Source organism: Rhipicephalus microplus, chromosome 3 (assembly GCF_043290135.1).
Source record: "Rhipicephalus microplus isolate Deutch F79 chromosome 3, USDA_Rmic, whole genome shotgun sequence".
In the NCBI taxonomy this organism is placed as follows: Eukaryota; Metazoa; Arthropoda; class Arachnida; order Ixodida; family Ixodidae; genus Rhipicephalus; species Rhipicephalus microplus.
In genome coordinates, this window is record NC_134702.1 from 126,115,597 (window position 1) to 126,176,544 (window position 60,948).

The following is a 60,948-nucleotide window of genomic DNA, read 5'->3' on the forward strand; positions in this document are numbered from 1 at the left end:
TGGTGCAGTGACATCATATTTTCTGTACTTCACGAACTCAGTCCTAAAGTAGGAGGTCAAAACATTTTGCCTGACCTATGTTGCATGCATATAGGCTGAAGTCTATGCGGCACTGGACGATGTCTAAAAAGAGAATGATTAAGCTTTATCGATCTCAACCATTCTCCAATACGCATACTTCTTTTCATTTTTTTTTCAATTTTCGTTACAGGATAGTACTTAAGCACAGAAACGACACGTGACACTGAGTTTAACATCTTATTCTGCTGGATGTCCTGTCGATGAATCTCATCTCTCCTAAATATGCCTGTGATACACCACATATGATTTTGCTCTACGTTGAATAGAAAAGACAAGCGTTGTAAATATTCCGCGTTTGCTCTCGAAACGGTTTTCCGAAAAAAAAATGTCTTCTGTAACAAGAGCGAAATAACTGCAATATTTGCACCTACTTCCAATGACGAACGGAGACGTGTGTTGGCCCAGATCTTCAATGCGAATGAACTGCTTCTGGGTCACATTGACGGTGGCTTCCTGTATCTCCACTACTACAGAAAAAAGAGAAGGAGGATTAGTGATGTCATTGAGAGCATAAGCAAATTTTGCGCGCCAAAACCAAGAGATGATTTGGAGGCACGCCTTAGTGAAGAGCTCAGCATATTTAAGACACCTGGAGTGGTTTATTGTGCATATAGGTGAAAGGACAGGAGCTTTAAGAATGTCACCATCTCCCAAATGCCACTGCCTGGCTGAAAAGCATGGCTTTCCCGTTACGAGCTGCGTATTGTAAGCAATGCAAAACAGAAGTGGAGCAAACAAAAAATTGACTTCAGTGCTACCAGTTTTCACATCGCATTTCGCTCTTTTTTGTGGAATGAAAAGAAATTTACATCTACGCGTGTAACATCTATACACCTTCTGCCTTACTTAAATCTCAGTATCTACCAGTTTTCACATCGCATTTCGCTCTTCTTGAAATGAAGAGGAATTTACATCAACGCATGTAACATCTATACATCTTCTGCATTACTTAAACCACAGTATCTGCTGCATGTGCTCGCCTAGAATCATAATTTCCTGGCGAAATTTTTAAGTTCAGAAATGGCAAAATATCTAAAATTCAATGGTGTATGCGACCAGTAGTGGAGCTGAGCTATTTGAAATACTATCGGTATTACCCACGACTAAGTGACTATCAAACTATTGCTGGAAAGTATGAACAATAGATACTTATATTGAGAGCAAACTCGATAGCACTACGGATGGCATAAATGAACCCCGTGAATTCGTGATGACAAAATCACTTTATTGAATATCCGGCGATTGAAAATCTCAGGCCTGGGGCAGCCTAGATGGTCGCTTGAAGCTGTTTCTCCCACGCTGCCTGCAGGGTTCGCTGGATGGGCCAAAGTTTGTTCATTGAAGCATAATATTTGTTCCTGGAGTTCATGAAATATGGTGGAGGAAGAAGGCAGAACTATAGGGTGAGATTGTTGATATTCTGGTGTTTCTGCGTCATATTACTGGATTGAGAGATAATAAGGAGAGCGTGTTTTATTCTAGTGGAAGGCCCTTATATGACATGAAACTGCGCAGCTTCACATTGATGTCAATATTGTGGTTTCGGAACAAAAAGATGAATACTTCTGGTTGGTATTTGTACAGATTCACTGAACGCTGTTGAATATAACTTTTTTGTTGGTATATGCTTTCGTTTTCACTCACGTAACATTTTATGTAGCGCGAAATGGCTCACGAATCAAGCGTATCGGGTATTGCTTAAAGTAGGCTAATGCAGAAGTTCTCACCATATTGACTGCCAACAACTGCATCTTAATGGACATCTGATGGTAGAAGTAACGACAGTACTTTACCGACAATTCTTCTTATTTCTTTATGAATTGTTAACTTTTATTAGTAGAATCTATGGTATTTCACTCGATCAATTGATCCGAAGAAACAATAGATGTGATTGATAATCAATTTACCAATAATTTTGACACAATTATCACGCGTCATGTCATGATCGCGCAATCTAGCATGACTAACATCATATGCCATATGTAGCAAGGCGAGTATTAATTACACAAGTGAAAATATTTCGTTGCACTCGCTATATAGCTGCGATGTCTCGATGCACATGACCGACCACACAATGTGTATATAATGCATGTGCAGCATATGCTTGCATACCATCAACAACCGTTGCCTTACTCGATACCCGTGTGCTTAAATTTCAGTGTATGGTTAATAAGTCTATGTGGTCTAATTTTCATAGCCTCCCAATACTGCGCGTCTGAGATAGCGTGGAACACCATCATTTATTATTACAACTGGTGGCTTAGCCACCAGCTTGCAATGGGTAAAGATGCCTTGTGCCAGCAAAGTGTTTTTAGAAGAGGCTATAGCTGGCTAAATACTGCCTAATGATGACTAGTGGGCGCTAATTCAAGATAGCCTTTTGAAAAGAGCTACTAATGCTACCTCACAGCTAGGTGTAATGGCTCAGCACATGGCATGCTATGCGCTAGGTCATTTCACCCAATCGTGAGGTAGTTCCTTCGAACACTAACGTATGCTGGTTGTTCTCACCTATCAGCTGATGTCGGCTGCCGAAATCCCGCTATCTAAATATAATGCTTGGACGTGTTGGTCCGACATGGCGCGCAAAAAATGGTACATGAAGTACAGTGCAAAAATGGTACATGAAGTGTTGTATCTGCTATGTCATACCAACACGCAAAATCATCGACTGTACCTGCGAATATTTCTAGCGCAATCAGCCTTTTCATTGTTTCTCAGTTCAACCATGCGTCATTATCACCTTGTACGTCAATAATGTTTGCAATGTACGCAAATTCTCTTCTCACGTTGGGCACAAAGAAATTCCTTCACAAGTGTGTTTTTTTGCCCTATTTTTTATGTTGCATCTTCTGCGCTGATTCCATGTACCGCTGTAGCTTAACATTGCCCATTAGTGAGTAGGGTAGCCTATAGTAGTCGGATATTGTGTGTCAAGGCTTTGCTATTGTTCAGCACGTCGTTCGCTGTTCAGCAGTTATGTTGATCAAATCTGTTGCGTTATCCAGCACTTGCTAACGTTCATTGTCATATTAGGACTGGCCAGAGCTTGTACATTGCCAGACGTGGTTGATGTTCGCTATAATGGCGTCATTATTGACAGAAATCTCAGTGAAATGGTGAATCCACTTGCAGTGACAATGTTCTACTTTTTATAACTATTGTAGCTCTTCCACACTTGTATGCGCAAGCGAACACTAATTATTGCGCTTGAAAGTTTGTGCTGGCAATACGTGTAGCTTTAACTTACACCTCACGCTTCAGAGTTTTGGTGATTTGACCGGACAGCTGATGTAAGGTTCGTAGCTACGCCATATGCATAAAGGCATGTGCTTGCGCCGTAGCAGATGGCTGCAAAACAAAAAGCAAATAACAACCTCGTCTTCGCTGCTTCATTTGCATAATTTTTTCTGCCACAGCGCATGGGAGCTGCGAAACTATTTTTCTCGAGATATTCTCCATCCTCGTAGGAATATATTTCACTGCAATATAAATCCATAATTTATTGAAGCAAATTTCAGGAATTGCACAAAAAAGGAAGCGACTAAAATATTTTCAACTCAAAACATTGACGAATCAACCCATTCGAAGTGTGAAGTCTTCTTCGCAGTCGCAAGCTTGCTTGTTTCAAACCTGTGCTCAGCAAAAATAAGCAACAAAATCAGCCAACTTACGTTGTACCTCGTAGTCGTAAATTTTCTGAGCGTATTGATGGGATTCTTCAACCTGTAATCCATACATTTGGAGAAGATAGGCGTAGTCTTGCAGTTTGGTCTGTTCACCCACAGCGAGGCTATGGCGCACCCAGTATTCTTGTTCGCTGCTGTATTTCATCTATGCTTAAACAGAAGAAGAAGAATATTTGTCATGCATACATCATTCCCTGTGACGACGAAGAAGGGAACACCACTGTTAAATTTCGCGGTAACATCTAACAAGAAGTGACAGTGATGATAAAACAAATGTTTAGGTGCGAGGAAAACAAGAACTACCTTTTTCACAAGTTTGTGGTCAGATAACCAACTCAGGCTCAAAACTTACACGCAGTTCTCAACAGCGTCTATATTTGGGTCTAGGCAACCATGCCACAGGCGTGGCATTGAAAATATCTTACACTGCACCCGACGCATTGTAGAGATATAAAACGGAATGAATAGTGCGAACCTGCTCGTAGGAGAAGATATAGTGTGAGCTCTGTATTTCTACTTCATACACTCCTTAAGGGCCTTCTTCTTGTTGTCGACTTGTTGTGGTGGTGCGCAGCCTTCGGAGGTGCCATGCTCTCCACTTTGTGTCTCATTCTCCATCACGTCGAGGTTGGTGCAATAGCTGCCCCAGCATTGAAGACCAGTATGCATGTCCGGCAATTTAGGTCGCACCTGCCTTGGTTTTTGTCTTTTACATTAACCAAGCAGCCAAAGCTATTTCTTGTCAGAGTTTAAAAATATGCCGACGCTTAATGTGACACCATGACCAAAGGCACGGTTCAAACATTGCAGGAAGTGCCAGTATTATTGCTTTTATGCTTTATTCGGTAATTACCTAATATTAACTATCAGAGTTTGAAGAGGGAAAGCGGGACAAAAGTTAGCACTTATACGCTGTGTATTTGTGAGAGAAACACAGTGTTGGCAGCTTCGGCTATCATATTATATAAAATCGTATTATTTAAAATCACCAAGAGGTTATTTCACGCAGCATTTGCTGTGGATTGATCATGCCCACAGTAAATAATTAAACCATAAAGAGCGGTTCGTATACTTTGGAGATATAAATTTATTTTACCTATAAAGAAAAAGCTTTCTATAAACCACGTTTTATTCCCTAACATTTTAACTACTGAACTTGATTGATGGTGACAACTAAACTTGATTCACGAAATATTTCTTCTCTTCACATAAAAATCCTCCATCTAATATATAGCTATTCTAGAAGACATAGAACAGGTCACTTCTTTGGCGTGTATGAAAACATCAATATTTACTACCTATACAATTACAGTCTTTGACACCACTATTACATAAAAAACATTTATCTACTATCACAGTTATCACCTCCATGAAACTTTATGAATCAAAATACCCACACTCCGGTGCGTAGCCAGAAACTTATTTTAGGGTGGGGGTGGCATTACCTTCATTTTAGGAGGGGTGCCCACTCAAAAATTCAATTTTTTTACTCTTTGTTTCATGACAAAAAAAAATTCAGAGAATTGGGGGGGGGGGGGGGGCGTGCCCTGGCTACGCCCCTGCCCACACGATCATCCGCCACCTTGGATGCTTCCTCTTACAAAAACTATGGATACAAATTTTACTGATCTGCTACCGTTACAAAAAATAAACAGGTTATATTTATCACGTGTTAACAAAGTAGGTATCACCCTATCTCAACTTTGCCGATACCTTATTAACTCTATTGACAATCAAGGCCATATTGTTAGTGTTCGTAGCTAACAATTAGGAAAAACATAAGGGATGAAAATGCAATCACCGCTGTATGTAAATAACATGTTTAGTGTATCTGTGGTACCTATTACGACTTTTGGTTTACATTTCTATAGTTGTTTATCACAGTGTGAGGGGGGTCGTTGTTATTGTTTTTCTCAGCACTACCCAGTGAAACTGAATGCTCTAGAATTTCTAATTTTGTTAGTGTTATGCACTTTTGTCAGCTGTCGCGTTCTGTCCTGCCTTATTCCACCCCTACCTTTTTGTCATCCCTGCCTTATGTGTATGGGGGGTGTAGGACCGTGGTTAGAATTGGTTGCACGGCAGTTAGTTTACTTTTATTTACTTTGAGTTGTAAGCTTGGAGAGGCATGTCAGCCGTTGGCAGGCAGCATTCTTTTAATAGCACTCGGTCAAAGCGTGTCCGACCGGATTTGCCGTGAATGCACAGACACCACGGCGCCAGCATGGTACCCTGTGTAGTATGGTACCCTGTGTAGCACGGCGCCAGCATGGTACCCTGTGCAGCATGGTACCCGTCGCAGCGCGGTGACTCCTCACATCGGTGGAGCTGCGGCTCCGCCGCATGCTGTGGTCATGCGCGTCGTTTCGAGGCAGCGCCTGTCGCAGAAACAAGGAGGTAGGTGACAACCTTTCGTTCCAGTCCGGCTTAGCTCCGCTAGATCTCGGAAGCGGATGGGATGGCGACACGTGAAAGCGTGCTGTGCAGCAGCAGTCGGGTGTCCGGTTGACGAATTGGTGCGTATTGTGACTGTGGCATGTCTACGATTGCTCCCGCGTTGTTTCTTGCAAATGAGCTCGTAAGTGGAACCACGGGTGGTGAGTGAGTGGTTTCCCTTACAGCGCACAGGAAACAGGTGGATTATTGCCCCGTCGTCAAGAAGTTGACGGGTTAGAGGGAAGCTGTTTTATGGCTGCCAAAGTCCAGTATGCGTGTAGCTCTAAGTCTAGATAATTGTGCGCCGCGAAGCTTGCCGATGCTTTTATGACTTTTTCTAGTTTTGTGGAATTTCCATTTTGGTTGTGTTGTGTGCGGAGAGGGCATGAGCCCCCCCGTGAACGAAGGTGGCGTCCTTGTGACGCAGTTTCTGATCGACCAAGTGTACTGTCCCATCAGTGGACAAGCAGGCGACAATTCGCCGAGAGTTGAGTAAGTGCGCAGCAACGCGGAATAAGAAGTGGCCCCGGAGCTCTGCCAAGCATTCTGAACCAGCCTTCAGGTGTTAGGCAACATCGATCGGCTCTGCTGTTTAACGTGGGGTCGTGCTACAGAACCCGGTTCATTTCCAAAGTGTTTTCTTTTTTTGTATTGTTGATGATAATAGTAATGTAACTTTTGTACAGTCTGTAAATGCAAATTTTTCTCATACTAAAGCTTCTCTAGCGTTACTGCTTCATATTCAGGCGACCAGCAAGTCAATCGCCGCTATTCGCATAGCGGTGGTATACGTTTCTTCCCCCACTTTGCAATACCACTTCGAGTGATGTGTCTCGCGCGCCAATTGGTGAGAGTTGGTTTCTACAACATCATAGGGAACTTGAATTTTCCGAGGGCTTAGACCTCAGTCAAGCGGATAGTCGCTTTTATTCTCACCTTTTTCATGAAGTGTGTATTGGTGTAAATAAAAAGCATCATTGTTATTACATTGTTATATAATTGTTTTTGTTTTATTATGGTTGTCATTGTCATATAATTATTGTTATTAACGTCATTGAGTATGAGCGTTTTCTCGCGCAATTAATGTACCCGAAAAATGTAATTGAAGCATATCAGTAGCACACCCAATTGATTGCCCTGAGGGCAACGGTCCAACACGCTTCGGTAGAAGCAATATGCTCCCCTCATCACGCTTCACGACAGTGATAGCAAGATGCATTGATATATAATGTTAGACGAATGGTCACAAAGACGACGTTACGTCATCCCACAGCTACCAAGCTCTGGGGAACCCTTGCTCAGGCACGCGGCCGCACAATCGACCAAATGCTGCCAAAGACGATAGGTAGGAGGGCACTGCAATAACTCCGCGCGCAGCCAGACATACCGTTATTTTCTTGTGATAGCTACTATATGGTCACTCTAAGTTGGATTTTGCTCTCGGTGTCGGCCGCATCGCCTTCATTCAGGGTATATATATATATATATATATATATATATATATATATATATATATATATATATATATATATATATATATATATATATATATATATATATATATATATATATATTGAAAAAGGGTTTATTGGCGACTGTTGCGACGGTGGTCCTACGATGAAACTTGATCGAGCTAGAGCAACGGTCAAGCAGATGCCGGTGATGATCAGCACGAGCCGAGCGAGAGAAGTCCAGCACCCAGTACCCAAGCGGTGGCGATGTTGCTTGCCAACTATGCGTTTTCTTCTTCACAATTTGCCCTCGCCAAAAAAGAGCCATCCTGGCGACCTAAGAGTCTGGAGGCAGAAAGCTATGATATGGTTTAAAGCGGGCGACGTGGACGATGTCACGTCCACGCCGGCGCATGTCGTCAGATGGGGAAAGTGGCTCGATGAGAAAATTCACCGGCGAGGTATGCTCCAGAACGCGGTATGGGCCCTCGTACTTTGGAACGAGTTTTGAGGAAACGCTGGGGGTTTGGTAAGGAACAGCCAGCCATAAAAGTGATCCCGGGGAATAGCTGGGGCTGCTTGAAGAGTCGTCGTTGTTTTCTTTCTGGCGCTGTTGTTCTTGTGACGTAAAGGTGCGTGCAAGTTCACGGCACTCTTCCACATTTCGGGCAGCTTCGGACACAGATGGGCATTCGGATGCGTCAGGACGGTATGGAAGGAGAGTGTCGATGGTGTGGGATGGTTCGCGTTCATAAAGAAGAAAGAAAGGTGAAAATCCAGTGGTAGACTGTGCCGAGGTGTTATATGCGAAAGTGATGAATGGAAGAATGCGATCCCAGTTAGTATGATCGCATGTCACATACATGGCGAGCATATCGCCAAGGGTGCGGTTAAACCTTTCCGTGAGCCCGTTAGTCTGCGGGTGGTATGCCGTGGTCTTGCGATGGACAACATGGCATTCAGAAAGCAGAGACGTGACGACTTCTGATAGGAAGGCTCGACCTCGGTCGCCTAGTAGTTCTCGAGGTGCACCATGTCGTAGTATGAAGCGATGAAGGATGAAGGATGCTACGTCCCGCGCAGTGGCACTTGGAAGGGCGGCGGTCTCAGCTTAGCGTGGTAAATGGTCCACAGCGACTATGATCCACCGATTTTCATCTGATGTTGTCGGTAGAGGGCTATAGAGATCAATTTAGATCCGATCAAAAGGTTTGGCAGGGCACGGAAGCGGTTGAAGCGCACTGGACGAGTGGAAAGGCGGTGATTTGCGGCGTTGACAGTCAGGGCAGCCCATAACAAACTTTCGAACGAAATTATACATTCCGCGCCAGTAGAAGCGATGGCGAATTCGTTCCTAAGTTTTGAAAACTCCGGCATGACCACATTGGAGTCGTCGTGAAAGGAGGCGCAGATTTGTGATCGCAAGCTGCGCGGGACAACCAAGAGCCACTTACGACCTTCAGGGGCGTAGTTGCGTCGGTGTAGCAGCCGATCACGAATGGCGAAATGAGCAGCTTGACGTCGGAGAGATCGTGGTACCACAATGGTTGACAATCCAGAGAGACAGTTAAAAAGGGAAGCGATCCACGGGTCCTTGTGTTGTTCACTAATAAAGGAGTCGAGGTCGAGAGATGCGACGGAGTTGGTACCAGTGGTTCCGCAGGCCGAGTCGGGAGGTAAAGGCGAACGCGACAAAGCGTCGAGGTCAGAATGCTTGCGTCCTCTGCGATAGATGACATGAATGTCGTACTCCTAGATTTGCAGTGCCCACCGAGCTAGGCGGCCAGAAGGATCTTTCAATGTGGCGAGCCAACAAAGTGCATGGTGGTCCGTTACCAGGTCGAATGGGCGACCGTACAAATAAGGGCGGAACTTGCGAAGCGCCGACACTAGCGCCAAGCACTCTTTTTCAGTGACGCTGTAATTGGCCTCAGCTTTAGTAAGTGTGCGATTCGCATAAGCGACGACGTATTCGGAGTAGCCCGGCTTGCGTTGGGCGAAGACGGCGCCTAGACCAACACCACTAGCGTCTGTGTGAACTTCCGTTGCAGCTGTTGGGTCGAAATGCCGAAGAATTAGAGGAGATGTTAGCAGACTACGGAGCGTGGCAAACGCGACGTCGCAGTCAGAAGACCAGGATGAAAGGCCTGCATCACCGCGTAGGAGGTTGGTCAGTGGTGACATGATCGACGCAAAATTTCGCACGAAGCGCCGGAAGTAGGAGCATAGACCGACAAAACTGCGTAATTCTTTCAGTGTAGTAGGTTTCGGGAACTCAGCGACTGCTCGCAGTTTTGCAGGGTCGGGTCGAACACCATGCTTGGACACGATGTGCTCCAAGATGGACAGCTCTCGAAGGGCGAAGCGGCACTTTTTAAGGTTCAGTTGGAGCCCAGCGTTAGTTAAACACGTCAGAACCAGTTGGAGCCGAAGCAGATGTGTAGGAAAATCGGGAGAGAAAACGACAATGTCGTCTAGGTAGCATAGACACACAGACCACTTCAGTCCACGCAGTGTGTTGTCCATGAGTCGTTCAAACGTGGCAGGAGCATTACAAAGCCCAAATGGCATTACGTTAAATGCGTACAGGCCATCTGGTGTAATGAACGCAGTTTTCCGGCGATCAGCTTCTGCCATTGAAACCTGCCAGTATCCAGATCGTAAGTCTAAGGAGGAGAAGCATTCAGCTCCCTGGAGGCTGTCAAGGGCGTCGTCGATGCGCGGTAATGGATAGACGTCATTCCGCGTCACCTTGTTTAATCGCCTGTAGTCGACGCAAAATCGAATCGATCCATCCTTCTTTCGAACTAGAACGACAGGAGATGCCCAAGGACTGTGCAATGGTTGAATAACGCGACGGCGTAGCATCTCTTCGACCTGGTCGTTGATGACGTGACGTTCTGCAGCAGAGACACGGTACGGTCTTTGACGCAATGGCTGGTGCGAACCGGTGTCAATGTAGTGGTGCACTGCGGATGTCCGACCCAATTGCGGCTGAGAAACGTCGAATGAATTCGCGAAGTGCTGGAGGAGATTAAGAAGCTCGGCGCGTTCATGGGCACTTAAGGTGTCGGCGATGGAACTCGAGAAGGTGTCACTCGATGAGCATTCCAGTGGGGAAAGGGCATGAAGTTCCGCCGAGGCGCTACTGCACGATTCGTCTGGCATGTTAAGGAATAAAGAGGAATCGAGGTACTCCACTCGACCGAGACATTCGCCGGCAAGTAGCTTAAGCGGTGCAGAAAGGGGGTTGTGGACGAAAATATTGCTTCGGCCTGCAGTGACGTCGAGTGTTGCGAAAGGCAAGGAAACGGCTCTGCGGCTCATGAAAATGTCGGAAGGTGTAAACATTACTGAAGCTTCGTTATGGTCATCGCAGCAAACAGGGACAACGGCAAGAGAGGCTGGCGGAATTTTTGTGTCTTCACGTACGACGAGTTTTGGGGACCGCTCAAGAGTTTCGTGCAAAGGTTCGTCAGACAGGTGCGAAAATTGAACTTCAGCGCGTGCGCAGTCGATGACGGCATGATGATGTGACAGGAAGTCCCACCCGAGGATAACGTCATGTGAGCACATCGAAAGGACGATGAACTCGACAACGTACATAGAGCCTTGGATGAAAATGCGGGCTGTACAGGTCGAGAGGTCGAACTGGGAAGCGATAGTCCAGAGAGCGGCGTGGTCACTTTGCGTAGGGAGCAGCAGAGCTGGGCGGCTATAACAGAAACGGCAGCACCTGTGTCGATGAGGGCAAAGTTATAAACACCATCGACAGATATGGCCACGACGTTAGCAGGTGAAGTGCGAGGACTTGGGCATTTCGATGACGGCGCAGTTCTTACCTCTGGAACTGCGGCGTTCAGTTTTACCGGTTGGAGTAAGCAGGTCAGAGACGCATTGGTGACAGAGATCTCCTGCGAGGAGACGGCGAGCGGGGAGAGTGAGTCGGAGCTGTGGGCTGGGGTGACTGAGACTCGGGAAGATTAGTGTAGCCATACTGCGGTGAAGGATAGGGAGCAGGTAAGTGCGTGGGCTGCGGGACATATGGTAACGGCCAGGTAGCGTTGTGTTGCGACTGGAAGCGACGACGACAATATCTTGCCACGTGTCCTGGAGTACCGCAGGCGTAGCAGATCGGTCGATTGTCAGCAGTGCGCCAGGAATTGCTGACTCGCGGTGCGGCCCAAGGTGTCGAAAGAGGGGTAGAGTGGGAAGCAGCTGCAGGCATGGGTGGCAAAAGCCGCTTGCGGGGTCTGCTGCGTACCACCTGGGCATAAGTAAGAGGCGCGGCCACGGGCTGCATAGCCGGCGCATGGGGAACAGGCATGGCCACAGGCTGCTGGTGGGCAGCGACGGGAACCGCCTCAGCTACCTCTTCGACAATAACGTCGCGGAGTGGTGAGGGCAGACGAGAGGACGGCGGCTGCTGCGTGAAGGGAATCAACGACAGCTGCCGAGCTACTTCTTCACGAACAAAGTGTTTGATCTTTTGCAGGGTTGTTGAGTAATGAGGAACAGAAGTAAGACTAGATAGTGAGTCAGCGTCTGAGGAAAATGGCCGAGTCAGGGCGCGCTGCTTCCTCAACTCGTCAAAACTTTGACATAAAGTCACAAGTTCCGCGACGGTGGCAGGATTGCGCGCCAGGAGCATCTGAAATGCGCCGTCATTTATTCCTTTGAGGATGTGTTGAATCTTTTCCGACTCGGGCATGGCGTTGTTCAAACGGTTGCAAAGACCAATAATGTCTTCGATGTAACTGGAGAACGATTCTGATGGCTTCTGTGCGCGAGTCCACAAGCGTTGTTCGGCTCTGGACTTGCGGACAGCGGGTCGGCCGAAAACGTCAGAAAACGACGTTTTGAAGATGGACCACGTCGTAATGTCGTTTTTGTGGTTGTTATACCACATTTCGGCCACGTCAGTGAGGTAAAAGATGACGTTTTCAGTTTGTCCGCGTCATCCCACTTGTTATTTGCGCTCACCAATTCGTAGTTAGCGAACCAGTCTTCCACGTCAGTCACATCAGCTCCGCTGAAGACTGGGCTCTCGCAAACAAAGAACTCCAGGGTTGCTGGGGGATGGAGTGGAAGAGCCAGGTTGCGCGTTGTTGGTAGCCATGATGGGAGGTAGCGTTCGGTTGCGCAGCTCCAGGTTTAGGCGACGGCGAATGGCAGCACCCAGGTTCAGGCGACGGGGAAAGTCAGCACCTTCCACCAATTGAAAAAGGGTTTATTGGCGACTGTTGTGACTGTGGTCCTACGATGAAACTTGATCGAGTTAGAGCAACGGTCAAGCAGATGCCGGTGATGATCAGCACGAGCCGAGCGAGAGAAGCCCAGCACCCAGTACCCAAGCGGTGGCGATGTTGCTTGCCAACTATGCGTTTTCTTCTTCACAATATATATATATATATATATATATATATATATATATATATATATATATATATATGAACATGCAAAAAAGACAAAATTCTGAAAAAAAAGCTGTGGTGAGTGGGAGCGAACGTCCAGTATCTTGGTTGTGAATGGGAGGCATTAGCCACTGAGGCACGAAGGAGCGCCTCCTTCAACGTTGTAACGGCAAGTTATTTATATCTACCAGTTACCGCTGGTGATGACTATCTTGGGGGAAATATTGTGTTTTCAACATCACCAGCAAGATGGCTCCTTGTGGGCGTGCCGCCAGACCATCACGACAGGGTGGAGCGCGCTCTCATGTCCCACCCCTACTTTGGCTCGTGAAGAGGGGGAGGGTGCGCGTGCACACGCCTATGCCTCGGTGGGGAAAATATGGGACACTTTGGTCTTTCACCAGTACGATTTTGTTGTGGTATCAGGCGCACGAAGGCCACTGCACTCGCTACGCAGTCTGCAAAATAACAACTGATACGCTTATTCGCGTTCATCCGTATACCCGTGAGTAGGTTTTCTGCGTCATCTTTGCATGAGAAACGCAATACGCGTTTCGATATGCTTGGCATTTTCACGTGATCTTCCAGTTTGTTGCTATCGAGTCTCTTGCTTCGTCTTCGTGGCAAAGCTGTGACTTCTTTTGTGTCTTTCGTAGGCATTTGCAGTACGGCGAAAAGCGCTGTTACTTAACAGCTAACGTCTGCATCATTCCCACTGCATTTTATAGAATATCCCAAATAAAATTGCTCTGCCATCATACCGAAATGAAATGAGTTTCCTACGTTTCAGATGAGCAATATACGGATTTTTATAGATGTATATGCATGCGTATAGGCACCCGGCAATGCAGTTTGGCGAGATATTATGGTAGCGCCAGAACACACAGCCTAACGGGAGGCGCAGCAAAACCGCGTCTTTCAATGCGTAGCCTAGTGAGTATAGGCAGCAAAACCGAACTTGCACGTGCATATCATTTTCTTTTTTAGTTGAGAGCAAGGGGGTCACGGTTCATTATGTAAGCGCCGAGAAAGTGTTCTTTGAAAACGTGCCAAAAAGGACACGGACACTTCAGCGTGTCACTGTGTTCAGCGAGCATTCCACTTTCTCAGTATCCCTGGCGGTCAGTACCAATAATGCTGAGACGGTCCAAAGTCGGTCCACTGTCGGATGCCTATAGGGATCAGAAAAGGTCTGGAGAGGGACTAATAACACATATCAAATTCTGATCAATGAATGTATGAAGTTGTAAGGTACAATGGAAATTCGTATCAGTTATATGGTCATACTTTTATAGCAATACAAAATGAATGAAAAGTGTCATAAAAATTATCAAACATACGACTATAACGCATACGATGCAGAGCATACGACCATAACGAGTGCAATGCAGAAATGCTACAATGAACAGCCACTCTGGCCGTAAGGAGCACTTGAAATCACGATGCAAGAAGGGTTCTGAAAGCTTGACGAAAGAACTACGCATGGGCGTAAGGGTTACACCAGCAGCGCCCGTAAGTGTGAAGCGTATGTGCGTTGAGCACTCTTAAGAGAGCAGTTGAATTGTGAATACTGCTGTACTTACACCTTGTGAGGATCTGTTTCAAGATTAAAATGTTTTTAGTGTGAAAAAAACGTCAATGAATGGTTATTAAAATCTTCATCACCAGTTTGAGAGAGCCGGAGAAATTTTTCATTAAAAAGTGGTACATATAGGGAAACCTGCATATCTAACGAGAAAAAAAAACAATAGCCATGTGTAGCATGTGTGCACAATAATGTTGTTTTTAAAGCTAATGAACTGTTTACTACTCGAATACTTCAAAGCATGCAGTGCCTTTAGAAACTTCAAATTTTCTACCAAGAAAGCTACCATTCAGCAGAGCGACTTGTTGGGCTAAGTGGCTCATTCTTAACGAGCTTATGGCGCCAATAAAATATACGAGAGAAAGACAAGCACAAACTATCAACTAAGTTTGTTCATAAAAGTGCACACATATATATACAAGTTAACAAAGTCGCACGTCATATTAGAACAAAAAAAAGACCTGTATATATATATATATATATATATATATATATATATATATATATATATATATATATATATATATAGGAGCTTTTACGAATAAACATAGATGATAGTTTGCGTTTGCCCTTCCCTCGTGTTTTTTTTAACGCCATAAGCGCGTTAAGCTACCAATCTCAGCCCACGCAAAGGCGACTGGCGAGATGTATATGTTAGCATGTGAAATTAAGCTACTGCGGTAATTACCTGCTTCTAAGGTCAACTGTGACTGACGTCACTATTGCAGACAAGTCATATGTTACATTAAAAAGTGTTAAATTGTTCTTGGCATACAGTATCAATAGCTGTCCAAATAAAGCTAATGTCATGAGCCAAAATCAAAGTCAAAATTGAAAAAAAACTGAAGAATTAGCGCATCGAAAAGGTTTCTCTGGGTTGCCAGTAATTTGCTGGGTTGTGTTCAGTAAACAGGTAAAATGCGACACTTTGTAAACACACTAAAGCGATGTTTTTCAGCTTCTCAATCAACCACTGCAGGATATAAGGGGTAGTAATGAAGGCGCACAGTGAAATTCTCTTTGCAGTGCGTACCATGTCTCCCAGCGATGTAAAAACCTAAAATCTACCTCTTCCATGTCTTGGTAGATCTCGTAATAACATCTTTCACTACAAGACGCGAAACATGCAATGGGACTGTTTCACACTCGCCGCCATGGCAACAGGGGGCGCTGACTGAAGCTCCCCCGTTTAAATGCACATATACGCCCAGTAATGTAGACGGGGGCGTAACGGACACCGTAGCTCAGTGGTAGAGCATCGAACGCATCATTTGAAGGCTGCAGGCCCGGATTCTGCATGTGCCAAGTTATCTTTGCGCCAACTTCTCTTTCCTCATACTATAATTGAGCTCTTACAACGTCGCCAATGCTTTCCCTAGAATAATGTCTGCTAGTTCTTATTGATATTGTGCATAACAAATAAAAGACACATAGCAAAGAAAATGAAGGCTGGCAAGTAAGAAGCTTCTACACTGAAAGAAAAAAAATGATATCAGTCATCAGAATCTGGCTGGTGTCTATTGAAATGGTCCGTCACTTTGCTCTTACAAAACTTTTGAAAATAATGCAGATTCCCCACTTTCAATGGGATTATATCGAAACAAGAATTTTTAGAACTTACGCCAATTTTCTCAGCAACACCAGTATCTAGAATCATAGATTTCGGCCAATATTTTGATAACGTAACAGTAAATCTGCTGGAGCAGTATTATTGTCGTGTGAGGAAGTGCTCATCTGCCACGTAAGCGCTCATCTAACAGCTATTATCGAGACTTGACTAGGTACCTGATGTAAGAAAATTACAAATAGTGAACATTGCAATTTTCAGCACTAAAATTGCTTCAGTAAGAAAAAAAATATTCCTGGTCACACGGACAGTAAAAAGATTACGATAGCTTTTACGTTTATTGGGAAGTGCGTGCATAAGTGTCGCCTAAAATACATCGCGGGTCTTTACCCATTCCCGTATGTTTACCCCTAGTTACTGTACTGATAAGAAATTTTTTACTGGGGCTGATGTTTTTCAACACGTAGACGTCATGTTTTTTTGCTGATTATTCACCGAAGCTCATATGACTGACAGAGTTGCTGAAGCCGGAAGGAGGTTTACCTTTCAAGAAAGTCTAGAAAATCAAACGATTATAATTGAAACTATGTTTTTACTACATGTGTAGGACCGCTATTAGAGCATGCCTGTTTATTGTGGCATGTTTCTAAAGATATTATGAAGACTTCGATGAAAGCCATTCAAACCAGTGTGGCCAGGTAAGTCTTGGGCAGGTAGCGTTGATTGATGATTGATATGTGGGGTTTAACGTCCCAAAACCACCATATGATTATGAGAGGCGCCGTAGTGAAGGGCTCCGGAAATTTCGACCACCTGGGGTTTTTTAACGTGCACCCAAATCTAAGCACGCGGGCCTACAACGTTTCCGCCTCTATCGGAAATGCAGCCGCCGCTGCCGGGATTCGATCCTGCGACCTGCGTGTCAGCAGCTGAGTAACTTAGCCACTAGACCCCCGCGGCGGGGCAGGGGCAGGTACCGTGGAATGGACAGTATCATAGTGATAAACCTAGAATTGAATTGGTGGTGATTGTCTCAGCTTCGAGGAAAGTTATGTGTTAAGTGGTGTTGTTATGTATAACAACAAGGTAGGCATGAAAATGAAGCGTACATGAATGCACCTTTTTATGTTTCAAAATTAAGCGACCATAAACACTAAATTACAAATACCGGGCTAAGATGTCCAAACTCAGATGTTCAGTTTTATAAATTGTAGTTGATTGAAAGAAACCCATTGCCGAAAAATTGTTGAAAATAATGAATTAAAATTGACGCTATAGCCCTCTCTGCTGTAACTCCCGAGGGCAATGTGGGTTCATTGTTTAATAAATAATGAGCAATATCATGAAGTCAAATCGATTTTTCTATGAAGTTCAGATCAATATTGGTCACTTTGTATAGACTCATTTATTCCGACTGCACCATTTACATGTTAAAAAAGAAGCTATTTTTAAAATATCACCACTTGAAATATCACCAGCACATTGCGTGTGCCTGCACTGCTAGGACCATAACACATCTACCTCTGCACAGCTATCCCATCGGCAATACATTACAGTCATTCTGCAACAAAACATGGCCTTCTGGCATCTTTTCGCTGCTCTCGAATTTCACTTAGAGCTATGTAGGAGTGTGGACAGTCACGTGAGCTACTAACCATCGTGCAAATAAACCTGCTCATATAAAGATACTAGTGTGGCTGACAACTAGAATTTTTAAGTGGTGGCACAAGGGGAACATGGCCAGATGCTGTTGGAGTGGTCGGAACTAGGACGGCTTTGACAAGTATTTTACACGCACAAAGTGTATATTGTTTGCTGTATTTGAGATAAGAACTATTTTACAAATAACTCTTCACCTTGAAGAAGTTGGGATTGGGTATCATTGAATCGAAATCCGCATTGCATTGAACCTGTATGTCTGAAACTTGCGCTGATATGAAAACCGTATATATGTACACCGTGTCATGCCGTCTCAACATGAGCAGCGATATCATAAGAAAACTTAGCTCTATGAGCTATAGGGAGAAAAATGTGCAATAAGCCCATTGACTGGAAGCCTGATGAATATCCTATGTAGCAGTTTCACGCCATTGATCAGATAAACGTTAGCTTATTTCGACACGTTTGTAAACAATACAAAATGTCCCTAAATTAAAAAGATTCGGAATTTGAAAGAGTTTATCAAATTTCCCCGAAAAGTCCAGATAAGCAATTTTGTATTCACAGAAACCGTTCGCTGAACGTCGCATGTGTTTAATCTCCATTAGGTGCTTGATAGCATGTATTGCCTTCATCTTCATCATCATCATCAGCCTGACTATGCCTACTACAGGGCAAAGGCCTCTCCCAGGATCCGTCAATCAACCCGGTAATGTGCTTTCTGCTGCCACATTATAGCTGCAAACGCTTTAATCTCATGGCCCACCTAACTTCCTGTTTTAGCTTAGTGCATTTGCCTTCTCGTAAATACAGTCAGTAACCCTGAATTACCCGTGATTATTCTGCCTACGTGCTACGTTCCCGGTTCAAGCTTAATTTTTCTTCTTCATTTACAATGTGGTATGCCTAACCCCGGCTTGTTCTCTGACGCACTCTGCTCTCTTCTTGTCTCTTTAGGTTATAACTATTATTTTACTTTGCAACGCTCGCTGGGTCGTTCTCAATTTAAGCTGATTTTCTTTTTTAAGAATCCATGTTTCTGATCCGTAGGAAAGTATTCGCAAGATGCAGCTGTTATATACGTTCCTCTTGAAGGTTAGTGGCAAATTACCATTCATGATTTCAGGATGCTTGCCTAATAAGATACACCCCATCCTTAATCTTCTAGCTATGTCACTCTCATAGTTCGGCTTTACGGTTGCTTCCTCGCCCAAGTAAACTTGTTCCTTTACTACCTACAGTGTCTCCACCTATCGCAAAGTGCTGCTTTCTGCCGGGGCTGTTGAACATTACTTTTTGTACATAATAATATTTAGACCTACTCTGATAATTTCCCTGTCGATTTCAGTAATCATAAATTGTAATTCAAATCTCTACTTTCTCATCAAAGCAATGTAATCTGCAAATCGCAAGTTACTAAAATACTCTCCATTAGCTCTCATTCCCAACTCTTTCAATTTTTGGGCCTTGAATACCTCCTGTAAACACGCTGTGAGTATCATTGTGGAGATTGTTTCTCCTTGCATCACACCCTTCTTTATTTAGATTTGGTCGCGTTCTTTATGAATAACAATGGTAGCCGTGAATCCACATCAAATTTCTTCCAATATGTTTAGGTAGGGTTTGTCGATGCTCTCATTTCGTAGTGCCTGCGATACTGTTGATGTCTCGAATGAGTCAAACGCCTTCTCATATTCTATGAATGGTATGCATAGGGCTCGCTTGCAATCCCAACATTCCTCTATTACGTGAGTGATAGTACAAATGCGGTTTATTGTTGAGAAGCCCAAACAAAATTCGTCTTCGCCTTTTCGTTCATTCAACTCTAATGCACCCTAATCCTATAAGCCAGTAATTTCCGTAATGGTTTTTAAGAAGAAGGAAAGTAAGCTGATCGGCTTGTAATTTTGAAGTCCTTAAAATCTCCGTTCTTATGGATTAAGAGAATATTGGCATTCTCTCAAGATTCTTGTACCCTTCTTGTCAAAAGAACCTCGGTATATAAAGTGGCTAGTTTTTTAACACAATTTATCCGCTGTCTTTCAGGAAGTCCGTTCCTACCTTACCCTCAACAAGATGAGAGGCAAAACTAGTGGTCTCGCCTGGAGTGTTATCAACATATCCATAACCGTTAATAATAATAATAATAATAATAATAATAATAATAATAATAATAATAATAATAATAATAATAATAATAATATATTTTCTAAGTGATGAAATATTATTATTATACGGGCTTTTGAGCAGCATTACGAGAATGAGACACGCTGTAGTCGAGTTCCCCGGAAAGGTTGACCATCTGGTGCTCTTCAACGTCAAGTGACATTGCAGATTATATGAGCCTCCGCCATTTTGCCTCCGTCAGAATGCGACCACCTTGGCCGGGATCAAATCTACGACATTTGGTCGAGCATCCGAGTACCAAAGCTTCTGCGCTAACGAGGCCGATAATATTTATTATTAAAAGACACATTTATGGGCCACTATGCGCCAAGACCATACATTATCCAAATTCTATTTTTTACGTATTTCTCCCCGAAAGGTGCACACAGCACTAGATATGCTGAGTGCTTCCTACATCACTGTTAAATTGGCCAATGAGCAAGGAAGTTCGTTTTTTACCTAATATCTGGAAGATGGAAAAGTGTACGTAAACCATTATTATTACGGCAACATTATTGAAAACACTCCACATAGAATAATCCAGAACAAAATTTAAGCATTTGGTAAACACGTGCCGCGCTGTTCACCACTTGTACGGCAGCCCCAATGAAGCCCACATAAACTACTTTTTGATCCACTTTCACACACCGCAATCAAGCACTCATACTAAACCATTATCACTACTGTTGCGAGGTGAAGAAAATAAACACACTCTGTGAACACGAGACTACTGATAATAGAACTTAAGACCGTCATGAACCTTCATCACTCTACTACACTCTGACACAATATGGAGAAACTCTTATGTGACACCTTCTCTAAACTCACAGACATTAAGAATTCAATGCCGCACCTCAATCACTCTCCTCCCGTGGTCAAATTGTGCGTCGGCGAAACTAATTGAAACAATGACATCCATTCCAAAGTCAAGAGAGCCGCGCACCATCATCTCAACCGGATCGACACTTCGAAATCTTGTCTTGTTCTTAAAGTCCAGGTTTATCGCATTCATCCATTTCACCAGCTCGTAGGTCTGCAATAGATATGCGTAAATACAGTGTGAAATATCGGATGTTACTGCAATTATCAGTATAAAACTATATTACAATGTATTAGAAGGTTTAATACAATTGAATGAGTACTAAAAAAAAGTTAACGCAGCAGCGCACTTGTGGTACCAAGCCTGAAGTTAGTGTAGCCTTCCTGCGTAGTCTTCGTGTTTTCTTTTCTACTTTATTTTTTCTTTTCTCAAGTCTTTTTTAGCTTCTCCAGTATCTCTGTCTCTTTTCGCACTCTCTGGATCCTTCTTGGCAATAAAATTTCAGTTGAAGTCAGTTCTTGCCCAGTGTTTTTACTGTCTATAGAGGGTTTTTTTTTCACGTGGTAAACATCACGGAGCGTTCGCCCAATGAAGGTACAGTATAATACTCAGGGTTCAATCAGGAATCGATACCATGAATTACGCACGACTAACAAGTACTCTACAAACGTACCACGCCTGGTTTTGGGATTGCTTTCGTGAAAGACCAAGTGCAGCAATAGTGTTTGTTAAACGTGCATTGTAGTTACAGTGTTTTTAGAAACATTACGTCTGTACCCTAATAACACTGTCATCACATGATATCGATATTGTAGTCAAGCGCTGTCCACAGAAGTTAGCGTGCCCTGTTCAGGCCTACATACTCAGAATCACAAGCACTACCTATCATAGCCTAAAAGAATGCATTGCTGGGCTAGGCAGCTTATAATCTTGAAGCTTGGTAGCAAACTTGACGAGGACAGTAAATCACACAGAAACACAGGACAGGGCGCTAAAAATCTTCATAAGGAAAAAAAGCACCTGCGACCCTACGTCACATGCACTGTGGGCGTTGTGTACCAAATCCCGCTCACTTGCTGAAAAGTTTGTTTTGGACAGACCAGTCGTTGTGTCAAGGATCGAGCACTAGGACACGAGCAATCCGTTGAAAATAAATAGACGTTTCATGTGACTTTAAATTGCAAAAACTCTGCATGTGAGCCAGTGCTGTCTAGCATTTGAATTCTGGGCAGAAGTGGGCATGCGCTGGCGAGGAAACTAATGAACGCTCATGACATCAAAGAGAAAGAAGGCAATTGTTTTGTTGACACTTCAATTGTTTTGCGCACTAAGAAAAAAACTGTTCTTGGAAACTTTGTTACGATAACGAGTATATGTTGCTCTGCCGATTCTGATTGGTGTTATAGATTGTGATACGTAATGCTCCCATCTGCGCAACTTGGCTGCGTATATATTTAGGGAAACTTCTGATTAAAGCTTGGTTGCGAGTAACGCTCTCCTTTTATTTTTACTTCTTTTTCCTTCTCTTCGAATTTGCGCTGCCAAGCGTTAAACTACCTATCAGCTTACCGGTTCTGATGTTGGTAAAACCCATGTTGGCTTTTAACGCCATTATGCAACTGCAACGAATTGGGCATACAAAACGCACGTGACAGTTCAAATGATGTCAGTGCGTCCAGCTTTTGTACAGTCGACGACAAAAGCTTGCGGACCGTGCAAGCGCGCGCCAGACCGCTTGTCCGTGCCGCTTAGCGGTGCACCATCTACTGTCAAATGCAGGGCCACGCTGGTAACAGAAAGTTCTGTTTGTTATTCATTGAAATCTGAATTTTAAGGCCACACAGAACATCTTAAGTTCATTGCTTTTGCGCAAAGCGGTTATCTGCAGCTTCAGCATAACACTTTTACATTTATAGCAGAGTAAAGGCTATGACGGCGTGCTTCTATTACAGCGGCGTTAGCTGTATATTACTTTTTGAGGATGGTTGGCAAGCCTCTGCCAAGTATTTCCCCTTGTGTGGTCCAGTAAAGTTATCGTTGGGGATTTCAAAGATGGATTATGAGAAGTTAACGGCCATGGCCAAAGGCTTGGGCATGAAAAAAAGGAGACGATAGAGTGTTTTAAGAACACTCAGCAACAACAGCAAAGAGAGCGTGAGCGAGCGCGCGAAAGGCGTGAACAAGCACTCATGGAGAAGAAAATAAAAAAATCATTTCTAGAGTTGTAGCTGGGTTGACACAAATGATTGAGGAATCGCGAGCTGATGCAAGTGTGCTTAGTGCATCCTCTTCGGCGTCGGCGAGCTTGCATACTCCCAGACAAAAACAGATTTCACTTCGTAAGTTCATGGCTCCTTTTGCTGAGCGAAGGAACGATCTCGATCCTTACCTGCATCATTTTGAGTGGGTCGGGATCGGACCAGGCTGCGAAAAGAACAAGTGGGCCTTCAGTCTTTGTCTCATACGAGAGGCATTGAGCGTATTCGGACGCATACCAGCAGAAGTATCATTGAACCGTAAACTGGTAAAGAAAACTTTAATACAAAGATTGCGGCTAACAGCTGAAGCTTTTCGTGAGAAATTCCGAACGTTCAAGCCCGAGAATTCTGAGAGAGAAAAACAGTTTGTTAGCCGATTATCCGACTACTTTGACAGATGAATGGAGCGATCGCACTCGAAAAACCTAGGAAAGCAGCTCGACAAGGTGGTGGGAGAGCAATTCCTCAACTGTTGCAGTAGAAAGTTGGCCATATTATTGAAGGACAGAAAAGTGGGCATGATAGAGGAAATGGCAAGGCAGGCCGATAAATTCATGGAGGCTCAAGGGTTAAGGAATCTTGAGAAAGGGAGAAGCGACAACTCTGAGAACGGAAAGCAAATGAATGTGGCACTAAGGAATAAGGCAAAGCACCACAGTGATGTTGCTTGTCTAACAGATTGCTGAAGAATCAGCAGTAGATGAAAACAGCTGCGGTTTGCGAACTACGCGAAAAAAGAAGGATAAGACTTGTGAATGTAGGTAGCGATCAGATGAAGAGAGCACATATGCAATAAGGACAGAAGGAAAGCCAGAGATGGTCAGCATAGTGTTGAGTCCAGAAACAGGCATACGTTGTGAAATGCCAGTAGTGGAAGAAAAAGTGAATGGTGAGTGAGTGTCGATGTTGAGAGAGTTCGGAGCCGATACTGCAATAGTCAATAAAAGCCTAGTTAATTGATTGATTTGTGGGGTTTAACGTCCCAAAACCACCGTTTGATTATGAGACGCCGTAGTGGAGGGCTCCGGAAATTTTGACCACCTGGGGTTCTTTAAAGTGCACCCAAATCTGAGCACACGGGCCTACAACATTTCCGCCTCCATCGGAAATGCAGCCGCCACAGCCGGGATTTGATCCCGCGACCTGCGGGTCAGCAGCCGAGTACCTTAGCCACTAGGCCACCGTGGCGGGGCAAGTCTAGTTAACTAGAGATACTTAAAAGGAAAACATGGAACTGTGATGTTTGTACATGGATCTAATAGGAGGCTGCCAGAGGCCAGAATAATGTTAGTAAATAGGGACAGGAGTAAGAAGTGTTGATGACCCAGTGCGAAAAGATTCTAGTGCCACGAGAGTACAACAGGATACAAAAGAAAAAAAAAGCAAAGCCAAAGAATAGTCCAGGTAACTTGGAGGATAAGGAGAATAAGGGAAGTGCAAGGCACACAAAAGAAAATATGCCAATATTTGACCGTTGAGGTGTATTCTCAGAGGAGCTTGCAAAAGAATAGAGAAGGGATACAACCCCAAAATACGCATTAAACAGAATTGCAGGCAAGCCAAGGAGACAAGGATTCAGATATGAAGTATTCTATGAATCAATTAGGGTGTTTGTATTCAGGAAGTTTTGGAAAAATAGGTATCTGATTACACAAGTGATGGTGTCAACACGATATAGGCAAATTATTTAGAAGAATCCTATGGCAAAGGGTATAGAGATTCAAAGAGCCTAAGCAGAGAACAAACTGAAGAGGCATTCTGACCTGGAGTGCACAAAGACGCAAATCCCTTGGTAAAAAGATATTGTGGAAAACTTTGTCTGTGATGATTGATATGTGGGGTTTAACGTCCCAAAACCATCATACGATTATCAAAGATGCTGTGGGGGAGGGCTCCGGAAATTTAGACCATCTGGAGTTCTTTAACCTGCGCCCTATTCTGAGCACATGGGTCTACAATATTTCGGTCTCTATTGTAAACGCAGCCGCTGCAGCCGGGATTCGATCCCGCGACCTGCCGGTCAGCAGCCAAGTACCTTAACCACTAGACCACCACGATGGCGCACCTTGTCTGTGAAGTGTGTGCATAACGTTGCGAAACAGTGTATAAAATTATGAACTAACGTTTGTTAGACATTGAAGCACGGCAAAAGCGAACGTGTATTTGTATAAAGTTGGTGCAATGTATTGGTTAATTGTATGATGTTGTGGTTGTGCGACAAGCGTGCAACAATGAAAAGTGACATACCAGCCTGTGCACGAGTTTGAGCAAGTGAGGTCCACAGCAAGAAAATAGAACTATGTATCCCGGAGAAGGAAAAGAGCAGTTTTTTATTACAGAAAAAAAATACTCTTTAAAAGAGAGGCCGTTGTGAGGAGTAAAAGAGGGGCGCGAGATACGTGCTGAACGATGAGGCGTGGCGACGGTGCACGAGGAGAAGAGAGTCACCCTAGTGCAAGCACACCAGCCACGAAGACACAAGAGATTGGTCGGAGAAAGGCTCGTGGCACGCGACCCGAGTCTAGAAGAAAATTTTCACAGAATGCGTTAGGACTGTGTAGTGGCAAAGCAGAAAGGTCGTGCGAAATCAGCGTCACTACCGCGATGGGAACAGCATGACCACCCGGAACTGAAAGACCTGAAAGTGACAGTGGACCTCGGAGGTTCTGAGTGGGGCTGCCCGGACTCTCCGCAACATTGCCCAGCAGTTCCTGGTCGACTTGCAGCTCACCCACTTCACGGAAGGACGGCCACTGTCCACACCTGTCAGCACACGGGATTTGTCATCAGGAGAGTCCATGATGAGACTAAGCCTAGCCTAGCAAGGGCGAGGAAGACAACAGAGTCCGGGACGCCGGTGAAGACGACAAGTGGCTCGTGCGGTGGGACTGACCGACGGCGGCAGTGAAATGTGGCAGCTAGGGCTAGTTGATTTCGCATGACGGTAGTTATCGCGCGAGAACAAAACGACGACACTGAGACAAGGAGGACACGAAGGACATGGGCGCTTTTTTTAACTTCCAACTGAGTTTATTGCGTAGAGCGCGAAAATATATAGAGGAGACAGTAACTAAGTGACAAGAACCATATAGCCCAAAGAGCAAAACATGAGTAAGACAAAGACAAAAACAAGAGCACAGAAAAGGCAAAGAAAAGTCTATAAGAAAACGAAACAGAAAGGTAAATATAATATACTTGTGCGTACCGAAACCTTCTAGGAACCTTAGTTCCTTTTCACGGAGGGCTTGCTAATGCAAGACACCGGTTCGGGTGCCATTTACGCGGCCTCGACAATGACTCGGGTGCGCTCATCTTTGTGCTTGTACAGCGTCGCTGTGTCCTTGAAAAGGGGCACACAGTTGCACTCAGTGCAGTGTTGAGCAAGAACACCATCTTTCCTGTTTCAAACATTATTGTGTTCTCTCAGTCGATCGTTGAGACACTTTCCCGTCGTTCCGACCTAGCAAGCACCGCATGAAGAGGGGGTCCTATAGACAACTTCCCGGGAGCATGCCGCATACCTGTTTCTATGTTGAACAGTGCATTCCATTGATGACTGCGTTTTCAGGGGGTTTGTAGATTTGGTGAGGCTGAGTAATTTGAACGGTACCGAGAACAGGACACGAACTCCAACTCGTTTTCTGATTTTCTTGAGCAATTGTGATATCTGGTGTTTGTATGGAATCACGGCTATCCTTTCACGCTCTGTATCCGTGCTGCTTGGATTCTGTCACTGCCTCTGCTCTGCCTTATTAGTCCGCAGGATAATCTCAGCAACGGAAGCGATAAACTCCTCGGGGAAACCCGAAGCCTTAAGCCGGGAAACTTGAGCTTTGAAGATCCCAGAGATATTGTGGGTGCATGACCTATTTACGGCATTCTCAAGACAGGTTCGTGCTACGCCTCGTTTAACTAACTTGCTGTGAGCGAAAGAAAAAGAAGGTAAAGGTATCTACGCACGTGGTTCATAACACCAACAGATGTGCTGTGAGCCAAAAACTGTCTTGAATTCCAAACGCTTAACCTGTCATTCTCGGGCATTTCATGTGTCTACACAAGAGGCTTTAAACAATCTTCAAACACACCTATCGGTTGAGTCACAATCGAGTGGAACATAGAAGGGTTACAATTTACAGGAACTATGAAATCATCCATGCATCTGAATACTTCGACGACATGCGAGCCTTCTAACCTTTTCTGTAGTTTTTTGCCCATTTTTGCCAATAGAAGATCACTGAGTAGAGGTGCTATGCGTGAGCCGATTTAAACACCCTTTTTCTGCAGATAAATGGAATCATTCCATTGAACGAAAGTAGAGGTAAAGTATAGCGAAACCTGGTCAAGAAAATCTCGCGCGCTGATGCCAGTTTTTGATTGGAAGTTCAATTCTCCGAAGATATCTATATTTTCTCCTATACACTCTAATACGTCATCGTGAGGCATGAAGTAGTATAGGTGATTTATGCTAATTGAAATACCGAAAAGTTTAGATTAATTTGACTGTTTGAAAAATTCTGTCAGCGCCTGCGAGTTTTTGATCAAAAATGGGTCAACAATCTTTAGACACTTTAGATGGGTCTGAATAAACAAGCCGAGTTGCTTTTGCCACGTACCACGTTCTGCCACAATGACACGGAAGGCCATGCCAACCTTATGTGTTTCGGCAGAAAAAAAACATGCTGAGCCCATTTTTGTCACTTTTGCTAATATGCTGTGCTAACTGTTTTAACTCTAGTTTACGACACATTTCCTTGGCTTGCGTTTTCACTTTATTTAGACGAATGTCGGTACAACATTTGAAAACAAAGCCGATAGCTGTGACCGCCTTTTCTAGTTGCAAGCAATTAGGAAGAACGGTGAAACCACCCTCCTTATCTGACAGCACAATACAAAGTTCATTGGCTCTCAGAAAATTGGTCGTCTTCCGCACCGGAAGGCTGTTGCTGGTAGGCTTACCCCGTAGGAGCACTTCGACGCCTTCTTAAATTCATCTGTCCGAATCCTCTGGTGAAGCGCTGCCAGCAACAGAGCGCACCATCTAAAGAAGATCGGGTGCGGACCTCTCTCGGTCGACCACGCTCGTGTCTTTCGTCTCCTTCTTGTCTCTGTGTCATCGTTTTGTTCTCGTGCTATAACTATCGTCATGCAGCGAAAAGTTTGAGGAGACAGCGAACAATGTAGGTGACTAACCTCGACACGGCATCAGAGAGAAGCCGACGTGAACCGTAAGGTCGTTCGAATGTGGTGACGCCATGTTGAGTTAGAAGCAGTGTCAAGGACTAAGGATGAATGTAGACTGGTTTGCAGACTTGTTCTGTTTAGGGATTTTTTGGTGTCAGTGATTGGTGGTTTCGTTTTCGCATTTGATTTTCAGTCTTTTATCTTTTGGGTTATCATGTGATTGTTGTTTGAGGCCACGCCCATCTCCTGACTCTCGCAATTCTATTCGATGCAGGCACTCCCGTGATAAGTTTGTGACATAAACTCTGCTGTTGTAACGAGTTCGAGACAGGAGTTTGTAGTGGTGGCTGCCGAAAAGCTCCCCACATTAGAAAGAAAAAAGAGTGGATTATATTCGTCCATGTTTAAAAATTTCCCGGGCTCTGATTAAGGGATGGATGCACCTTGGCGGCAGCACTGCTCTCACTCGCGGCTTTGAGAAGGGAACTGTCGAGAATAGGCTTCTAGACGCTCTCTGACATGGTCTGCGAACTTTTCGGTTCACTCTCCATATATTTCTTATTGTCGTTTTGTAACATTTTGCTCAATTATATTACACCACAGACACCTTTTATCGGAATGCTTCGCATTGACAATCATTTTCGTGAAACGTGGGATTGCCGCTTTTCTTGTGTGTGCTCTTTTTGCATATGCAAACTTGTTCTAAGTGTTTAGCTCCTAGCCGTTCTTAAAGTGACATTTCATGATCTTGCTATCACATCATTTACTTTGTCCTTGCCGTTAGATTGCAGTTGTATTTTCATATTTAGAAAAAGTCTCTCAGATGCAACCACACAAGTTTTGACCCGTACGCCTAATTGATGGCGTGTCACTACGTGTGCACCTTGCATGGCTTACTTTGGTTTAAAAATTGAAAACATGGGCTGCTTCGTATGAGCAATGCCAAGCGCTAGTAAAGGTTGGCGCATAAGTTACATTACATAACCGATTTTGTCGAAAGGTATTGACTGAAGCGCGCAATACCTTTCGAAATCGGTAGTATCTACGACATGCCTAAATGCGGACTTCTATAAGAAAGCAATTCCACTACAAATCAGCTGCGATTTCCTGTTACCTCTAATTCGTATGACGAGGCGAAAAACACACAGGCTTTGTACATCGCAGCAGCTTTCTGAAAAGCAGTTTGTTTATGTAGTGGTGGTTCTGTAAACTTCAGCTTTAGATATGATTCCATCCTTGTAGTTTCTTCAATCTGTAAAGTAAACAAAACGTGACTTGACATGTGCAAAATACTCACGGATTGAAACGCGACATGATTCATTTACATTAACATGTACGTACAATTGCTCAAAATAAACACACCATATTGCCACGACTATAGATCTATGGGAGAATGTTTGCTGCTCTCTACGAGTTGAAGTTGATATTACGCCGAGGCACCCGAAGAGTAAATGAGCGAAATAAAATTGCGTTTGTTACCTAGCCCAGATTTTACCTATTTCAAACTGCGTGTACTGTACACACGTTACTTCTCTTTGCTTACAAGCCACACACAGTGCATCGTGAGTAAGCTTCTGTCATACACCCTCCACAAATTCACAACAATTTATATAAAAAAAGCACATGGTCCTTGCCTTGGGGATAATGGCACGGGTAATGTATAAACAAATTGTGAGCAGAAATTTTCTCTATAAATTGACTTAGTTTTGACAAATTCCTAAGAAAATGTGCCTAACGAGCCATGGTTCACAAAAGCAAGAATGACATACTCTCATAGAAAAGGCACCGATATAACAGCCCGTGTCACCGGTAGGGTGAAATCACAGGGTTTTTGAGAGCGTGGATGTACTTGTATACTTTAACCCAAGTACAACATTTGCACACCTATATCTGTAGTGCTCGTACTTAGATGCCTGTGTTTATACCCCTCATGCTTAGTAAAAAGGCTCATACAGTAGAAAGCTGACTTTCCTTAAGAGCTCAGCCAACCTTGAACGTATCTCGTGTTAGGGTGGCACATGTTGAAATGAAAAATGAAAGGGAAAGACGACAGAGACGTCTAGAAAGGCAGGCGCTACCTTTATAGATGTCTCTGTCGTTTTTCCTTTTTCATTTTTCATTTCCGTATGTGCCGCGCTAACAAAAACTGAGTTCGTTGATAACTTACTCGCCCGAGAAACAAAACTTTTTAGCCAACCTATTCATTCGTGCGTGACAGCGACAGTACTCAAGCGGAGCGTGAAGTTGCCACTTCCACAAGCGCGTACTTTATGTACAGATGACCGTAGTCTCTCTTCAAATGACTATATTACTTGAAAGTGCATCAGTTGAAATGCAGCTGGTCTAGACCAGTAGAGTCGTTTGGCTCATTTGGGGCGTATACCAGCAGTTTCATTTGGATGTCATTGATAACACGCAGATTGCGGTGAGCGTTATCAACATAAAAGGTGTCGTACTCTAAAATGTACCAGCGTTACTCACAAGTAATGCCAGCTCACAACGAAACAAGAGAGGGTTAGCAGGGTCACGTTTCATTAGGTATGCCTGACGTACAGTTGCCAACTCTGCTTGTGTGCCTTTCAGCTTGCTCTTCGATACGGAAGAAAAAAAGGTTTCCTCTACTCTAAGGATAATTCGCCTGATGGCGCAGCACACGACAGACGGTATACTAGACTACGATAGCATACACCACTGTAGGATTACACCAAATCCGTAGTAACCTGACAGTGCACTCATGCAATACTCGACCACAGTTTTTTGCTACCTTCTAACTGGTATATCTCAGAGCATAAAATAAAAATAAAGCTGCCTAAAGACCATGCTCAGTTTTCTTAATATTGATGTGGCCCGTAATCTGTTTTCGTGAAGTAATGCTTTGTGTGGAAGGGTTGGATGGGCATCAAACCTAGTGTACATTGAGCTGATTAAAGCCGAAATTTTCGCTTTTGCTAGTGGGGCTCCGTATACAAAAAAAAGGGTGCAGTAAGGCGCTGATCTATATCGGCATTTTGTTTTCCTCTGCAGAACTACTACAGTCGATGTTTGCCCTGTGTCTCATATTTATTCATTATTATCCCGCGTTAGCCCAAGGTATTTCTATGATCCAAAAGCAAATATTATGACCACTCGGCTCTCAAACACGCTAGTACAACACAGCATAGCGTTGTTTGGTATAGTAAGTGTAGATTTAGAGAGGCCCTTTGCCATTGGCTGGTTAGTATCCTAGTTCTGCCGCGCACATGCCTATTCATTATTCTGTAATATATACTGGTCCATGGTGCGCAGAAAGGAGAGGCATGTTAGCCTTCTACATCCGGACCGTATTCCGACGCTGGGGCCACACAGATACCCGCGTTATGTTCCGTGCATGAACGGAAAAGACTCTCTGTACAAGCGTAAAGTAAACACGTGTTTTTTGTTCACGAACACTGGCTCAATCATTTCACGTTCCCTCACCTTGTGTCAGAAGCAAGAACTCACATTACGATGAAGCTTTCAAGTGCTTGGCCCAATAGTGGTGCAGTATATTCGCGCGTAGTCGTGCTACGCTATGGCCGACGCAAAAGGAACGCGCCCTTTCTTGAGCGGTAAAGAACAGTGGTCGCTGAGTATGAGTGTACAGTGAATTGTCGCAAAGGAACATCAAAGACGAAATTCTTTTATGCAGGTGTCTACCACAGCTACGCTTACTCATTCTGTCGCGTATACGACGTTGTAAAATTCAAAATAAAGACGGCTAAAAAAAGCAAGACGAGATGAAAATGTCCCATCACCAGGAGTTCTACTTGCGGCGCCGTGATTCGCAGCGCCAAACGACTGAGGCAAAAACTGCACGTTCATCAAAATGCTAGCGGTGAGCTGCTTCGAAATACTAGCGGTGAGCTCTCGCTGCGATTTCGCGTTGGAGACACACAAAGCTCGAAGGCCATTATTGCCGCGGCTGCTTTTGCGAAAGGAGCCACAGAAGATACAAGCTTGTAGTGAAAACTGTAACTCTCGCGAATAAAAACGTTGCCAGCTTTCGCTCGTTTTGTGTTTATTGTGCGTTAGTTTCGTGCGTCTTCCTTTGTGTTTGAGCAGTGTTAGATCTAAGTGTAGAGCTGTTGTATTTATTAGCACTTATGTTGGGCTCACTTTCATCATGCATTCCTCCTGCTTGAGCAGCGCTTGTTTCTTTGAGTAACATTACAATTTATTGCTATTGCGTTAATTTTTTGCCCTTGATTCAGAACAGAGACCAATGAGCACTTACTAATTCTTGTGAAGGCACATTGCAATTTAGAGAGATACCGACCGCTATGACAGAGGGATCATCAAAGTTTTTAGGGAGATGAAGCTACTTAAGGATGATGTTTGTCTGGTTTCCATTGTGACGGCTACAAAATGAGGGGGCTCGGGTAAAGTATGGTATAGTCGAAGGATATGTCAGATCCAAAAGAAATGCTTAACAATTGTTCTACCTCAATGAATTCTGACAGAATATTACAAAAAGCTTTCAAACGCAAACAATTTATAAACCTCGCTGTCTTCGACACAGACATGGACATTGGGATCTTGCTTTGACATCGACTCTTTATGTAGTTGCATTTGATTATATGGCACTCAGTTTACAACGTATGGGACCCCGCTAAGGTAACATAAAGAAGACACAAACAGGATCAAATATATTTTGTTATCTGTCATAGTTATGGCAGAAGAATATAAAACAACCCCAAGCATGAACCGTTTACACTAGTCGGCGACTTACTTTAGGGGTAAAGTGTGGGATCGGTCTAATTGGTAATTAAATATTAAACTTCTGAGCTCGAAAATTTCAGACAACAAACACAAAAGACGAGAACGAGCGCAGACTTTCAACTGATTTTTCACTTCTAAGACACACATACGTATGTTACAAAAAGAATATAAAATCACTTGCTTAAGCAAGAAAAAACACCACACAAAACCAAAAGGCCAAAAGAAACTGCAAAAAACCGCGGGCTGATCCCGCACGCTAACGTGACATATTTAAATGTGCCAATTATTTTTCAGATAAACCTAAAGACGGATTGCCAATGCGGCTGCCTCGAGCGAATGCTGCAGCTTCGATTATAAATCTCGTGCATTTGTTAAGAAGAAACGCTAGAACCCTTGCCTTTCAGAACTATCTTCGGGTAAGTAGCATCGTTCACTCGTAATTATTTACCTCCTGGAGATGCGTGGATATTTTGGGGTGCGAAGCTCCCTATGCCGTGGGTCGTACGTCTGCGATGTATGCAGACGTCATAGTGGTAGTAGATAGAAATCTTCAACGGCCGCACTAGAGGAGCGGCACGGCGAAGTTAGTCATAAATAAAAAGACAATTGTTTCTGATGAAACAACTTATAGAGACTAGTATTGGTGACTTAATCTTTAATATTGCTACGGAAAAGAGACGGCGTATCGAAGAGGCTGTGCAATAGATGTATGTTAAACCAGCGGTACTGGCGTGACCAGTTCACCAGCGAGCGAGCGGAAACCACCCCTCGTCTTCGTCGTCAGGCACGCACGCGCGTAGCCCCCAGGAATCTCAGTATGCATGCATGTAGCATAATCCCCGGCGGCAGAAGCGCCGTCACGGCGCATCTAAATGTCAACGTCACTAGGAGAGTGGTAGGACTTCAAGCGCGCAAAATGTACAACATTGGTAGCCTGCTGGGCACATGAAGGCGACGGGGCGACAGGACCTATTTCATATGTCACAGGAGTAACGATACGAAGGACTTGGTGTGGACCTGTGTAGGGAGTAAGCAGTTTTTCTGACAAGCCAACTCGACGGGCGGGAGGCCAGAGCAGGGCCAAAGAACCGGACGGAATGTGTACGTCGTGGTGTCGTTGGTCATACAAATGCCGTTGCTTATCTTGAGAGATCAGAAGGCGATTACGAGTGATTTCGCGTGCGTGAGTGGCCCGAGTGATAGCGTCCATGGCATATTCACTGGTCGGTACTGCAGGGGACGATATGACGGTGTCCATAGGCAATGTTGGTTCTCGGGCAAACAGCAGAAAAAATGGAGAGTAACTGACAGACGGCGCGAAGAATTATAGGCAAATGTGACGTACAGCAACACAAGATCCCAGTCGGTGTGGTTGGTAGAAACATATTAAGCAAGCATGTCTGTAACAGTTCAATTTAGACGCTCCGTGAGTCCGTTGGTTTGCGGATGGTATGACGTGGTCAGCTTGTGTCTCGTTTGACAAGACTGCAAGATGTAGGCTATGACCTTCGACAAAAAGTTCTGGCCACGGTCTGTAAGCAGCAGCCGTGGGGCTCCGTGTTGCAAAATCACGTCCTTGAGGAGGAAGTCCGCGACGCCTGTTGCGCAGCTTGTTGGAAGAGCTCGTGTGATGGCATAACGCGTGGCGTAGTCGGTGGCCTTAGCTATGCACTTGTTACTCGAGGAAGACAAGAGGAAAGGGCCAAATAGGTCCAAGCCAACGCGGAAGAACGGTTCTGACGCAATGTCAAGTGGTTGAAGGCGTTCGGCGGGAAGTGTCGATGGCGTTTTGCTGCGCTGACATTTCTCGCAAGCCGCAACGTATCTTCTGACTGAGCGTGCAAGCCCTAGCCAGAAGAAGCGTCGGCAAATTCGGCCGTAACTGCGTTACACACCAAGGTGACCGATGATCGGAAGGTCAGGAAGTTCATTTAGTACGCCCGAGCAAAGGTGTTTCGGAATGAAAAGCAGCAGGGCCAGTCCATTCGGCTTAAAACTTTGGCGGAATAATACACCATCGTGTAGCACGAATGAGCAATGTGACTGATTGGAAGATGGGGATTCGAGGCGCTCAATGATAGCACGCAAGGACGCATCGTGGCGCTGCTCGTCATCGAAGGTTGTCTTTTGCGAAAGTGAAAAGATGCTAGGTTCGGTGTCGGTGTCAGGCATAGTGCTTGACTCAGCAACCGGGTAGCCGAACAGGCACTCTGCGTCCTGATGTAGGCGTCCGGACTTATACGTCACCGTGTAGGTATACTCTTTCAGTCGCAGAGCCCAGCGCCCGATCTGGCCAGTAGGAGCCTTCAGCGACGTAAGCCAACATAGCGCATGATGCTCAGTTATTACAAAGAAATTTGTGCCATATAAATATGGGCGGAACTTTGATACTGCCGAAACAAGAGCAAGACACACACGCTCTGTAATGAAATAGTTGCGCTCAGAAGCTGTGAGGAGGCGACAACTCTGTCGTGTCCCCGTTGGCGTTGAGCTAGGACGGCTCCAATCTCGTGACCACTAGCATGGGTTCGGACTTCTGTTCGAGCGGTTGGGTCAAAGTGAGCCAATATAGGTGCAGTCGTCAGAAGCGTGATTAAATGAAAACAAAAGCAGCAGCCCCACCTAAACGTGACGTCTTTCTTCAGAAGTTCAGTGAGGGGTCGAGCGATGGTTGCGAAACCTTTCACAAACCTTCTAAAGTAGGATCAAAGTTGTACAAAACTCCGGACGTCTTTGACTGACCAGGGTACAGGAAAACTAGTGACTGCACGAATTTTCTCCGGGTCCGGCTGTACACCAGATGCGTCGATAGGGTGGCCCAACACCGTAATTTGCCGGCGCCAGAAGTGGCACTTCGACGTAATCAATTGAAAGCCTGCAGTGTGGAATATGTCGAGAATAGCTGACAAACGCTGAAGGTGGGTCTCTAATGTTGCAGAATATACAACGACATCGTCAAGATAACACAAACATGTTGAGCATTTGAATCCTTGTAGCAGAGAGTTCATTATGCGCTCGAACGAGGCTGGGGCGTTGCATAGCCCAAACGGCATAACCTTGAACTGATATAGGCCGTCTAGAGTTACAAACACAGTCTTCTCTTGGTCTTTTTCGTCGACAGCAATCTGCCAGTAGCCGCAACGTAGGTCTATTGAAGAAAAGTATCGGGCGCCGTGGAGACAATCGAGAGCGTCATCGATGCGGGGTAAAGGGTAAACGTCCTTTTTCGTTATTCTATTCACATGGCGGTAATCCACGCAGAGGCGCCACATTCTATCTTTCTTTTTAACGAGCACAAAGGGAACGCCCAAGGGCTCGAAGAGGCTTCAATAATTTCTTTGTCTAGCATCTTGCTGACTTCTTGCTGATTACTTTACGTTCGGTCGCAGACACCCGGTATGGTCGCCGATGAATCGGATGAGCATCACCTGTGTTAATGCGGTGCTTTACGAGTGAAGTCTGGCCAAGTGGACGGCTGTCTATGTCGAATATGTCACGGTATGAAGCCAGAAGGCAGCAGAGTGCGGCTGACTTCTCAGGTTCGAGGTCCGCGGTGATCATGGAGCGTGAGGTTGCATCGAGGCACGTGGTATCCTGCGAGTGACGTGGGTGATCAGGACATACGTCTGCCGCAAAACAGGTGACGTGGTCTTCAAATAAGTGTCTTAGCGTGGCGACCAATATTCCTTGAGGCAGCACTTTTTCATGAAACCAAAGTTGATTACAGGTAAATATGTTCGGTTAGAGGCCATGGTTACCATGGAGTGTGGGACATTAATGTCGCGCGCCATGAGAACATCAGGAATCGGCGTCACGATATGATCACCGTCAAGCGCGGGAGAGGGTGTTGCCAATTCAACGAATGTGAGAGCTTTAGGTGGTATCCGGAATTAGTCAGTGGTGCAAAAGCTGTTCGGGAGTTCAGGGTGAGAATCCGGGAAAAGAGGAAGTTCTAGGCAGAGAGTACCGGTTGAACAATCGATGACGGCAGAATGCGTCGATAGTAAGTTGATGCCGAAGATGAGATCATGAGGGCAATTTTCAAGCAATGTAAATGAAACGGGAACATGGCGGCCGGCAATACTAACACGATCGGTACACATTCCAGTGATGGCCTCAGTTCCACCATCAGCGACATGGAGGGCTTTAGTTGCTGCAGGCGTGAGAACTTTTTTGAGCAGGCGACACAGATAAGCACTCATTATAGACACTTGAGCTCCGGTATCGACTAAAGCCGTCAAAGAAATACCGTCCACATACACCTCGATCAAGTCCGTATCAGTGGGGAGCGTCAACGGAAGATTTGGATCACTCGAAATTGATGCAGCACTACTTCCCGGAGCTGCATGATCTAGTTTGCCGTCCGGGAGGATCCATAGTTGACCGGCGACAAATAGCGGCGTGGTTGCCGCGATGGAGAACTGCGGCGTTGACGTGACGGTGAACGAGCGGCGGAGCAGCTGTTAGGGACGTCGGAAGAAGGGCACACATCACTGGGCGAATACCGACGGTAGTCCTCGTATGGTCGAGTAGAGGAAAATGGGCTCCATATTGAGGGCGTCCATGTGCTGCGGCAGTAGCGGGAGATATGGCCAATTTGGTGGCAGCGGAAGCAGATTGGTCTGTTGTCTGCAGTTCTCCATACCATTAGATTGCGGGCTCGTGGAGTAGAATGTAAGTCATGGCGTGGTGCATCTGATGTCATTGGTCTGGAGGTGAGTCGTGAGGCAGAGCAGGCCACAGGAATACCGAGCTTTGCGATTTCCAGCCTCACGACGACTTGGATAACGGAGATCACCGGAGGTGTTTGTGTGGCGCCATAGTCGAGCGGATGTGGAGGAAATGATGCCGGACTTTGCGCCTCAAGCTCCTGTCTATCTATACGTGTCACACTGTGCTGCATGGGTGTTGCGGAACCGACATCGGTGTAGGTTGACTTAAGAGCCGTGTTTGGTAGCCGCGTAAACTGAGGCAGAACACGGCGGCTTTTGGCCCTTTCGATGCGGCATTCCTTAGTAATCATATCTACTGTCGTGACGTTGGTGTACACAAGCAAGTTGAAGGCGTCGTCTGCGATGCCCTTGAGAATGTGGCCTACCTTGTCACTGCGTGTCATTTGCTCATCCACTTTCCGGCACAACGCGAGCACGTCCTGTATGTACGAGACATACGACTCAGTTGACGACTGTGCACGGGTGACAAGTTCTTTTCGCGCTTCCATTTGGTGACCGCACGGGTCCCCAAAGAGGTCGCGTAGTCACTCCTTGAAGATATCCCAGCTGGTGAGCTCGGTCTCATGGGCGTCGAACCAAATACGTGGGGTGCCGTTCAAGTAAAATATTATGTTGGCGAACATTATTGTAGGGTCCTATCGGTGTGTCTAACTAACACGCTCGTACCTATGGAGCCAGTAGTCAACGTCAAGCCCAGTTTGTGCGGAGAATGTACCGGGATCACGGGGGTGGAGCATCGTCGTGTATGTGGTGGCTGGAGCTACAAATGGAGACGCTGATGTGTTGTTGTTGTTAATAATCATGGCCGGAGAGAGAACGGTGCGGCCACTGCGAAGCTTCGTGGTGAACACGGGGAACGTTGAACCTCCAACAAATATGTTACAGAAAAGAGGAGATGCCGTATCTACGAGGCTGTGGAATAGATGTATTTTAAACCAGCGGTAATGGCGTGACCAGTTCACCAGCGAGAGAGCGAAGACCACCCTTCGTCTTCATTGTCAGGCACACACGTGCGTCGCCCCTTAGAATCTCCGTATGCATGCATGTAGCAATATCATTTGGCCAAAATTTAATGCTTACTGAAAAAAAACTAGTATCAGAGGGACACACTTTAAGCACCAACTGGCCAGAGGAGGTTGCCACGTGAAACTCGCTAGGCATAACCTCTATGGTCAATGACATTTATCTTCCTGATAACTGAACCTAGTTCAGGAGGCACCGCAAGATGCCCACGGGACGTCTTTATGCTCTCCTATAGCAGAGTACCTAGCACTCTGAATCATTAACCACTTTTTTCCAAACACAAGTAAATATGCAAAATGTACATATTCATGTTTTATTTTTATCTCTTGTTCACCTTGAAATATTTTTTTTGTGGCTGTGTTTTTGTGAACCTAGTGAATGTACATGTTCTTTCAATGTCATTGAATATCCATGTTCATGCAAAGACGTCTCTTTTGTTATCATCGTTATTCTATATCTAAAAGAAAAATGTCCTGTTGAATGTTATTGACGTTTGTGACAATAATTTTTTTAAACAGGTTTAGCGAGGGCTGGGCCTCCGTACGATGAATATTGTGAACTAGTAAATAGCGATAAACTAGAGGTGGTGAAAGGTGGGAAGTAGACACGAAACGCAAGCCGTGAGGAAGCGCTCGAGTGCCACCTCTCATTTAGTCTTTAGAATATGCACGTCCGCTGGATGGCGGTACTCCTATATGCTGAATATATGATAAAAAGATGCAAGATGGCGGTACTTGGAGTGTTCACTAGATGAACGGACTGACAGATTCATGGGCAGACGCACGAATAGATAAATGGACGGACGCACGGAGGCACACACGAACAGATGCACGAAGTAACGCACGGACGACGGTCGCACAGGCAGACGCATTGACGGATGGAAGCGCGAACGAACAGACGGACAAGCGCTTTGCCCCGCTCATCATCATGCACTCCGTGGATATCATGTAGTTTTTTTTTCTTTTAGGGGCGTCATCTAGAACAGCCCATGTAGACGTGCTAGCAGCAGGTCATGCATTGCCGCCTGTGGCGTGATTGCTTCTCCCGCCGCCTTCAGATGCGGGAATCATACTCTTTCTGTCCTGTTGCCGAAAGGAATAAGGGCTTGTGGATTTGCGATTGCAGTACTGTGTGCCTGCCATGCTCCACGTGTAATTCACTGCCCAAACAAACGCACGTGTGCAGCAGCGCTGTAGCTCATGCGAAAGGGTGACAAGTGCGGCCTTCTGGCTCAATGAATCTGAACCCGCGCTAGTGGTCATATTCTGGAGAGGGACGTGCACAGTTACATCACAAAAGAAAAGGCAAAAAGTTTAGGCGAAGAGAACTGATATAAAGGCGAGGAAGGTGAAGAGATAGAATACAGCAGGAGAAGAGGCAAAAGGGACAGAAGTACATTTTAAGCAAAGGCTAACACACAAAAAAGGGTGAGAGAACAACCACCTAAACAGAGAGATCCAGAAAGGTAGAGACAGAAAAAGAGAAAGAAATACACAGTCGTATAGAATATAGCGTAGCCATGTGCAATATACTATAAGGAAACAAAGTGCAAGAAGTTAGGGGGTAAAAGGCCAGCCAAGCCTGTGCCAGCTAGGTGCCTACCAGCTCTGTTGTTACGCAGTCCTGCACGAATTATTGTAAGCTGTGGTAATTTTTGTTTTGCTTCAATAGATACCGAACATTCACGTTGAATTGCTGCACATTGTGTGTTCCTTTCTTGCTTCATTTCTTTAGCCGTTTCAGTTCTGTATTTTTTTATTTTGTCATAGTTTTTGTTTTTTTTCTTCTGTATTTCTGATACTTTGCATCCCAGAAGTCCATAACTATAAATTGAGCCAGTGGTGCAAGTGTATAATTATGGCGTAAAATTAGGACATCCGTGTCGTAATTATAGAAAAATGGCTTCTGTATGACCTCTACTTTACAGTACACAAAAACTGAACGAACGTCTAGTTTTGCAGTGTGGAGGTTCTGGAAGCAGCTTCAAGACTCGTGCTGAAGTTCAGGAATTACGGGGTTCTTCGAACAGCAGTACGTCGCCTCACCCGCAAGCACTGACAACGTCTCCTATCTCTTTAAAAGAACCGTCGCGTTGCCCTTGTCTTCCAGAAAGATGACAAGTTTTCATTTGAGTGAATGTCATTGATAGCTTGCTTTCCCTTTCTTCATATTAGAGAAACATTTTGGTGTGAGCGCAACCGTGAAAGAGCGCTATAGGACGGGTTCCTGCCTCAACCCAGATGATAGCATTTACTACAGCGAAAACCCATCTTTTTGCATAATTTTGTGGCCCAAACTTGAAACTGAAGTCCGAATTAAGAACACTGAGCTCGGATGAGTTTGGCTGGTACGACGATAGGTTATGCACAGCGGTCATGAGAACACTGTGAAGGGGCCTAAATGCTTGCGACAGTTTTCGCGCGTCTCTTTCACGCGATGGGATTGAAGGGTGGTCTTGAAGTCAATAAGGAATTCAATGCTTGATAACTTGTCCGGAACCTGGTCCTCTAAGTGACTGAGCGGGAAGAAAGCCTCTTTCGCCAAGTTCAATACAGTCTGCCTGGATTCAAGGACCCAGGCTTGCAGTACTTTGTCACGCTAAAGAATATTTTCGGCAGCTGGTTTACTGGTTTTTATGGCTGGTGTCTTTTTTTGTTATATCATGTGAGACCCCGAGTAGACGGGCTTTCATCAAAACGTCGACTTACTCTATCCAGCCTTTTACAGTTGTGGAACGATAGCCAAATCAACATAGGTATTAGAAACATTAGAGGCGGTAACCTTACATCTATAGCGCTTGGGCTTGGGACAATTGTGTGCGATAGGTGTAGACCAGACCACCTACGCGGCCACCTATGCAGACTTCCACCGTGGTTGGCAAGGTAGCACAAGGCGCTGGATTCATGATCCTTTGCCTCAACGCTCCTCGCCTTTATTTGAGTAATGGGGCTTTTTATTCTTAGTCAATTTATTAGATAAGTTAAACTGGCACCCATAAATATTGCGCCATCTCCTTTTAATGGGAACTGTGTGTATATGTGAAGCAGCGGGCGCTAAAGCTTACACTGGCGGCGACGTTAACGCTACCACTCATCGTGGCATTTCGCATGACAGAAACCTGGGGATGTGCAAAGTACGCAGTGATTGGCCATTTTTTGTGCTGCAACAAGTCAATAGCTTAGAGACAAAAGATTTCGATTGGACACCAAAATCAGCAGTCTACCTTTAGTTATGCGGACGCTGCGAGTGTTTGTTGTTCAATAACCCACAAGACAAATCTCCCACCAGTACTAACTTGGAATTGAGCATCCAGTGGCTATATATTCGGCACTGTGAGTGAATGGCTGTGCAGCGCAAGCAGTTGGTTTTTGCAAACAAGAAACTCAGTCAGCGTTACGAAGCGAGAAAGGGGGGTGTAGGAGAAGAGTGGTAGGAGGAGGAGACACGCATTCACAATGGCATATTGTGTAAACGATGCATGGAGGAATACCTAGATGAGAGCGGGAATCGAGAGTCAGTCAGCAGACGCTCCTTGCGTCGTCGTTGCAGCAAGCATGTCGTTAACGCTTCTAAAAACACTTCAAAGGATTGTTGTTTAGTGTACAATTGACGTTAACGCAACGTTACACCTGAATCATATAAGTTTATGAAATCTACTAGCACTCCATCCACCGTTGACGTTTCACCGACAGCAGGTCTGAGGAGTCTTTTCGAAAACTTTTAGACACGTTACAAGGCTCTATTTTAGGATACGTTACTGATGTTATACCTTTCATTCTTCGGGTGACCGCTGCTGGTGTTAGTTTTTCTTGACGCTTTCGCATTTCAACGAGAAATGTCAGGTTTCGGTGTAGGTGCTAGTTTTTCTTGACGTTTTCGCATTTCAACCAGAAATGTCAGGTTTCGCTGTAAGTGCCACACGTCTCTGCAGTAATTGGTTTGATAACGTACGTGGCAGGACCTTGACGTTATTCATGTCGGGTCTTGCCAGACAATTTGATCAAATCATCTTACCCTCCCATACAAACTTCAATAAGTTATAACAAAGAAAGGAATACAAAGAAAAAAACAACGATCATTATCATGAAAAGAGGTACCACTAAATCGGCGTAGAACACCACCACCTCGTTCTCACTTTGTCATTTCCGTTCTATCGCCCGTTTGTTAAGTTCTATCAATAAAACTCGCTATACTTGGATGAGGTGCGGATACACCCGTCGTCTGAGACCTAGAACTCCGATATCGCATATTGACTTCGGCAACGCAAGTTCACGCTGCCCAACAGACGCCACCTCTCGCGTCCACTGCTTGCCGCGGCCCGGTTCGCCAGCGAGACCCCCCGATATTTGCCGGCACGGAAGACCAGAACAACGAGGACTGGCTGTCGTCACACAAAAAAGTCAGTAAACTGAATAGATGCGATGACGCTGCTAAGTTGGGCAATGGGAACATTTACCTCGTCAACGTAATGAAGCTGTACTATACGAACCAAGAATCTGAGTTCGAGGACCAGTCTGCCTTCTAGCAGGCAATTACTGTTGTCTTCGGACGCTCTGCTGCACGGAAATTAACCACTGTACACCGCGTGGATAATTTGGCACAGGAGCATGGTGAAAAGTTTACAACCTTTATGGAGGAGATTTTCGACTTCTGTAGGAGAATCGATGCCTCAATGAGTGGAAGCGCAAAGATACAACATATTATAAAGGGCGCCGCCGAGGATGTTTGCCGAATGATTCTCACGAAGTCTTCTACCACTGTGTCTGACGTCAAAGCCCAGTGCCAGAGTTGTGAAGAGCAGCTGAGGCAATGAGCTCTCACGCGGTGTTCCTCTCTGACAAAATCAACTAGTCACTTTACTTCACGTTCTGCCTGACCAGTCATACTTTCTCGCACTAATAAAAGACTTCGTGCGGAAAAAAGTTGTTCGCCCACTTTATCTGCTCTCGTTTGCTCAACGCCAGGAGCTCCCACAGCAGCAGACACTGCGGTAACCAAGCACGTTTGCTTCGGTGCTACGAAAAATGATTCAATAGCAGATATTCGAGGCCAAGCCCATGCCCTTTAAGCAGTGCCCTGTTGCCGCGCGTCTTACGCTGAGACAGTACACAAGCCCTTGCCATGTCACGAAGTGCCACATCTCCGCCTATTGAGCCCTTTGCCACATCGACTGTGCTGACTGCCCTATGGGCTGCTCCTACTAGTGCGAATTCCTAGCGAACGGTTGATGACCGGCTGCAGTCTCTTTTAAGTGTGAATACACTTTATAAGCGACCCCAAACCATCCACCGCCATCGGCGGCGTCCGCAGTCTTCTCTCTATCTTTAAAAGAAAGAGGACTTGGCGGGCCGCAGCGCGACGCTCTACCGAATAAGCCACGGACGCGACGCTAATATCCCCCTTCGCTCGCTCCTCTGCTCTCCTCGCTTGCTGCAGCTGCGCGCGCACCCATCTCTCTCGCGCTCCCGCCTTCTCTCTCAGTCTCCCGTCGAGAGCGGGTCGTGCGATGGATGTCCCGGAGGCAACGCTACCATCAACAACGAATGCAGTACAACCAAATGCCAGCACTGCACCCGTCGATGGAGGTGACGGTACCGCGGTGGTTTCGCCGACGTTGGAAGACAAGGCGGCGCTGCGAAGGGCTCGTGAGACTGAACGTAAGTGGGCGAAGCGTGCAGCGGATGCCGAACTGCGTGCTCGCGAGGCCGAGTGCAAGCGGGCGAAGCGTGCAGCGGATGCCGAACTGCGCGCTCGCGAGGCCGAGGACAAGCGGGCGAAGCGTGCAGAGGATGCCGAAATTCGCACTCGCGAGGCCGAGGACAAGCGGGCGAAGCGTGCAGCAGATGTTCAACTGCGCGCTCGCGAGGCCGAGATGAGGCGTCAGCATCTAGCGGCGAACGCGGCCCAAGAAGTGGAACGACAACGCAAGCGTCAGGTGGAGAAGGGCGATGAAGGCCGGCGTCAAGACGCCGCTCGCAATCGTCAACGGCGAGTGGACGTTCCCGAAGCCGTTCGAGCCAGTGAACGAGCCACGCGGGAGAAGGTGCGAGCCCTGGACTTTGCTCGTCCGGGGCTCGCATGCTATGAGGGGGAGTAAAGTTAAAATCCGTTGGCGTTCGCCAGTGAGTTAACGTAAACTCCCCCGTGTGATCAAAATGCGATTCCCAGGAACCATTACACCATAAAGGCACCATAAAGTGATTAATAAATATAATAGTGCGAGTTCATAAATACCCCTCATATCATCCCCCCGTGCATTCGCACTTAACCATGTTCAACCTCGGGGAAATGCTTGGGAGTTTTTTGTGTGTGGCAGCTCTGGACATACCGTCCGATACGGCGGTTGTTGTGTGACAGGATAAACAGACGCCACTTTACAGAAGAGCTACGTGGACCGTCCCCTATCTCGTAATAAAAGCTCTGAACGGTAATAAATGACGTCTTCACGTGATTGATTTAGCCTTCAAGTGCATTGATTGATTGATATGTGGGGTTTAACGTCCCAAAACCACTATATGATTATGAGAGACGCCGTAGTGGAGGGCTCCGGAAATTTAGACCACCTGGGGTTCTTCAACGTGCACCCAAATCTGAGCACACGGGCCTACAACATTTCCGCCTCCATCGGAAATGCAGCCGTCGCAGCCGGGATTCGAACCCGCGCCCTGCGGGTCAGCAGCCGAGTACCTTAGCCACTAGACCACCGCGGCGGGGCGGCCTTCAAGTGCAGTAGGCTGTGAATGATTCATTATGTTTTCTTTGTGAACGAGTGGCCTTAAAGACAGACAATTGCGTCGTATTGTTGTTGTTTTACTTTTTCTCTTTCGCGAAATTTGGTCTCTTCTCTGTCTGTTCGTAACGTCTTTTTCTAGCATCTTTTATTCCGCTCGTCACCTTACCCAACACAGGATTGCCAGCCGGTCTGAGAACTGGCTTACGTTCCTGTCCTTCCGCTTATTTCTTTCCCCCTCCTCTTCACGTAACTATCCGCAACCTACGTCTGAGGGCTCACTTCCACCCCGTCGTCGCACCGTTTTACGAATGCGTCGTCGGCCAGCTCCTGAAGACGAGAAAAACTAGCCACCGCAGTTTCTGAGGCAAGAACTTCTCTGTCGAAATGCTCAAGCCCTGGAACATTGCCGTCGAATACTGTAGAGGTTTTTGTTAAAGGCGTTCCAGTGTACGCTCTTGTAGATACTGCTGCTACAGTTTCTGGTATGAACGCCAAACTTTGCCGCAAGCTCTGATAAGTGACCACGCATCCTCTTATATTGTCCTTATGTACAGCAAGTGGAAAATGTTTTGATCAGCCTATAGCCGCCTGTGGTGCTACTCGACTGTTCATCGCAACGAACCACTACAATGCTGCGTTTGTCCTCCATTCATCTTCCTCGCACGATACCATACTTTACTGGGCTTTCTTGTCGCTTAATCCCGTCATTATCGATTGTGCCAGATCTGAACTTCAAAACTTGCCATTTAACGACCAGGCCTCCAACCACGCCCAGCAGCCGCGCACAAACCAGCAGTCAAGGAAGATACTGAAATCCCACCGGCAGAAGCTTCGTTTGTTCCCGTGTTCTGCTTTGACATTTATGATGAAGCTTCATTTTTTTAACGATAAGCCTCAACCTTGGTCGGAAACGATTTCTGTTTTATTCAACCCTCTCCATTTCTCATAGAAACAGCTCTCTCTGCCACACCAATCTTCTTTCTTATCTGATCTAACTGTTGAAAGAAGAATCTAGTCAGGTGCGTTCACTCCATTGACGGAGACAGATTTTTCTCATGGAACAAGTTATCCCGCAGAGACCGCGGCGTCTTCAGTGCCCTTGACCCATCTGATGCGCCACCTTCTGAGCTATTCAATTCGGTGATTGCAGAGGGACCGTAACACTCTGGGCTCTCTGATCTTCAGCTGCTGTACCGATTCCGGATATTGTGGGTAAACCCGAACCATAGTATTTGTTGGGGTGTACGGTACCCAAGTCGTAATGTGATTATGACAGTCACCGCAGTGGAGCATTCCGGAAACTCCGACCATCTGGTGTTTTTTAACTGGCAGGTAAACCTAAGCACATGTGCCTGAAGCATTTTCGCCTTCATCGAAAATGCTGCCTCCGGTCTTCGACGATGCCACCAGCGGTTGAGCAGCAGAGTCCCATAGCCACTAAACGAGCATGGAGGGTAATGCAATTTTTGGTATACGCCAAGATAAGGAGGCAATTTAGAGAGCACCCGGATATAGGTAGCTACTTAGATAGATACACAGATAGATAGATACAGATAGATCGATAGATAGATAGATAGATGATAGATAGATAGATAAATAGATAGATAGATATATAGATAGAAGAAAATAAACAAACATGAAAAAAGAAAGAAAGGAACACTTGAAGTGCCCCAGATCGCTTAAATGTATAAAGAGCGCTCAAGCAAGCTAGCGCCTTCGAAATTTAGCTACGGCGACAATACCAGGCGCCCTTCGAACGCACCAGGAGGCAGCCTTAAGTAGGAAAACAAGCATTAAAAACCCTTCGGGTGCACCGCGTTTACCTTCGAAAAGCGTCATGGCTACGCTGACCAACTTCCTCGCACATATCGCCGAGCGAACACCAGAAGCTTCGAGAAGGGAAGCGTGAGTCACTCTCTGGTTGCATCACTGGTCGAGGAGAGTTTTCAAAAAAGTCTCGCCCCTTCCCCAGCTTTGACTGTGCAGTGCACTGACAACGTTTCGAGAGCCCAGGGCGAAAGTATAAATGCGAGTAGCGGGTGTTGATGATCAGGAGATGAGAATTTTCCCGACATCGGGCGAAGGCTTATGTCGTCAGCGACGAAGGAGCCGAATACAGTTTTGCATCAGCGTGTGTAGAGCAGGAGATGTAGCATTTGCCGCCGTCTGGCGAAGTGCTGTTTCTACAGTCACCAAGCATAAACAAGAGGCTTTCTACCTGCGGGTGAGGCTTGTAGTACAAGCAGGTGAAGAGTGGGTGTTTACCACCAGTGGGCGAAGACGCGTCTTGCAGTTGCAGCACGCCAGTAGCCGACGTAATACCGGCGAAGAATTTTCCTTATTGTAGTGCGGACCCGAAAGAGAAACATTGGGAGCAACGGAACGACAATCAGCACCGGAGTTTGAGTGAGCAATTCCTTGAAGGGGATCCTTCAAACTTTGGTCCAAGAACATTAACTGAATAAGTTTTAGAAAATTTTTTATTCTTTAGGTGTCTTGGCTTGTTGTTTGTGCTCGTTGATTGGAGGTTATCTTGTTGTGTTGTGTACCCGTCGTATAGAGTACCTTGTGAATCGAGACACGTTGTATTGAATTCTAGCCGAGTGTGCAGAATTGTGTGTCGTTTGCCCCTGCCGTATTTGAGAATATCTTCTAATTTTTTACCAACTCTCGTGTCTGAGTCGTTCTTTGGACCACAGACGGCGTTCGCTGGCGCTCCCAATAGGCACCGTGCAGTCGAATTTTTCAGTGTGACTGCAGTGCCAGAACGCAATGCCTAGCAGAGAAAAAACGCAACAGTAGGTTGGGGTCAGTCAAAATGGGACGCGATGACCTCGTGTCACTGCCCGCGTGAGCGGGGGAATTGCAGCAGGCATACACGGGTACGCGGCGCGCGTCTGTTTTCTGCGTGCCCCTAACGCCCAACATAAGCGAACCTAGGTTGGGCTAGTGCCAGCTGTGCAGCTCCCTCTGGTAAGTAGATGATACCTATAGGACCAAATCTAAATTGTCCGTGTTTCGTGGGGCAGTTTCAGCAGCTGATAGGTCGGCCCTTGAATTTAGACCTGCGATTGCCTCTCTAATTAACAGAACCCGTGACATTCTGCTTCCATTGGAAAAAGAGCTTCAGACTATCTCGCGGCTTTGCTTTCCTTTTGTCTTGACTGGCGAAGATTTTTTCTGCGTATTCCGCTCGTGTGCCTTCGCCTCTCCGCATTAGGTGGGAAAGTCTTCAGGGAACTAAACTAGTCAACAGGGCGGCCAATGTGACACGTAGTTTGTTGCAGATGACGTCTGCTATAACACATTGTTTTACGTCCTACATAAGTGAACATTGGCATGGTACACAAAGGCATCGCAAAGCCAGAATAAGAGTCTCGCATTGAAGTGAATTAAATGACGGTATTAGACCGACGTGCTGCACTCATTTTACATACCGCAATAAATACGCTTGATAATTTTACTGATAACAGTACATGAGGCATATTTATGATTCTGTCAGGATCACAACTTGTCGCGATGAAAGGATTGTGATAACAAACTTTGGTAAACAAGCCATTGCAAGAGATGCGGTTAGGTCCACATCTCCGGCGAATTAACTTCTGTCCGGCTTTCATTTTAACTTTTCTCGCACTTTTAGTGTGCCAACCGATAATGTGAGCTATGCTTGCAGTGTTAGTCCAGAATGGGCTAATTGGCTATTTTTTACTCACCTGTTGCACAATGCTCGCTGCTCTGTATTTCCCGCAGACATATTTGTAGAAGTCATTGCACGGGTCAACACCGAAGTCAAGTTGCGAGCGAAGTGTAATGGCCACATAACGGCAAAGAACGCCGACACATTCATCTTGCACAATGTGAGACGACGGAACAAGATGTCTCGGTTCAAGCGTCGTTGTCACTTAGGTATTTATAGGTAGCATTGAAGACTTTTTCGTTGTCCGTGTTTCCCTTGGCACTTGAGCTTTCGGTACAAGTAAAGGAGATAATGTGTCCACCTGGTTGTAGGGAGTAAAAAAGTAGTTCATAGAGAAGCAGTCGCTATATTTAGCTATTGTGCAGTACACTCCCAACAAACAAAGTTCGTCAGCACGAAATCTTCCGCATGAAAACATGTACACCTGTCTTTCTATTTTCCCCAAGAAAGCCAAACGATATAAAACGAACTGTATGTTGTTGAAGGCGCATGCGAGAATGTGGTGCTATGGCATTTGCAGTTACCAAGAATGGCAATTTAAGCTGGCCATGTTTTTGTTTCTCATAATTTGGAAAAGCTTATGCCCAATATAACGTTCAATATAACGTTGGTTTCGGCACATATTGGCTTACATGAACATACTTGCCTTAATATCATTGTCAATATATGCAAGTTTGTATCAAGTCATTACGCCCCGACGTGGTAGTATAGTGGCTAAGGCGCTCGACAGCAGACTCGCAGGTCGCGGGAATGAATCCCGGCTGCAACAGCTGGATTTCCGATAGAGGCTGAAGTGCTGTAGACCCGTGTGTTCAGATTTCGGTGCATGGTAAAGAACCCCAGGTGGTCGGAATTTCTAGAGCTTTTCACTACGGCGTCTCTCATAATCATATAGTGAATTTGGGGCTTTAGAGTTCACATATCTATCAATCGTATCAAGGCATTACAAAATTCTTTAGAGAAGACACGACGAAAAATAAATTTTTGCTCCATAACAAGCATTTTTGGATTGTTGGTGGAGCGTGCAGTATGGTTTGGAGCAAGTTGGGATTATCATTATCTTACTGCGACAAATATGCCAGTGTGTAAAAAAGGAAACATTTACAACTTGCAGTAGGGGGCTCTTTACCGCATAACCTTTCCATATATATATATATATATATATATATATATATAGTAAGTAAATGCACGGCGGAATTGTGAGAATACGCCTAGAGAGGAAATTAAAATGAAGAAATCATCTGTCTCCATTCCGTGAAACCTAATAGGCTGATACGTAGGACAGAAATTGGCGCAGTTTCCGAAGAGTTTGTGAAGTTCCTCACAGTTATTCTTATTACGTCAGTTTTCACAATCATGAGTACCTTTCAGGAGCTTAACGGTCTGACAACGGGCCCAAACGCACGATTAGATCGTTGTAGACATGAAAAAAGATTGAAATATAGTGACATATTTAGGCATTATTTTCTCGCTGTAACTTGTATTTATATTTTTATATGCTTAACATTATCAGAGACCATTCTGTGACGTAGGGATACGTATCCTTGAAGCTGCACACAGGAATATTGAGTTTCTCACTTTAGTATTGAACGTGGTCGCTTAGTCTGTCATGCGTGCTAGTCGCGAAAATTAGAGTATGAATATAGTTATGGAACCCCGTCCAATTCTCTGCTGCTTACGACGTAACGTGAGTAGCATAGTGAAAAGCGGCGCTGCCGTGAGGCCACCAATGAACTAAATTCAGCCATGCGGCAGGCGCGTGGAAAGTAAGAATGCACAGTAAACCAATGCGGTCTAACACAAACCACTCATGCGCTCACAATTTACAGCGTGTGAGCATACAACTTTATAATCGCTGTAGATGAAAAAAAATCATATCAGAAACGTTTCCCGGTGTTTTACACTTTACTATTCCGCAACCAGACTGAGTGATAAGTAAGATATACTTCGGGCAAAAGAATATGCACCAAAAATGGTTGTGGGTCCCTTTAGAGGCCCCTGATTTTGATTATTTGGAAATAGAGTGGACGTCAAAGGGCTTACGTTACACTTCGCTACTATATCTAAGTGTGAATAAGAATACTTGAAAAGTGATATGATCAATAAAAAACAGTTTATTTACAAAAAAGATGCAACTACGTGAACAGGCACCACTGAAGCATATTTCTATGTTGCCAGTACATTGCACAGAATTTATTCTGAGCACTACGAAACGGAGTAGGCGAGAAACGGTGTACATTTATATTTCACTAAAATCACTGAGTATGAATAGAAAGAACACCTGAAATATGATTCGATAATAAACACAGCTAAATAAACAGGAGGATACACCTGTTGGTGGAGCAAATCTTTTTTCAATAAATCTTGCCAACGAGAAGTGAAGCAACCATGGCAATGAAAATTTGAGTGGTAAATAACGGCAAAAGTATAATAAGCCTAACAAGTAATAAATAAAGATGCTTGATGTAGTTATCTTCAAGGACTACGAGTTTTTGTGAATTATCCCTATCTGCTGTAGCGAAGTGTGAAGTGTTATATTTTATCCAAAAACACTAACAAATAAATGCGATGTAAACAAAACCTAACAGTATACGATGTCAGAATAGGAGCTAACTCTTTTATTATGTATCTGATCTGGCGTGAATGTACAAGACCCGAGAATAAACGAAACAAGTGTTGCGAGCGAACAAAGCAGAAAGGGACGAGCCACCTTTTTTATTTGCAGGAGAGCTGTCATAGCCGCTGTTTCTATCGTTCAGGATGTAGACAAAAAAAATAACTTTATCGTGGTGGTGCGTTAAAGTTCATATTGCCCTTCGTTCACCACTCTTGTGTACCACGCATACGCTGTCCCGTGGCGCCTGGTGTGGCACATGGCAAGTCAGAGAACAAGTAGAAAGGAAAGCATAAAATAATTGAGGCAAAAAAGGAACATATACAGACAGAATCAGAAAACATAAGAAAGAAAACGTTAAAAAACTCACAATGAAATAGCCAAAAAAAGGCATAAAGAGACAGAAAAAGAAAAAAGACAGAGCAATGGACGGGCTCAACCCCAACCAGTGCAATCAAGAGATCTGCGAATGTCACCTTTCCCATTCCTCTAATCCACCAGGCGAAGTACTGTCCATTTCATTCTTCCCGGCACGAGAGACAAAGTGGGTGGAGAAGAGCTGTTGCTCGAGGAAAGTAATGAAATGAACGCATCATATCGACACCCAACTGCCATTGTTGTAATGGCATTCCTTTCATTTATAGCACGCGCAAACTAATTACAGTGTCTAAAACAGATGTCATTGGCCCTTATTTGCAACACCTCGAAACCTTTTTACAGCATTGGGATGCTTGACCTACACCATTGTTGTTCAATTCCTCTGTCCAATAGTTCGGTTTTTTTTCTTTTTTTGCGCAGTGGCACAAACACGTCGCGTATTGTTTCCAAACATACACTCGCTGTGCTGTAGTTACTAACATTTCATTTCTGGCGTCATGATTCCAAAAGCCCAGAAAAGATGTAATGCGAGTATGAGATGCGTGCTTGAAAAAAAAAAGAACTGTTCATGAAGGCGTGCAATACAATCCTGTGTTACAACACATGAACTTCTCTTGCTCAAAGCACTTGTCGAAACTTTGGCTCAAGACACATCCTACAAAGACTACGTTTCTTGACTTTTACCACGCCAACGCCACTAGTCTTTCAGGGCTTCTCGAACTGAACTATGATCAATTGTTTGCAAACGGTTCGTACAGCAAGCGCAGATAACTAATGGCTTCATTTCAGGAACACGATACATAGGTTTATAAAAAATATGTCCTTTTCCAAACTAGAAGAGTGAGCAGCCCTACTCTCTGGATGACCCGTGAGATTACTTCACTAAAGCGTCGTGTTTTAGGGCAACCAACAGGATCTTTGTGGTAAATTACATGAAAAGCTTAGAACATCAAAGTATCGATTTTTAATGTAAGGATGTATAATTTTCTCATTAGCGATCCAGAACTTGTTTGAAAGCACCTTTAGATAGAAAAGTACCTTTTAGTGAACTTACTGAATTAATCTGAAGTTGCGAATCTATGCATATTAGCACAGCCCTTTAATGACCAAATTTTCAGTATATTTTTACGCAGAAGCGACACAGCTGCAAGCTTATTCGCAGAGGTCTAGGTATACTTCACCTCTTTTTATGCGAACTGAGCATTTTTTCAAGACTTCTTAAACCTGACACAACACATCTGGGCCGGATGGTATCCCAAAGAGCTTCTTTTCACAGATACGCTGAAGGGTGCGCCAACTATCTTCATACTTTGGTGCAAGTCTTGATAAACGTAACACAGAAATTGACACGGAGAATGCCAGTCCACAAATCTGATGACAAGCATACCGTGACAAGAGGCACGCTGATTTTTCCGTTATGCACTGCCAGCAAGCTATGGAATACCTCAATTTTGGGCCTGTGAGGTTGGTTTTATAAAAATAAAACTTTGTCACGAACAGAAAACATGGTTTCAGATGAGGCCTGTCTACGGGGACGCAACTAATTCATATTACCTACTAATTTATCGCAGCGCTTGACAAACGTGGCCAAAAAGATGTTTTTTCTCGTTTTCCAAAAAGCTTTTGACCGCTTGCCTCATTTTAGTACCACAATAAAGTGGAGCATCATTTTAAATGACAACCAACTTAGAAAATGGTTCAACATCTTTTTGTCGAACCACCATACATACTTCCAAATTGCGAAATGGAAGTCTCAAACAGCGTCAGCGCTTTCCGGTGTCCCTCAAGGCTAAGTCTTTTGGCCTCTATCTTTTCCTAATTATTTGAATGACTTGGCTTCTGACTCTTAAATACACACTCATCGCCTTGAAGAGGACTGCATCGACTATACAAGACTGAGGAAATTCAGAATCAAGCCACCTTAAGCAACCATTTTATGGCTATAACTAATTTGTGTCATATGTGGGAGATGTCTTTAAGCTCCGAGAAATGTGCTCAGATGTCAATAACAAGTGATATTTCCAACTTTTCTATGCGTGATTTGCGAACAGTAATCCAGTGAACCTTGTTGATTAGTTCAAATGCTTGCGTTTAACTATTAATTCTACGTCAAAATGGAAAACACACATCAAAATTATTGTCGGCGCAGCTTGAAAGTGCCTCTGAATGCTCAGGTATTAAACACTGTAACAGTAAAAATTAGTTGCCCACGCGCCCCTAATACGTTCATTATTCGAGTATGCAGATGTGGTCGGAGATTCATACACTAAAACAGAGATTAGTCCTATATATCCTGTACCCAGTAAAGTGAAACGTTTTATTTCCAATTAAAGGCAGAAAAGGGTTCGTGTCAGCAATTTACGTGGGATCAAGTATGTCCCCTCTCGAGTAATGGCGGAAGTTGCAGTGTGATAGTATGAGGTTCAACATTGCTAACAACCACAAGAAACTAGCCTTCCACACAGAATTCAACAGGCCACGTCAAATCTGGAAGAAGCAAAGTCTATTGTGGAACCTCAATGAAAAACGAAATGATACAGAGGTTGGTTCCTAGTTTCCTAAGACAACTGTTGAGTGGCACGGGCTAAGCTATTAGGTGACAAACATGTAAACGTCTGAATATTTTTGTTTGCTCTTTCCCCTACTTGTTGTCGCTATATATACTTAATTTCTAGAAAGTGCTTTAGCTGTTCTTCATTCTTCATTGTATTGTTTTCAACGAATGTGTGGTATGTTATTTGCAGTCAGCGTAATGCTCATAAATTTTCCATGTTGATGTTCATATAACATTTTGTGTAGTACTTCTAACATGACATTACCTTGTCAAAATTGTGATGTTTCCATCATCGTAACCACCTGTGGTTTGGCGATCAAAGAGTTAAGGCTTTACTGATAAAAAAATAAATAAATTATTTAATTATTGTTGTTCCATAAATTTAACTTATAAAATAATGAATTATGTTCAAAACAGATCTGTGTTGCCGTTCTCATAGGAACGTCGTTCCATTAGGCACGTGATACGGCTGAAACGACCAAGGACGTGTAGCTTTGCCAACAACCGTATCGTGACAGAGGGCATGTGTCTCCACGTCTCCACGCCACAATCGCGATGACTACGTCGATGCAGTTGCTCTCGCACAGAGCACGATACCGAATAAAGACACCAGTGAGGTGCTATTTCAGCTGCTCTACGGACGGATGCCAGCTTTACCGCAGGCACACACTCTTGGTCAGGCACACCACTGGAAAAGCGCCCCTTATATTTCATTCTACGGAAGACCTCACCGTTGACTTGACTTGGTTGGTACTCAGGCCTACTGAGCGGAAAACAGTGTGCTGAAATAGAATATTTTACCGGTCCAGAGGTATCGGCTGTACGGTGATAATAAATTCAGTTGTTTGTTCAGTGGTGTGTATGTGTACTTGTTTTTGTTTTCTGTCCCGTCTCAGTGCGTCTTTAAAGTTTCAACGTTCCTTTTTGCGAACTGTAGATACAGGAGAACGAGTGTAATAGTTGCAAAAAACGACACAGTATAAAAAAGAAAACATGGACTTAAAAGATGTAATGAAGGCTACCGATCCTAGTTTCCTAAATGAATGTTTTAGGGAACATACTCTCCGTCAGAGTATAACGTGCAACTTGAGTTCTAGTGTACTTACCGTGATGTCACCTTTAACTGGTGGTTGCTCAGTGAGAAGGTATGCCAGTAGAAATGTGCAGCTTAGTAGTCCGACCAGCAGAACAATCAGCGTGGTCAGGAATATGGTGGCCTGGCGGCGCATGTTGGCCTCCGCAGTGTCAACCTGCGAAAGTCGGTAATGGTTGAGTACACAATCCTGTGACTTCTGAGAAACGCGTTAGCATGAGAAGCTGCGGAATTCAAAGCTTCGAGAAGTGTTTTAGTGACATTTATACGTTCCAATCATCATCAACAAAAAACTGTTACATGATAGAACAACTGAAACATTCAATGAAGCTTGTCTGTGTGAAACACAACGCTCTATATTTAGATGCTTTTTAGCTGCTGAATCTAAGAACACTTTACATGCGACTAATCGGCCGTAACAGATCTGCACCGGGTTCCTATGGACTACCGAAAATTCACAAGCCTGACGTCTCTTTCTATCAATTGTGGACTTCACTTCCTTTGCATGCCGAGCCATATCGAATTTTCTACACCGAATCTTCGCTCCCCTGATCGGAAGACACAAACTCATGTCCATGCCTCCAAGTCACTTCGTGCAGCTGGCGTCAGAGGTGAGCATCAACGATGAAGAGAGCCTGGTCTCGTTCGACGTCGTTTAATGGCTCAAATTTGTGCCAGTGTCTTTAGCTGTTTTCTCTAGCTGTGCTGGCTTGAGGGTTACGAAAGCCTGAGTGAAAGGACTCCTATGACTGTTGACGAGCTGTACTGACTACTGGAATTATGCCTGTCAAGTGCGTACTTCTCTTTAAAAGAAGCAATTTTAAGGCAGAACAAGAGAACCTCGATAGGAGCTTCTGTCTTCGTCACGATGGCAAATTTGATCATAAGCACCTAGAAGATAAAGGACTCTGCTGCTTCTTGCCGTAACCGCAATCTCTTTCTTCGTTATATGGACAGTCGCTTTTCCCTCATGATAACGTCTGAACTTGAGAACTTCAGGCAGCATATCAATTCCGCACACCCCGCCATACATTTCACGGCCGAGTCTGAAAGCGACCACGGCCTGTCTTCTTGACAGGGTGGGGGGTGGTGGAGGGAGTGGTTCTTAGACTTGGAGGAAAACACAAAACTGAGCCCCACAAGTGTCTGCAGCTAAGTGCGACATCTCAGCAGTGGTGACACGGGAAGAGAAATGGGAGAGGGGGCTATAAAAGACTTGAGCGAAGAGAGGAAAGAGGAAGGAGAGAGCAAGCGAACAGAACGAAAAGGAAGGGGGGGACGCACAGATTGCCCACCAAAATCACGGGGCGAGAATTCTCCAAATTCGCTCACGCAGTCCACTTCCGCCAACAAAATCACTGTTCGGAAACAAGAGGTGCTGAATTGTTCATGGCTTGCTGAGGGCTCCATACGTTGCGAGCATCACCTGTCTGCTCGCGTCACCAGCCGGGCAATGAAGCAAAAGGTGGCCCAGAGTCTCCAGGTCGCTGCAGTCCATGCAGTATGAACTGCCACGCCCAGAGTGCCGATGTTTTCGCTCGGTGGTGTAGAAGTCTCTGCTGCGAACACGGAGAAGGAAACCGCGGTCTCGTCTTGGTAATCCGTTGAGGGGGAGCCGCCACGGCGGCTTTCCAGCTGCTACGCGAGCGCCGGAATGATGCTCGCACACGTAGCGGGCGGTGAGGAAATGGTCGGCATCCGCGGAGCACACGAAGTTGGTGACGCCGGTGTCGGGGTCGTGCGCATCCCTCGAGGCACAGTCGACCGCCGCGTTGCAGGGTATTTCGATGTGTGAAGGCACCCAGTGCAGCGAAAGGTCGCAGCCTGTTTGCTGCATGGCGTGTAGCTTCTAGAAAACTGTTTGCGCAAGGAGGCTGCAGTCTTTTTCGCGCGAGGTCACAGCCAAGGCCGCCCGGGAGTCGCTGATGATGGCTGCAGCGCTCATAAGTGCCTGATAACTCAGTAAATTGGCTGCCAAATTTATAGCGGCGAGTTCCGCCACAGGGGAGAAGGTGGGGAGAGGAGACGGCACTTGAGAACCATGCTGATTGATGGCACAACGCAGGTGGCGGCCACGGAGTCGTCGCGAAGCACTGACCCGTCGACGTAAACAAGCAGCCGGCTGTTCAGTTGTTCGTGAAGGAGGGCGGAGCTCTCCTGCTGCATCGCTGCCACTGGGGTGCTCGCTTTCGCTTTGATGCCGCCAATGGCCTTGGTGATCACTGGGGGGATGTCGCGGTAGGGGAGGATAGCCGGCCAGCTGGGGTACTGCATGTCGGACACAACCGTTAAGAGCTCACTCGCCTGCTTCCCCATAGATAAGTGAGGTAAAGCTATAATAGCGGCCCCTGTCTTGTTGTTTTCAGCTGCCGTACATAATTTAGTGTCCGGTGGGTCACCCGCTGGGAGCTGGGAGTTTTTCCTGCTTCGGCGAGCGTGGGGCCCACCTGGGAGGTGTGTGGAAGTCCGTAGTACTCTCGCATGGCGTTGTGATGGTCTGCGTCCAAGGCAGCTAGCTGCAAGCACTTAACGAAGCCACTGCTGCCGTGTAGATCACGCGTGCCGATGCGACTGCGTTGTAGACTCGCAGGTCAAGGGCATGGGTGAAGCCGTGACCTCGCGCGTGGAGACTGCGTGCGCGAGTACCTTGTCGTTGGCCCTGTGCAGATGGTTGACGGCCGGTCGCCAGCTGAGCCGATGGTCGATGGCGATCCCCAAGTAGCGCATCTTCATGCTCCACTCGATGGAAGGCCCCGGAGTGAGAGCCGAGGCGTAGAGCGGCGTTTTGACGCTCACGGATGGGCTAGCAGAGCCTTCGTTTTGAACACGGTGAGCGCCAGTCCAATCCCGTTCAGGAATGCGTCAACCACGTTGATGGCCACCTCGAGGAAATCGAAAAAGGCGGCCCGGTGGTAACCGGGGCCGCAGGCACACATTGCAAAGTCATTGGTTAAATCACCACATGTAATTCACACGACGTGTTGCGCGGGATGTAATCTGGCAGCTTTGCAAGAGCCTGATTAAACAGAAAATCACTCACTATGCTTCCCTTGGGTACACCTGTTGTGACGCAGTGGGAACCGCTTATTGTGGAGTCAACACTAGCGCAAAGAGTGCGGTTGCCCAAGAAGCTCTCTATGTAGTCAAACATCCGTCCACACACACCGAGCTCATGAAGTGCGTCCAAAATCGATACGCGGAGCAATCAGTCAAACGCACTTCTCACGTCTAGCAGTACGAGGATGCCGCAAACGCCGTGGTACTTGCCCTGATCGAGGGTGGCGATCATGTCAGCCAGTGAGTCGAACGTGCAGTGCCTTGGGCGAAATCTACTCTGTTGGGGATGGGGGATAAGTTGGTTGTGGTGGCAATTCAGTGATGGCGTAGCAATGCCATGGCTTCAATGACTTTTCCTGCGGCTGAGGTAAGTGATACTAGCCGTTCGGATGAAAGCTCCGTGGCCAGTGTCCGTGGTTACAAGATGGGCACCAAGAGCGCCTCTTTTTAGCCGGGAGGAACCTGACTTGTGTGCCACACTTCGTTGTAGGGCTCCAGCAACTGGGCTTGCATGGAGGGGTCAATATTGCGCAGCACCTGGTAGGTGAGGCCATCCACTCCCTGAGCAGGCCGCTCATGTGGTTGTTGAGTACTGCGGTCAGTTCGCTGAGAGTAAATTCCTTCGTGCACAATGAGCCTATTTATATCAGAATACCCTCGGTGGGAAAGTACCACTCAGGAGCGAATAGCTCAGGCCTCTTGAGTGCAGGCAAAAGTAGTAGTCTCTGTGGTGGCTGTGGACAAGCAGGAAGGGCAAACTTGTCTGCCAGCAACTCAACCAACTCCTCCGTGGCGATCTTCATTGCAACACCAACAAAGAGAACCGGGTAGCGAGGCTCTCTTGTGCGATGAACGGCAGCGAAGATGCGCCAGGCTTGGGCGGGGTTCTGAGGGTTAACTTGTGACGGGCAGATGTCCAGATGGCAAGAAAGCGCAAAAATTTGGAGTTCCTCGCTCAAAGGAAGCCAACGTACACCAGCCGCTACCTTCAAAATGACTCATCTCATCCTGCCTGCCACAAGGCCTCGTTTCAAATTGCATCAATTGGCAGCCCTTCGAAATGCGTACCGGTCTCATACGTCCAACAAACCAGCAAGATGTTGGTGATGATCTTCTAAAAAAAGGAATTGCCATCGCGCACATGCCTTCATATAGGCTAGGCCGTCTCCTTCCCGGCTCGACAGACCAGCCATGGGTGGACAGGACCCCTGTTGTCCTTTATAAAATCCCGTGTGCCGAGTGCCCGTAATCGTATATCGGCGAGACAAAAAAAATTGGGTGACATTTAAGCTTCGCCTTTAAGAGTTATACGCGATATCAAAATCCGGCCTTTAGTGCACCCTTCAACCGCTCAGTGCATACTTATTCATATGTTTTGTGACAAACACATAAATGCACACATACACACTCACAGTAGATTGGCCCAGCGCACGATATTATTGCCGAATGAACTCGTTTTCGTTGTGACACCTGTCGAACAAAATGCTTTAGTAGTGCCCCCAAAACACTTTTTCTAGTAACCATGGAATGAATTTACTAGAAGAGCTTATAGCTTCACCAATTAAACGCCGCAAAAATTTTAAGAATCCGTCCAGTGCGAGTTGAGTTACAAAGGTTTGTCACATGCTGCTATAGCATCATCTCCTCTCTCGTTCCGATGAAAGCGTTGGAAGCTAAGCAAAGTGGGGTGTGAGGGCAAAGGAACTACCCCACCTCGTGATCTTGTGCACCTTTTTTTCTTCAAATGCGCGGCTTTCTCAGTGTATTCGTGCGCGCACGCGTCAACAAGTAGTGGCCTCCCGCGGCTATCTCGCTAACTTGATTTTTCGGTCACAGACGCGGAGACGATTTTCCGCTCACAACCAATTGGGCCTACACCGGCGGCGGGTTTTCCGCGACATGAGCTCTTTAACGCTATCACATCAAAAAGCTACCGGAACGACTCAAACTACACGCCAACGACGCCCGGAAGCTCTACAAAGAGCGCAGCGCCGTCGCCGAGCATTCTGAGGCGTTTGATAA

At 45.5% G+C, this 60,948-nt stretch overlaps 1 long non-coding RNA gene across 1 annotated transcript; it reads right to left on the reverse strand.

Annotated features, from left to right (window-relative positions):
- Window positions 1-29,459: 29,459 nt before the first annotated feature.
- LOC142803335 (uncharacterized) lies at window positions 29,460-55,942 on the reverse strand. Its single transcript, XR_012894063.1, has 3 exons — window positions 55,883-55,942; window positions 49,247-49,531; window positions 29,460-29,559 (listed from the first exon to the last, which is right to left on the reverse strand). It is a non-coding gene; the product is annotated as an uncharacterized LOC142803335 (long non-coding RNA).
- Between the last annotated feature and the right edge of the window lie 5,006 nt (window positions 55,943-60,948).